The sequence below is a fragment of the Sminthopsis crassicaudata genome, chromosome 3 (genome assembly GCF_048593235.1).
Source record: "Sminthopsis crassicaudata isolate SCR6 chromosome 3, ASM4859323v1, whole genome shotgun sequence".
Classification (NCBI taxonomy): domain Eukaryota; kingdom Metazoa; phylum Chordata; class Mammalia; order Dasyuromorphia; family Dasyuridae; genus Sminthopsis; species Sminthopsis crassicaudata.
The window spans coordinates 57,364,184-57,436,272 of record NC_133619.1 but is presented as its reverse complement, the minus strand read 5'-3'; the positions used below and the strand labels follow the sequence as shown (position 1 = coordinate 57,436,272).

The 72,089-nt window shown below is 35.5% G+C and overlaps 1 protein-coding gene across 3 annotated transcripts; it reads right to left on the bottom strand.

The window, feature by feature from the left end:
• Nucleotides 1–28,531: 28,531 nt before the first annotated feature.
• On the bottom strand, nt 28,532–71,884 carry FAM124B (family with sequence similarity 124 member B). Of its 3 annotated transcripts, none has more exons than XM_074298590.1 (3): nt 71,411–71,884; nt 35,624–36,368; nt 28,532–30,161 (listed from the first exon to the last, which is right to left on the bottom strand). In XM_074298590.1, the coding sequence occupies exons 2-3, from the start codon at nt 36,353–36,355 to the stop codon at nt 29,520–29,522; spliced, it is 1,374 nt and encodes a 457-aa protein (XP_074154691.1). In that variant the 5' UTR covers nt 36,356–36,368; nt 71,411–71,884; the 3' UTR covers nt 28,532–29,519. The 3 variants fall into 3 exon arrangements, with proteins under 3 accessions (XP_074154691.1, XP_074154693.1, XP_074154692.1); XM_074298592.1 differs by having other exon boundaries at nt 71,773–71,860; XM_074298591.1 differs by having other exon boundaries at nt 71,509–71,640.
• Between the last annotated feature and the right edge of the window lie 205 nt (nt 71,885–72,089).

Sequence of the window (72,089 nt, the reverse complement as noted above, 5' to 3'; positions counted from 1 at the left end):
ACCCAGACACCATCCTAGTTCAGATTCTTAGTACAGAATTCCTGGACTATTGCAATGATTTCCTAATTGCCTCCCTTCCCTCGTCTCTCTCCTCCTCAATCTGCCCCTTACAGACTTGCCAAATGATATCTTAAAGCACATCTGACTGTTATACTCCTATTTAAGAAATTAAGATGGCTCCTTGTTACTTCAAAGATCACACATAAATTTATCCATTATTTAAAGTCCTTTACAATGTGGCTCTAACCTTCCTTTTCTAGCCTTTGACATTATTCTCTATTTGACATTATATCTATGCAATATACTGTGCAACCAAATTGGCCATTTTGTTGTTTCTCACATGATACAAAATTTGTCTCTGTGCTTTTTCATGAGCTAGTCCAATAATTATTAGGATGCATATCTTCTTCATCTCTATTTTTTAGAATCTCTAATTTCTTAAAAAACTGTTCAAAAGCCATTTCCCAAATGAGGCTTTTTCTGTTTCCCCAGCTGCTAGCTCATCACTATGTCCAACTTCATTACTTTGGATTTATTATGTATACAGGTATACCTCAGAGATATTGTAGATTCAGTTCCAAACCATCTTAATAAAGGAATTATTGAAATACTTTAAAGTGAGTCACAGATTTTTTGGTCTCCCAGTGCATAAAAAAGTTATGTCTACATTATACTGCAGTCTATTAAGTGTGTGAGAGTATTATATCACAGACACAGACACAGACACACACACATCTTAATGTAAAAGCCTGCATTCTACTTATAATTTCACCTCATGGAAAACATATTCCTAGGAGCCCATAACAATACAAATGATTTTTTTTGCCTGGGGTGTCCATTTGTATTTCTAATAAGGTCCATTTCTCCTCCACCCAACCATTCACCATCTCCCCTTCTTTAAGATATTTTGAGAACCAATCTTTAAAGCCATTAATATTGTGTCACCTACATAATGAGCTTCTTCTGCATAGTTGTTTTGACCCAGCTGCTCCTCTCATTTTTGTTTTCATTAGTTTATTTTCTACTTCCTCATGAAGGTTTTGTTATGAAAATTATGGATTGTCATGAATTGAACTAAGAGTTTGTGAGAAATAATTCATTTGGACCCCTACTCTATTCCAATCACTTTGATTTATCACACAAAGCATATAGAGATGGATAGGTTTATACATTTAAATTTATTGAATTAATGTACATTTCAATGTAACGTTCGCCACTTGTTTACTAAGTTATGAGGCTTACTTGGGCAATCACAAGAATTGTGATAAAGATTATCTCCCTCCTATTTTGCTCAAATTCCATGCCCAAACTCAGCATGTGTGGAATGCTTTGATGTAATAAAAAGTGGTCCAATTTATTTGTACCTCTGGAAGTCTCTCTTGTTTAAAATGAGCAAGTGGCCATCTTATGACCACTTAGTGGAACTGCCCCATGCTTTGCACAACCTGTGATTCCTCCTCAATCACTGATATGTTATTTTGGCCCTCAAGAGCAAGGTTTATTAACCTGAGAGATTCTATATTTCACCATGCCTCTTTTGTATATTTGGAAATCCTATAAAAACAAGGTCCTGGAAGAAGATTCTCAGATCATAAGGAAAATTTGAGGTCCACTTCATTAAAGGGAACCGTGGACCCTTAATAAAGTGCAATTGGCTTAGATCTCTGTCTCAGTCTCTTTTTTGGTAGGTCAGACAATTTTAATTCTTATAAGTTTGCTATGGAAATTTTGGCAGATCTTTTCCTATTTTTTCTCTTTATTATCTGCCCTTCAGTTTCATTCTTGGCCCATCCCTTTGCATCTGTTTATTTTTCATTTCAGAAATTCCATCCCTAGCATGAATTGGTCTTCACTGTATGATTACTACTGCCTTTTAAAGATATGCAGTAACCATCTCTTGAAAAATATGTTCCAGAATTTTACCAAAAAGTGAAATCAAGCTCATTGATCTATAATTAACTTATTTTCTTCTTTTCCATAAGAAAAAGGAACATTTATCCTTCTTCCTACTATTCTTCACGGTCCTTTAAATATAACAACGTAGTTTAGCAATCATTCTCTCCAGTGTCTTTTATACTCTGGGATGTTGTTTTTCTGGACCACAAAATATGAATTCTTCAACAGTAGCTAAATACTCTCTTACTCTCTCCTTTGCAAAGTAACATGAGTGTTGTATATTATATTGATTGATTCTTTTTTTTTTTGTGAAACAGATGCTCTAACCCCTTGACAAGGACATGTACAACATGACACCTCCTGCTTGGTCTCTTGGTATTTGTAGCCAGATATTTTGTCAAGGGACACAGAGTCAGGAAGACTTGTCAACTCATTAGACTATAAAAAGATTGAGAAAGATGTCTCTATACACTGAGGGAATCCCTTCTGACAAATCTCTCAACTTCAGTGAATTGGTGTATATATGTGGGTGCTGGGACAATGGCAAGGTTCTCCACCATTCCACTCCCATTAATAGCAATGACAGCTCTCAGCTCAAGCACGATGCAACAAAAACATGTGATTATTTTGGTAATCCCCTGACTGGACCTCAAGTCTGTTTATTTCTTCTGTTTATAATTTCTTTCCTTATCATAAGTCATCATTTAACAAACAATGATCCCAAGAAATGGACATATCTAGCCTTGGAAACTATCACATGAGCTCAAGAGTTCCTGGGTTTTTGAATCAATACAAGTCTCATACTTGAACGTACTATATACCTTGTCATGGAAGAGGTGTTCATTGGTAAAGAGCATTCTGAAAGTGACAAGGGTAGCCTCTATGCCTGGTTAGCCTGTAGAACTATACCTTGGGAGTTGATAGGATAGTATAAGGCTAAAGTAAAAATCAAATATCCGAAAGTGCTTCTATCTCTCAGGGAAATTATAATATAGGGGATGGGTTGTTGTTTTATTTTTTTTTTAACTATTTGTTAACGTGAAAGTGTAACTGTTTCAAGTGTTTCTGGGAAGAAATAAATAACTGATATATTTTTTTGTGGGTTTTTTCATTAACAGGATGGGATTGTATTAATTTTTTTTGGGGGGATTAAGTCTTAAGCATGAAATATTTGTAAGTTTTGATTTGGAAACTTTTGTCAGAGTTCTACTCTAGAGTAGGAGCCAGAGATGAGCCAGAAAAATGAAAGAAAACCAAATTCTTCTAAAAACTCAGGTTGTCCAAGACCTCATTTCCAAAATATATAGAGAATTTACTCTAATTAGCCATTCTCCAATTGATAAATGGTTAAAGGATAGGAACAGACAATTCTCAGATGAAGAAATTGAAACTATTTCTAGCCATATGAAAAGATGCTCCAAGTCATTATTAATCAGAGAAATGCAAATTAAGACAACTCTGAGATACCACTACACACCTGTCAGATTGGCTAGAATGACAGGGAAAGATAATGAAGAATGTTGGAGGGGATGTGGGAAAATAGGGGCACTGATACATTTTTAGTGGAATTGTGAATAATCCAACCATTCTGGAGAGTAATTTGGAACTATGCTCAAAAAGTTATCAAATTGTGCATATCCTTTGACCCAGCAGTGCTACTACTGGGCTTATATCCCAAAGAGATCTTAAAGAAGGGAAAGAGACCTGTATGTGCAAGAATGTTTGTGGCAGACCTCTTTGTAGTGGCTAGAAACTGAAAACTACGTGGATGTCCATCAATTGGAGAATGGCTGAATAAATTGTGGTATATGAATATTATGGAATATTATTGTTCTGTAAGAAATGACCAATAGGATGATTTCAGAAAGGCCTGGAGAGACTTACATGAACTGATGCTGAATGAAATGAGTAGGACCAGGAGATCATTATATACTTCAACAACAATACTATATGATGATCAATTCTGATGGATGTGGTCATTTTCAACAATGAGATGAACCAAATAAGTTCCAATAGAACAGTAATGAACTGAACCAGCTACACCAGGGAAAGAACTCTGGGAGATGACTATGAACAACTACATGGAATTCCCAGTCCTTCTGTTTTTGTCCGTCTGCATTTTGGGTTTCCTTCACGGGCTAATTGTACACTTTTTCAAAGTCCAATTCTTTTTGTACAGCAAAACAACTGTTTGGACATGTATACATATATTGTATTTAATTTATATTTTAACATATTTAACATGTATTGGTCAACCTGTCACCTGGGTGGGGAGGAGGGGAAAAATTGGAACAAGGGGTTTGGCAATTGTCAATATTGTAAAATTACCCATGCATATATCTGGTAAATAAAAACTATTAATTAAAAAAAAAAGACAGATCACAAAAAAGTCAGGTTACCCTCAGATTCATAGCTAGAGGCCATTGTGAGCCAGAGGTTCACACCCCAATAAAGACACTAATTTGGGTGTCAAATCTCTGAAACTTACAAGGTGGATAACTAGAGACCTATCATGGAACATTTTTGAGCTTCATTTTTCTCATCTATAAAATGGGGATAACTGCAGTAGAATCTGTCTCACAGGATTTTGTAAATCCAAAGGAGACAAGGCACAAAAAGGACTTTGAAAATCTAAATGTTATTTTTGAAAATGATTTTTCTGCCTGGTTTTTGGACTTTTTGTTCCTCATTAAGACCATATAGATCAAATAAGATTATATACAACATAAAGCGTTTTGTAAAATGTTTTAAAATTTTTGTTTAAAATTATAAATCTTACAACTCCTAGACTAGTTAATATTTCATAAAGGTAATCATGAATCATGAACCAAGTCAATAAACGTTTTTGAAGCATCTACTATATATAGGCTTGATGCTAAGAGTTCATAAAAAACCGTTTTGGTGAAACAAAAGTGTTGTCACTCTTGGTCACAAGGTGGAGCTAGTGTATTACTTGTCTATTGCTTGATTTTGAAATTCCAGTTTGGAATTTTACTAGTCAATGCCTCAGAACTGAAGTGATAGTATTTTAATAGTAATGGAAATGTTTTATTATACACAGTTTCTCCAACAGGACTCAAGAATTTTCCATGTAGAAGTGGCATTCTGGGAAGATGGCATAAGAGGTCTGAAAATTGCACTATTTTTCATTATGAACAAGACAGAATATCACTTCAACATGAATGTAGAGTGGCAAAAATAACAAAAAGTTAGGTTAAAGCAGTTTTCTTCTTAAGACAACTGGACAGGACCTCATGACAGACTCAAGTGAGTCTTTCATACTCCAGAAGCAAAGGTATGGATTGATGAAAGTACAAATGAATCAACCAAAAAACAAGCGGTGAATACAGGTGGGTCTCAAGCAGATTTAGCCTCAAGAATTTTCACCTCAAGTCACTGGAGGTCCAATGACTGCTTAGGGGAAGATTGAAACCTCTGCTATCTTGTGACACTAGTCCCAAGCTATGCAGCTGTGCTGACCAGACATAGTCCTGGGCTGGGGTTAAGAAAGAGCTAGCACACAGAGATTGAGAAAAATTGTTCTAAATAAAAGCAATCCAAGAATATCAAGAAAATATGAAAAGAGAGTCAATCAATTGGAAAAAAGAAACAAGATCTGCTAGGAAGGGTAAAAAGTTCCTTAAAATCTAGAATTCTTCAAGGAGAAGGGAATCATGTCAAAACACCAAGAACAAAATCAAAAGAATGAAAAAAGAAAAGAAAAAATGAAACATCTCATTAGAAAAACAACTGATCTGGAGAACAGCTCTAGGAGACACAATGTAAGGACTGTTGGACTACCTGAAAGTTACAATTAAAAAAGAATCTTGATACAATATTATAGGAAATTATTAAAGGAAAATTAAGGGAAATTGCCCTGAAGTTCTGGAAGAAGAAGATAAAGTAGAAATAGAAAAAATCCATGAATGAACCTGAAACTTGAAAGAAATCCTGAGATGAAAACTTCTAGGAATATCATAGCCAAGTTTTAAAGTACCCAAGTTAAGGAAAAAAAATTACGAACAATAAGAAAAAAGCAATTTAAATACTATGCATCTACAATCAGGATTACTCAAGAACTATCAGGTTCTACATTAAAAGACTATAAATCTTGGAATATTAAATTTCAAAGAGCAAAAGAACTTGGGTTGAGACAAAAAATAATTTACCCAAGAAAGTTGTGTATAATCCCAAATGAAAAAAAAAAAAAAAAAAAAAAAACAAACCACCTCCATTTAATGAACTGAAAGACTTTCAGATATTTGTAACCAAAGAAGACCAGAATTTGATGGAAAATTTGACATGAAATCCAAGAAAAAATTAAAGTAAAATATTAAAGCCCAATTATCAGGTACTCAATAAGGGCATATATACTGTTTACTTCTTATATGTGAAAATATTAACAGTTTTCTTAAGATTTTAGGTTATTACTTGGGTATTGAGAAAGAAATGTTGGGGCCAAGCTGAATATGATGGGGGTAAGTCTAAAAAACAAAACTGAGTAGGAACAGGTTAAAAAAAAAAGTAATTATCTCATATAAATGAGGCAGTAAAAGAAGAACTGATACATAAGAAACAGGTAAAATTGGAAGGCTGGTAGTGCTGGAACCTTACTGTCCTCAGATATGAGCTAAAAAGGGGATCTGAACTACATATACAAGGGTATAAAAATTTTCCAAAAATATAAGGAAATAAAAAAGCAAGAGGACAGGATAAGGAAAATGTTTTAGAAAAGTGGATAAGGAAAGGCATTTTTAAAAAGGTATGAATAAGGAAGGTAGAGGTTAGAAGAAAACTAGATGTATGAGGGAGAATAGGGGGAAAAGAGTGAGAAAGACAAGTGGGGGAAAATAGGTTGGAGGGAAATACACAATGGTAGTTATAATTTTGAATGTGAAGGGATAAACCCATTAAACAGAATGTGTGGCCGAATGGATTAAAAATCAGAATCTTCCAATATGTTGTTTGCAAGAAATACATTACAAAATGAGAGATATACAGCTAAAAATAAAGGAATGGAATATAATTTATTATGCTTTAGCTAATGTTGAAAAAAAAAGGTATGAGTAGCAATCATGATTTCAGACACAGTTAAGGCTAAAGGATATTTAATTAAAAGAATTTAGGTAAACAAGGAAAATATAGTAAGATTGTCAAGCACAAAATAAAATAAAATAAAGTGTCACAGAGGTTTTACAACTACTGTTAACTCAGAAAACACCAAAGAACTCACAGAGATTATACATCGTCAAATTCTGAAAAATAAAATAAAACTAAAGAGATAATACTATTTTAATGAAAAAGCACTCCTTATTCCACTGGAGGTCTACAAGACAGCCTTTATACATGTAGTTATGGTTAGACAAAGAAACAAGTAGTTGAGTTATGATCACAGTAGTGGGGTATAACACCAATAGTGAGGCAAGTTTGCCTCATGATCAAAAAAAAATATTCATAGCAAGGTTTTATGACTGGAACGTGATTCCTACAAGTATATATCAGTCCTCATGAACCTCCTGGTTGGTTCGAACCAATTGTGTAATTAGGTGCAGCAAAATTCATCTAGAGGGTGACACAAAATATTATTGTTATGCCAATCTTAGGGCATAGCTTGCTTGCTGGACCTCAGCTCTAAAAACAAGCTAGCTCTTAATATTAAAAAGAAAGGAGTGGAAAGAGAGGGGTGATCTTGGCATGGGGATACTGACATAATAAAAGATACCATATACAATAAAGCAATAAAAATACTAAACCTATGTGCACCAAAAACTATAGTATCTAAAATTTTAAATGTAAAGTTAAATAATCATAGGTGAAAATAGACAGTAGTATAAACATGGGGAACTTTAATCATCCCCTCTCAGAACTAGATAAATCTAACAAAAATAAATAAGTCAAGGAAGTAAATAGAATTTTAGGTAAGCTAGATATGAGAGATATCTGGAGAGAATTGGTTGAGAATAAAAAGGAATAAACCTTTTTCCTCAGTAGCTTATGGTATCTTTACAAAGATTGACCATGTATTAAGGCAAAATATTTAAAGTGGTTTTAGATCACAGTGCAATAAAATTATATTTAATAGGGAACCATAAAAACATAAATTATAAACTAATTGGAGATGAAATAACTTAATCTTAAAGAATGAGTGAATTAAAGAACAAATCATAGAAGAATTTCTTTAAAAAGAACAGCACTAATGAAACAACATATTAACACCTATGGGAAATAGCATAAATAATAAACAGCAGTAAAAGAAAGGGGAGACCAATAAACTGACAAATTAAATATCTCCTTTTAAATAAGAAATAGAAAATCCTAAAAATTAATATTTTAAATTTATTTTATTAATGATATTAATAAAATGAATAAAAAAAATCAAATTAATAAATAAAAGTAGTTGTTTTCATGAAAAAGTAGATAAACCATTGGTTAATATTATTTTTTAAAGAGAGAAGAAAATCAAATCACTAGTATTGAAAAAAATTGGTAAAAAAGAAAAGATGAAATCAATTTTGAGACATTTTTTTTGCCCAATTAGATGCCAATAAGTTTATCAATTTAAATGAAATGAAGGAAAATTTATAAAAACATAAACTGCCTAGATAAGCAAAGACACATAATATGTAAATAAATCTACTCCAGAAAAAGAAAATGAATAGTACATAAATGAGCTTCCTAAAAAACAGCAACAACAAAAAAACCCAAACACTAAGACCAGTTGGATTTATAAGTGAATAATTCCAATATTAAATAAATTATCTGGAATAATAGGCAAAGAACCAAACTCCTTTCATGAAACAGATGTGATATTAATACCTAAACCAGGAAGACTAAAAACAGAGAAATAGAACAATTTTATTAATGAATATGGATGCACAAATCCTAAATAAAATTTTAGCTAGGTGATTATAACAATATATTATAAAGATTATATGTGTAACCAATTATGCCAGAAGTGGAGGGAAGGGGATGATTTAGCATAAACATAAATATTAATTTAATCAACTATATCAATAATAAAAGTTTTAAAAATCACAATTATATCAATAGATACAGAAAAAAAACTTTTGATAAAGTACAATACTCATTCGTATTAAAAAAAAACACTTGAAAATATAGTTATAGATTTTTCCTTAAATTAATAAGAAGTAGGACAACTAGGTGTTACAGTGGATAGAGCACTTCAAATCTGGTCTCAGACATAACACTTCCTAGCTGTGTGACCCTGAGCAAGTCACTTAACCCCAATTACTTCAGCAAGAAAAAAAAAATTGACAAGAAGTATTTACTTAAAATCATTAACAAGCATTATTTGTAATGGAGATTAGAAGGAGATAACTAGAAACCTTTCTAGTAGGATCAAGTGGAAATAAATATGACCATTGCCAACAATATTATGTGATATTGTATTGGAAATCCTAGCAATAGCAGTAAGAGAATAAAAGTAGAAGGAATCATAATAGGTAATGAGATAATAAAGCTGTCTCTTTTTGCAGATGCTACGATAATCCTAAACATCCTAAAGAAATCAAATAAATCCTAAAGACTCAACTAAGAAGTTAATTAAAATAATAATTTTTAGTAAAGTAGTAGGATATAAACTAAACCCACATAAATCACCAGTATTCTTGTAGATCACCAACAAAACCCTGTAATAAGAGGTAGTGATATATAACCGATTTAAAATAATTCTAGGCAGTATAAAATATCTTGAAGTAAACTGCCAAAACAAACCCAGGAACTCTATGAACAAAATTATGCTTTAAAATTATACAAATAAAATCAGATTTAAATAATTGGAGAAATATTTGTTGTCAATAGGTAGGCAAAGTCTGGAAAACAAAATAATAATCTTTTCTAAATTAATCCATTTATTCAATGGTATTCAAATTAAATTATCAAAAATCATTTTACTGAGATAGAAAATATAATAAAAAATTTATTTGGAAGAACAAAGAAATCAAGAATATCAAAGGAACTAATGAAAAAAATGTAAAGAAAAGAGATTTAGCCATACCAAATCTCATACTATATTATAAGATGTAATTATCAAAACCATCTGGTACTAGCTAAAAAATAGAAATGTAGATCAGTAGCACAGAGTAAATATACAATTTAGATGTATATAGTATAGTAGATATACAATTGTATTTGACCAATGTAAAGGCATAAGATTTGGAGATTAGGATTCTTTACTTGGTAAAAATTGTTCGAAAATCTGGAAAGTAATCTAGCAGAAATTGGGCATAGACAGATATCTTATACCATTTTCCAAGATGAGGTCAAAATGGATACATGATCTAGACATAGAAGGAGATATTACAGGAAACTTTGAAGAACATGGAATATATTATTTGTAAGAAATCAATTAATTGAAAAATTAATGAATAAAACCAGAGGTTACAGAGCAGTGTTAACTGTAAAGTGGATAATTTCAATTACATTAAATTAAAAAGGTTTTGGACAAATAAACTTATGTATCTAAGATGAGAAGAAAAGCAAAAAATAAAGGGAGGAGATTATAGACATTTTCTCAGATAAAGGTCTCATATCTTAAATATCAAAAGAGTTTTATCAAATCAATATGAATACAACTTATTTCCCAATTGATAAATGATCAAAGGATATATACAGGCATTTTTCTAACAAAAAAATCAAAACAATTTATAGACATATGAAAAAATGGTATGTTTTTATTGATTGGAGAAATGTAAATTAAAACAAGCCTGAGATATTATTTTGTGTCACCAAAGTTTAAATCATAAAAATTTATTTATTTATTTATTTATTTTTAATTTTTTTTTTTCCTGAGGCTGGGGTTAAGTGACTTGCCCAGGGTCACACAGCTAGGAAGTGTTAAGTGTCTGAGACCAGATTTGAACTCAGGTCCTTCTGAATTCAGGGCTGGTGCTCTATCCACTGTGCCACCTAGCTGCCACCTAGCTGCCCCCTAGCAATACTGTTTTAAGCACAACTGTGAGCAATTAAGTCATTTTGACTATTATAAATACTAAAATTATGTATGAAAGATATATGATGGAAGATGCTATTGGCATCCAAAGAAAGAACTGATGAATAGCAATATGTATAGTATGGCTTTACATCTGTATATATACATATATATGTATATGTGTGTGTGTGTATATATGTATATACACACACACACACACACATATATATATATATATATATATATATATATATATATATATATATATATATATATATATATATATATATATATTTGTGCCAATTGGTATGTATCTCTAAGGTTGGGGTTGGGAGAGGGGAAAAAAGACATTTACCTGATAATTTTACTATATATTTAAAAGGTAAAACAAGTTGTACATGATAGATTTGCATTTTTTTTGTGCACTCCTTTTTATATTCTGTAATGGAAATGCTTATTTTATTTTCTAGTTCATAAAAAAGGGAGGGAGGAGGAGTTTATATGTAAATGGACTAATTGAATGAATATTTGCTGAATTCTCCCCAAAATAAGTCTGGCGAGTTCTGACTATGTATAGATTCCAGGGCAATACTCAGAATAGATTGAAATTATATTTTCTGTACTTTTTCATTTTTTCTTTTTGCCTTTCTCAGAGACCCCAAAAGGGAACTTTGAAATATATATATATATATATATATATATATATTACCTATAGTTGCCTTAGGCAGCTAGATGGCACATTGTACTAGATCTGGAAAAGAAGGAAGACCTAAGTTCAAATGTACACTCTGGACAAGTCACTTACCCTCTGTTTCCCTTAGTTTCCTTATCTGTAAAATGGGAATAATGATAGCACCCAGGGTTGTTGTGGGGATTGAATGAGATAATAATAATAATGAAGCATTTAACATAGTGCTAAAAATATAAATTTACTTTATTGGTAATAATATTATACTGTTAACCATGGACCAACAGGAGATCTGTGTAGTATGTGCCTTGTGCCCAGAACTAGTCTGCAATTCTGATCTAAAAAAGCCTTGATTTTTGCTCTAAAATCCAATATGTCACTAAATGAAAATCCGTTTCTAACACCTTAAGTTTTTATGATAAAAGTTAATGTGCTACTAGATTCTCCAAATAAAATCCTTACCTCTCTGGGCTATCCATCTGCTTGGCTAAGGGAGCCAGATTAAAGAGCACCAGGTTAAAGAGAGTGACTGCTGCCTGCAGTGGGCTTATAAAGGGCCTGTGAGGTCACACACACAGCCAACCAGCGAGAGAGTCACCCATTACGAAGCTATCTCAATGTGGCCAAGATCCCACTTACAAGGCAGTTCTAATATCCACAGAGATTACTTCCTAGGGCACTCAATCTCCTGTTGCGCTGTGGCGCCACCCATTTAAAGGGCCCTTACAATTCCCTTTTCTTGTTTTGCGGGAACCACATCCTTACAATACCCTTTTCTTGTTTTGCGGGAACCGCACATCTCATCAAGCTAAACTTTTAGCACCAGCTATAGTTCACTTGATTCAAAATATGGGTGAGGTTAGTAATAGATTTTAAGGTTAAATGGGGCACATGTCACAGAATCTTACATAGATCTAGGTCTCAATTAGGATGAATTATGAACCAAATGAAATGTTTATATTTGTCAGAATTTTCACCATTTGCTGTTATGTGAAATATGGTCATTGGTTTCAGACTAATTGAAACATACAGCCCAAATGCAAATAAGAAAAACATTGTATGGAATACTTTATGATTAGCTCCAATGAGGACTGATCTGTATGATCCTCTTAAAGTCTGGTACCCTTTTAGGTCAATATAAGGAATCAGATAGATTTTACAGAGGAGACTTTGTAATGTTTCTGGAGAAATACATTGAATAATATGTCATCAATTAATGGAGCCATTTGGAAGAGCTCATCAGCAGTAGAGAATCCATCAGACTGTGCAAAATATTTTCTTAACACTTGTGAACCTCTGCAATGAGTATCTGACTCCCTGTTTTATACCTCATTTGATGTAGATGTTCAGGATCTCATTGAACCAGATGATTTCACAGCTGTCATTACTGATATGCTTCTGTTTCCTTTGCCAATGAGAATACTATTCAAACTAGAAAGTATGGAACCAAAAATACAGCTGAAATGTGATATATAGAGAGAGCAAAGAGCACCAAGCTTTCCACGATGAATTTAAGTCACTGAATCAGATGAACTACAACCTAACTACTGTACTAAAAAACAAAAACAAACAAACAAACAAACAAAACAAAAACTGGCAGGTGTGACTGCTGAACCACTTTCAATGATCTTAGTCAAGTCAATTGACATTTTTAAAGCATCTACCATATGCCAGCCATCATGCTAGTGCAAGGAGCACAAAAAGAGGCAAAAGACTGCCGCTGTCCTCAAATAGAGGAGGCAATAAGCAAACAAATGTATAACATGCAAGCTATATACCATATATAAGAAATATGAAATATTTATAAGAAATAAGAATAAATAAGAAATGAGTTAACAGAAGGCACTAAGATAAAAAGAGACTGTGAAATGATTCCTGAATGGAATTTCTGACAGGACTTGAAGGAGAACAAAAAGGGAATAGACTGAGATCAGGAGAGCATTTCAAGCATGAAGGACAACCAGAGAAAGTACTCTGAGCAGAAAGATGGAGTGTTTTGTTCATGGAAAAACAAAGAAGCCAGTGTTCTTGGATCAAAGAAGAACATAATGGAGAATAAGGTATAAGAATCCTGGAAGAATAGGAGGGATTAGTTTTATGAAGGACTTTGAATACCAGAAGATTTTGTATTTGATCCTAGAGGCTAGGGCTATACAAATGTTAATGATTATTATTATTATATATTGTTGGGGATAGTTACATGGTACAGTGGATTGAGAAGCCTGATCTAGAGTTAAGAAGATTCAACTTATTGAATTTAAATTTGGCCTCAGACATTTCTTACTTACATGATCCTGGGCAAATCACTTAGCCTTGTTTGCCTCAGTTCCTCATCCATTAAATAAGATGGAGAAGAAAATGGTAAATTACTCCAATAATTTTTCAAAAAAAACAAAAAAAAAACAATGGGAGCATGGAGAGTTGGATACAATTGAATAACTGAACTACAATTAATACTAATATTAAGTAGGGAGGTGACATGATTGGAGTCATGCTTTTTTTTATTATTATAGCTTTTTATTTACAAGATATATGCATGGGTAATTTTTCAGCATTGACAATTACAAAACCTTTTGTTCCGATTTTTCCCCTGCTTCCCCCCATTCCCTCCCCCAGATGGAAGGTTGACCAATATATGTTAAATATGTTAAAGTATATGTTAAATACAATATATGTATACATGACCAAACAGTTGTTTTGCTGAACAAGAAGAATCGGACTTTGAAATAGTGTACAATTAGTCTGTGAAGGAAATCAAAAATGCAGGCAGACAAAAATAGAGGGATTGGGAATTCTATGTAGCGGTTCATAGTCATCTCCCATAGTTCTTTTCCTGGGTGTAGCTGGTTCAGTTCATTACTGCTCTATTGGAACTGATTTGGTTCATCTCATTGTTGAAGAGGGTCATGTCCATCAGAATTGATCATCATATAGTATTGTAGTTGAAGTATACAACGATCTCCTGGTCCTGCTCATCTCACTCAGCATCAGTTCATGTAAGTCTCTTCAGGCCTTTCTGAAATCATCCTGCTAGTCATTTCTTACAGAATAATAATGAAATTGTGCTTTAGAAAAATCATTTGGGTGGCCTCATGGAGAGTAGATTAGGGTGGGGAGAGACCTGAGACAGGGAGCCCCATCAGGAGGCTACTGCAATAATCCAGGTTTGAGATGAAGAACATTTGTACTAGAACTGTGATCTTATCAGAGGAAAGAAAGGGCTTATTTGAGAGAAAATGCAAAGTTGGAATTGACAGGCCTTGGCAAAAGATTACATATGGGGGTGAGGGATAGTGAGGAGTTAAGAATGACACCCTGGTTTTAATCCTGAAATACTAAAAGGATGGCATTTCCTTTGTCCACTTTTTCTCAGTTTTTGGGCTAAGAAGGACAAACAACTTAAATGCAGGGTTTTTTTTTTCCTCTCAAGCCAGAGAGCATGCATGCAGATCTTCAGGTAGAACTGAACTCATGAAAGGGTTGAGTGAAGGGCATTTATAAAGCCATGAAATATGGATGTGCCCCTGACTCTCAATGCTATGCAAGCTTAATGTTGTCCTATGGTTCCTGATACATCAGGAGAATTTGAAGTTCATTCAGAGAGGACCAAAGGGAATCCTCTTTGTCAGCCTAGAAGGGCTCAAATTATCTTTTCTTATTGGCTAATCTAGGTTTTTGGCCTTTGGGAAATGAAGGGCTCAAGAAGATCCCACACCTTCTACAGTGAGAGGATATGGGGAAAGAAAGGATTTAGTGAGGAAGAGATAAGTTCCATTATGGACATGTTGAGTTTTAAGATATCCCCTGAACATCCCATTTGAGATGTTTGAAAGGTGGTTGGAACTGTGAGATTGGAGTTTAGCAGAGAGATCAGGGAAGAAGAGAATCCTCAGTCTAGAGAGCTAGCAATGGGAGCTGATCAGAACACCAAGTGAAGATGTATGATGAGAAGAGAAGAGAAGAGAAGAGAGGTCTAGAGAGAACTATAGAACCATGGTCCTTGAAAGATCATAGGGAATTGGAAGCAAGGCACAGGAATGATTTTTTAATTTTTTTTATTTACATTTTTTTTAATTTTATAATTATAAAATTTTTATGACAGTATATATGCATGAGTAATTTTTTTATAACATTATCTCTTGTATTCATTTTTCTAAATTTTCCCCTCCCTCCCTCCCTCTACTCCCTCTCCTAGATGACAGGCAATCCCATACATTTTACATGTGTTACAGTATAACCTAGATATAATATATGTGTGTAAATCGCATTTTCTTGTTGCACATTAAGTATTAGATTCCAAAGGTATAAGTAACCTGGGTAGATAGACAGTAGTGATAACAATTTATATTCACTTCCCAGTGTTCCTTCTCTGGGTGTAGTTGTTTCTGTCCATCATTGATCAACTGGAAGTGAGTTGGATCCTCTTTCTGTTGAAGATATCTACTTCCATCAGAATACATCTTCATACAGCATTGTTGTTGAAGTGTATAATGATCTTCTGGTTCTGTTCATTTCACTCAGCATCAGTTCATGTAAGTCTCTCCAAACCTTTCTGAATTCATCCTTCTGGTCATTTCTTACTGAGCAATAATAAGGAATGATTTTTTTTAAATGAAGAGAGCAGAATCTGCAAAGTATAGTCTGATGAGCTTGACTTTGATTTCTGCCAAAATTGAGAAAATATTACTAAAGAGATAATCATAGAGAACTAACATGGCTCCATTAAGACAAGATCATGCTGGGCTAAACTCTTCTATTCTAAGAAAGTAGCAAAGTAGGAGCATTGTAGATAGTTTGCTTAATCTTCTAAGGAAGAGAAAGAAGTAGAAGAGTATGCAGGAAACAGATCCTTTCACAGACATTATCTGTCCATCCAGGACTGAGCTACCTCTTCTCATGCTAAATTCTGACCCTTGTTTGACTTAACTTTTCCCAGCACTTCACTCCCGGTTTTGCTATTTATTACTTCTGTGATCCTAGTGAAGTCACCCAATCTCTCCAGACCTCGGTTTCCTCATTTCTCACAATGAGGGAGGGTTGTACTAGATGAGCTCTAAGGTTCCTTCCAGTGCTAATTCTGTAATACTATAATTCAAAATCTAGTCTTCTATGGATATACTGAGCAACAGCGCTCTCTCTCTCTCTCTGTGTCTCTCTCTGTTTCTCTTCTCTTTTCTCTCTCTCTCTCTCTCTCTCTCTCTCTCTCTCTCTCTCTCTCTTTCTCTGTCTGTCTCTCCTTTCTGTCTCTCTCTTTCTCTCTCACTCTCTCATTATTATTATTATTATCTTAACTTTACAAATAAGGAAAATGTAGCACAAAGTGATCAAATGACCTTTCCAGTTATAATGATCAATAATTGATATAATCCTACTCTTCTTCACTTCTTTGTCAATGTTTTAGAATTATTGTTATTGTTGAACCATTACAGTCATATTAGACTGTGATGCCATTTGGGTTTTTTTTGGGGGGGAGGGAAAGACTAGAGTGGTTTGCCTTCTCCAGCCTATTTGACATATGAGCAACTAAAATAAATGAGGTTAAGTGACTTGTTCAGAGTCACACAACTAATAAGTGTCTGAGATCAGATTTTAACTCAGGAAGATAAGTCTTCCTCACTCCAAAACAGACATTCTATCTACTGTACCACTTAGCTGCCTATTATTATATGTTGCTATTCTTTAAATTTAATTCTAAATTGTCTAAAAAAAACTTTAATCATCTTACCTTTCTGTCACTTGCTTGATTATGTAAGTAAGGAGTACCACTAGCTGAGATGATGATGACTGCAGGATAAAAACAAAACAAACAAGAAGAAAACATTATTCCCAAATACTCTGTTCATTAAAACCATTTAGAAGTCCTTCCATGGACTAAAATAAAGTGTCAAGTATTTATTTGTAATTGGTAAATTTAGATGTCTTTGGCGGCCAACAAATTTGGCCCAGAGACAGATCAGTAGGAGATATGCTTATTTAACAAGACCATTTGGTTAAGGTTTAAATCTGTCAAATGAGAAAGTTGGATTCTATAGCTTCTGAAATCCTATACTCCTTTAAATCTATGAGCCAATAGGAAAGAGAATCAGCAAAAGAGTTAATTGATTATTTTGTCCTGATAAATGACTCACTATATCCTTTTTCCACTGATGATTTTTTAACAATAAGTGAATCAATACACAATATGAATATAAATGATACCATAATTTAATTAACATTATCTGAATTCTTCTCTCCTGTCTGTGTCTTCAAAACTGTTTTCTACCTGCTATATTCCTTCTGCTGAACTCCTTAACAAACTGGCTCTCCATCTTTTGATAATCTGGATGACTATGGAAAAGCATATTTACTGCCCACAGTAAATGTGAAGATGATGTTTTATTCTCAAAAATAAAAACAAAAATCTATCTAACTTGCATGTATCTACTAGGGCATCATTCCCATTTTCTGTCTTTTAAAGATTCTTCAAATGAGGTTGCTTACCTTATATCTGGGCCTGAAACCAAAATTTCTAGGTGCTGAGCTCAAGGTTTCCTCAGACACCATCTCTAAGATGCTAAAGATTCTACATGTCTCTTCTTGGCAGCTACTTCACTGAAATTCAGAACAAGGCCAAGCTACTTGATTGCTTAACATAAGATAGTTTACCAACAGTAACTCCTGAAAGCAATGGTATAGACAGGTAGGGTTTTTTTTATCCCATATCTGTTCTTTTAATTTACTTCTTTCTCCGAAAAAATAGTTTAGTTTTCAATTTTTAAGGCTCCTCCTCTAATTTGTCCCCCTCTATTGGACCTGTGATGTCATCGGAATGGGGAATTGCCAGTGAGTAAACTTCAGTCAGAACCTGGCACATAATTGATCTCACCTATTCTACATTTAGTATTCTAGAGAATTACACTGAGACTTTAAGTGACTTGCACATGGTCATACAGCCTGTATTTATCAAAGACAACTTGAAATCGAATCTTCCTGACTCCTGGGTCAGCTTTTATTCAATGCATCATGTATTTTAACATATTTAACATGAATTGGACTACCTGCCAGCTACAGGATGAGTTGGGGGAAAAGAAGGGAAACTTTGCAACAAAAGGTTATGCAAGGGTCAATGTTGGAAAAATTACCCATGCATATGCTTTGTAAATAAATGGTTTTGATAAAAAATTAAATATATCTATGTAGCGAGCTGTCGTCTCCAGAAGCTGCCAGATCGCTCTCTGGGAAGAGATCTGCTGTGTTTACTCAAATCTCTCAGAACAGATTCTTCTTCCTGTAGAGAACCGTTGTCTCCAGACAGTTGCCGTTAACTCTTGTCCAGAGAAGTGACTTCCCTTCCTGCAGAGAGCCCCGTCAAGCCTGATGTAATGCAGAGACTACTCCTATCTCTAGAGTGGTGTCCTCTTTTATCCTCCCAGAGAATGGGCGTGGGATAATGCAAGGGCTTCTGGGAAGAACCACTTCAACCAATGAGCTTGCTCCTTCTAGGATTCCTAAGGTGTAAACTCCCTTTACAGGTCTGAGCCAGAGAACTGTCAAGTCAACCTGAGTTCTCACCTTGTAATTGTCCAGACAACCTGAGTTCTCACCTAGTAATCCTAACATACACACACACATATATATATCAATCATGCTAACATCTGATTAAGGGGCAGGGAGATGGTACAATGGAGAGAACTCCAGGAATGGAGTCAAGAAGGCTAATCTTTCTGAGTTCAATTCTGACTTTAATCTTGAGGTGAATAGCTGGATGATCCTAAGCAAATCTCTTACTCTGTTTACCTCAGTTTCTTCAATAAAATGAGAGAGAGAGGGAATGGCAAACCACTTAGGAACTTTGCCAAGAAAACTCCAAATGGAGTCACAAAAAGTCAGAACTAAAAACAGCTCAACAGCAACAGCATCTGATTAAAGGAAAACTGTTTTCTATCCTTCCCCTCTCAAGGCAGAAAGAGGACAAATGATCCTCCCAATTCATGCCTCATGTGTTGTTTGATAAAGATGGACGAGTTTTGTGTATTTAGGCTGGTACTGTGAGGAAAGGCAGAGAAGTTATCTTGTGCTTTTAGCACTGCAGTAGACTGCAGAACATTCTAGGAAGAATCATTCACCACTTTCAGTAAGAATCATTCACTACTTTCAGTATCCATTTCTTTATCTGAAATCTAGAATATGGAGAAAATGTGGGTTTTTTTTTTTTTTTTGATTATCAAACAGAAATGGAACTGGAATACCATTGATATTGAATTTTTTAGTCAAATGGCAAAATCTTTTTGTAGAGATTTATCTTTCCCAAACCCTTTTAGCCTGCATTTCATCATCAGATATCTAGATAAGAACAAAAGGCATTAGTCTTTTTTTTTTTTGGTAAACTTTGAGATATGTTTTATTTATTTTAATAGTTTTTTAAAAATTTTCTAAATATATGCAAAGATAGTTTTCAACATTCACCTTTGCAAAACCTTGTGTTCCAAATTTTTCACCTTCCCTCCCCTCTTCTCACTCTCCAAGACAGCAAGCAGTCTGATATAGGTTTAAACAAGTGCAGTTCTTATAAACATATTCCCATATACTGGAAAAGAAAAATCAGATCTAAAAGGGGAAAAATATAAGAAAAAGGAAAAAAACCTAAACAAATAAACAACAACAAAGAACAAAAAGGTAAAAACACTATGCTTTGATTTACATTCAGTCTCCATAATTCTCTTTCTGGATGCAGATGGCACTTTCCATCACAAGTCTATTAGAATTAAAAAAAAGTTTAGTTATTATGTGTGCATTCCATCTAGCAACTTTGTCAACAAATGCCAATGGCTTATCTGTAGCTCAAGCGTACTTCCGAGTCATTCACTACTATCATTTCAGTCTCACTGAAACTTTTATTTTGATTATTTGCAATATAGTGTCATTACAAAGATTTGTTGTTCATTGAGTATTTCAGATCTTCACTGAAGAATATACTTAACAGAATTAATTTTTAAAAAAATTATTATTTTAAGTATCATTTGATGACCTGCTTCAAGACAAGAGGTTCTAATATTTGTATATACATTATTATCTAGAAACATTTTACATATCTAGAAATATGTCAATATATACATATGTATGTATGTGTCTGCTGAGAGAGTAGCTTTTCTGAAAACAAGTGTAAGAATTTATATTTTTCCTTATTAAATTTATATTGGACCCCAAATTCTACTATGTCAGGATTTTTGGGGATCTTGGCTCTGTAATCTAATTTATTATGTATCTCTCCCAGCCTTTTGCCTGGAAAAGACAAAATCTAAATGGTGACTAGGTCAGTGAAATCCAACAGAAATGGGAGAATTAATGAGCAAATACCTAGCTCTCCTTGATGCATTCAGACAAATTACCTCCCAAAGTGTTAAAAGCACTGATGAAGGCAATTTCTGAAGAGTGATCAATAGTCTTTGAAAAACTGTGCGGAATGTGAAAAATGCTACAGGATTTGAGCAAGGTGAATTATGGATTTTCATAAAAGAGAAGAGAGTAGTCTTCAAAGGATACCAATTGGCCTGAATCTCTGGCAAAATTCAAGAATATATGTTTAAGGAAAACATTAAAAAGGAAGTCATTAACACAAGTCAGAATGGTTTTATCAAGAACAGGCATAAGTAAGCCAGCCAGAAATGAAGATTTTAACAAAAATAATTTCTCTTTGGTCATGACGCAGGTTTCTGTGGAAACATCAGAATTTGACACATTTTGATTTTACCTAAGATTTTCCCCTGGAGTAGTAAATTTTAACTCATGATCTGTAGATGTCTCTGGAAATAAAAAAAAATTAAATTGCCCTCATCTCCCATGCTAGAGTGCTAATAAAACATGAAATATATTTTTTAAAAAGGACTTATTTCAGCTACTATAAAGCAAAAGGACAATGTCGAGGCCCATAAACTATTAAGACATCTCTCATTGTATATTTTATGTGTTCCATAGTCCTTGTACTTTTAATATTTCTCTAGGTATTCCCCTCACCAGAAGGAGAAAGAATTTGGGTGACTATGAGTCAAACTACTGACCTCACTGGTAATCCCTGTCTCCTAAGAGCCAATATTTATGATTGAGAAGCCTATCCTCACCCCAAACAAAAAAAAATATTCAATAGAATTTGCTCATGCAACCAACTCACATCTTGATGAGCCCACATTTCTAGGGACTTCTATAGTCCTCCTAATTTACAAAGTTACCTTGGGACTGTCATGGTAATGGAAAGCTCATTAGGGAATTTTTCTATCCTGCATAATCCACAAAACTCACAAGTGTAAGACTTTAGATTTATCCTTATTAAATTTACATTGGACCCCAAATTCTACTATTATCAGGATTTGGGGGGATCTTGGCTCTGTAATCTAATTTATTATCTCTCTCTCCCAACCTTGTGTTTGGAAAAGACAGAATCTAAATGAAGGCCTAGGTCGAGATTCCCATTACTATGTTCTATTACTTCTCTGCTCTGGCTTCAACTGGTTCCTGAAGTTGATGTGAACCAGGAATTCCTCCCTTTGGTTCAGGAATTCTTACACTTGGTCCTTTGCATCTAATGTTTATTCTTTAGTTCCCAGAATTACATGAAGGACACATGTCCTTCATGTAATTCCGGGATGCTAAAGAATCTTTTCTTGAAGTAGGCACAAAACTATACCAACTTGTTTCCAGGGTATTTTAGTGTATGTGACTCAGACTTCTTCCTCTACCTAAGCTTTCTCCCTGGTTCTCTAAGCATGCTTCTATGTATCAGGACTCTTTTTACAGGAAAAGTCCCAAGTCATAGCCCAAATATATGATCTGGTCATGAATCAGTCTAAATCAGAGATCAAGAGTGGCAGTGTAGGGCGAGGCAAGTAATTTGTGCTTCATCAAGGAAATACTGTTCATTCCAGAATGACATTGTCTTCTCACAGGGAAAATGCAGACTTTACAAATTGTATAGAGACATTATCAATGACTAAACAAAGTTCTCATCAATGGGATATCATTATTACCCAGGACAATACCTGGTTATACTCACTATGTATTCATGGCAGATTAATCTAATATCTCTTTTTAAAACAATTACTAGACTGTAGATCAGGGAATTGAAAATAAGTGACATTTATATAGCATTTTAACAACACCAACATTTATATAGCACTTACTATGTGTGCCAGGCATTGTGTTTTAACACTTTACAATTATTATGTCATTTGGGCAGCTTGGTGGTGCAGTGGATAGAGCACCAGCCCTGAAATCAGGAGTACCTGAGTACAAATTTGGCTTCAGATACTTAGCACTGCCTAACTGTGTGATACCTGGACAAGTCACAACCCCAATTGCCTAAGCAAAAAAAAAAAAAAAAAAAATTGAAGTTTTGCAAAGTGCTTTACATTTACTATTTCCTTTGATGGTGAAAATATAGTTTATCTAGATTTTGCCAAAACACAAGGAAAAGTTTCCCATGCCTTTTTTGTGGATTCTACTGTCCATAAAAATGTAGACATTAGGTAATAGTAGAGGTAGGTGCATTTAATACTAAATGAATAATCAGACCCAAAAGGTCTAGGGATCTGTCCTTGGCACATTATATTTTTTCTCAGATTTGGAAAAATCATAAATCACATGTTCTTCAAATTTATAGATGACACAAAGGCAGAATAATATACTCTCTATGTTTGTCTTGAGTCTCTGTAGTGACATGTTTTAGTATTCAAAAAAGCTACCCATGAGACACAACAGTGTAAATAAAACAACATATTCTTTCCCCACCCCTCTAAATTATGATTGTAATTAACAGATCTTATGAAACAGACTTCATTTGGCACATCAGATTTTCTCATTTTCATTTGCAAACTACAAGTCTCAAAGTCAAATCTTGTGTTCAGTTGTTTCCAATTTGGCCAAGTTTGCAGGGAGATAATTGAAGATATATATTTGCAGGGAGATAATTGAAGATATACATACATACATATATATATATATACATATATATATATATATATATACATATATATACATATATATATATATATATATATATATGTATATATATATATATATATATATATATATATGTATATATATATATATATATATATATAATTTGGCTCATACTAATGTCATAAGAACAGATGAAAGAATTTAATTGCATATTTTTGTAGATCTCCCCCTAACTTAACTCTATTCCTTTTGGTTTTCATGGTATAATTTGCCTAGTAACCTCTACAGAAAGCCATCTATGTTTCTGAAATTTGGAAAAGGGAACTTCTGTGTGTGTGCTACAGGTCCCTTTAAAATCCTGCTTAAGTAATGTGAGAGGCAAAGAAATTGAAAAAGAGCCCTAACATAGAAATTCCAGATTCATCTAAATATTGAGAATAAGGCTCTTCAAAGAAAACTACAATAATTAATTACAACTTCTTTGATAAATATTTCAGGATTGTTCCAGTATTAAAAGTGCTAGTCAGTGTAGAGCCCACAGAGCACAAAGTTTTTTTTGATGACTGAGTGATTAAAAAGCATATATGAATGGATTCATATAGATTCAAACATATAGTTGCAAAGCTGTTTGGGGGAATTACAATTGTAATTTGATTATCCTTGTCGTGAAGGATCTCAGGGGAAATGGCCATGTTAATGAGGCTCTCCAGGAGGTGTTCCAGACTGAATTTACAGCTGTCATGGTAACCAATTCCTAGCTGAGTGTTAATTACATTTTTATTAGATGTAATTCATTCAATATTTAGTATTCCATTCTTTGTTAAATAAAATATTTTATATTTATCTTGGGTTTTTTTGTGTCACAACTTTAAGGGATCATTACTTTTTAACCTCAAGAGAGGTTGAAGACATGAGGGCTAGACTAGAGGAAATATACATACATACATACATACATACATACATACATACATATATATATATATAACTTATGTGTATATATATAAATAATAATTTATATATAAAAATGAAAATGTTCATCATTTCTTTTTGAAGGGACGTGATATTTTAACTAGCAAATGAATTGGAGTGAGTAGCCACACTCTGTCTTCGAAGTTATCAAAAGTCCACTGGCAAGAAAAAAAAGTCAGGATGACTGGTGATGGCCTGAGATACAGTGAATTACCTTGACATCTTCAGTGTCTGACCTACTCTTACAACCTCATATATATTTTTTTTAAAAATAAGGTTATAAGATCATTAGATTTACAACTGAAACAAACCTTATAGATCATCAGTTCAATGTTCTTCATTTTACAGATGGGAAAACAAATCCACAGAGAAGTGATTTCATCAAAATCACACAGATTTTGGGAGAGCTAGGATTCCAACTCACAATTTCCTATTCAAATTTACTATACCATTTTGATAGGAGGAAATTTTAACATGATGAAAATCTTGGGAGAAATGACTCAGTCAAAAGCAATATTTCTAATATTGAACATTCAATTTTAAAAACCCATTATATATATTTCTGTCTACTATATTCCATATATTATAAAGCAAGAATTAAATTCCTTTGGGAAAAAAATGACATATATAAAATAATTATTATTATAATTTGGTTGAATAATATTTACCCTTTTCCTCCTCTGATGATGGTGCTAGACATGCAAATTACTTGTATACAATATATCAGCAACACTATACTTTATTCACCATTTAGTGTTTAGTGTACTGAAGGAAAAATGTGTGGCCACAGAAATATGTGTTTTTCTCACACATATATGAATCATGCTCATTTTTATTCTACCCATGATCTCCCCTAATGCTTTACCACATACAACCATCTCTCTTCTAAGTATATGTAATTTATTGTTATTCGGTTATCATCTACTCTCTGTGAGCTCATCTGGGATTTTCTTGGATAATGCAGAAATGATGTCAGCAGTTTGAACTTTTAGTTCCCTGAGCCTTCCAAGACTAAAGGAAGATCTCAAAACTATTTAAAGAAAACCTAGACTAACTTGCCTGAGGGCAGAAGTAAGGGAGGGGAGTAGAGAATATTTTTCCTACCACACAAAGGAGCCACAAGTTTATTCTAAACTTTTATTAAAATCTAAATCTTGGAAAAAGTAAAAATAGAATTAGATCTAAGGTCTGTGCTTTTCCTTTGAATCAAATGTTTAGTCTCTAAAACCTGCAGACCTGTCATCTTATTCAGTGCCTCAATAGAATCAATGAGCACATGTGTCTTCTGTAGACTAAACAAACGATTTCTAATATGTGAATGGATTACTATGTTACTGATGCTGGGATTAAGATCATTGAATAAGAGGAAATTTAGAGCAGAAAAGGACTTTAGGGGACCATCATTTAACAGATGAAGTTCACAAAGTGAAGTGATATCCACTATTTTCAGATCTTAAGTAAGGCATTAATATCTACTCCTGATTCTTGAGCTTTAAGATCATTTAAGTGTAGTTCCTGGAGCTCTTCTTGGTGGGGGCGAGGAGCTGGTTAGAGTACAAAAGTGGATTATTTTTGAATTTATTCAAGGTAGACTAAACTTCTTGTCTACAGTGGGATAGGGTCATGTAGATTTAGAAGACACTTTATCTATTACAGGGCACAAAGAGGGATGTTTTCTTGGCTAAGTTTAAGGGTAAAAGCAAAAAGTGAGATATGCTTAGAATATCAGTAGTATCAGTGAACCAGTAATGTACTGTCAATTATATGGCAGATTATTCTCTCAAGTGATATACCAAAGGTCTTAATGGAGATGCTTTTGTCCTCTCTCCTTTTCTTGGGATTCTGCATGTGAAATGTTAGCTCATATTCCAAAAGGGAAGGAGAATAAAATTTCAATATACAAAGACCATCACTAGGTCTTTATGTTTGTTCATAGAACTTTGAGCCAGAAATTTGGCCTATCTCCCAAGGAAGTCATTGATAAAAAGAAATACTTTATATATGACAAAATATTCATAGTAGTACTTTTTGTGGTAGGAAAAACCTAGAAAAAAAAAGGAGATACCCATCATTTGTGGAATAGCTAAATAAACTATAATGGGATCCAGTGGATAGAGTCCTGGGCCTGAAGTTAGGAAGGCATCTTTCTGAGTTCAAAGTCAGCCACCGATACTTATTAGCTGTGTGACGCTGTGCAAGTCCCTTGACCATGTTTGTCTCTGTTCTTCACCTGGAAAATAAACTGGAGAGCGAAATGGCAAACCATTCCAGTATTTTTGCCAAGAAATGAAGTCACAAAGACTCAGAGACAACTGAACAACTGAAAAACTATAATATATGAAAACAAAGTAGTAGTGATAATATTATAGGAAGTGACAAGTATGATAAATATGGAAAAATGTGGAAAGATTTCTATGAACTTATGCAAGTGAAACAAGTAGGGGAAAAACATATATACTACAAATATAAGAATGTAAATGGAAAGAACAGTCACAAAACAGTTAAAAAAGAAATGTTCGACAGGTACAAAAGATAAGCCTAGCTACACCAAGGAAGGGATAGAAGAAGACACTTCTCTCTCCTTCTTGTACACTAGTAGGAGGTCCATAGGTGGGAAACCTTGCTCATATATATATATATATTTTTTAATGTATTGATTAGTTTTGCTGATTCTTTTTCTTCATCTTGTCTTTTGGAAATAGTCTTAGTTATAGGAGATTTTCTGGGAAAGGACATAGAGGAGGGATATAGAAGGAAAATTAGGCAATGTAAAATGTTATTTTAAAAATCATATTTAAGTGTACATTGACACGTATATAGTCTATATTAAGAAATGTGTATCTATCTGCATTTCTTAGAGGGAGGAAGTACAGCATCTGTGGCAATAATATCTTAAGAAGGAAAATGATATTTTTGTACACATGGTAAGAAGAGGTCACAATAACTTTGTAGATAAGACAGAAACATTACAAAAGCTAAAATTTAGTTGGTCCCTGACAATAGCTACCTGGGGGTGTTATGGAATTACTGCTTATAATAAGTTACAAAATTCCGAGTACCATGCTAGCTTTATACAGTTCCTTAGTCCTTGGATTCCAATAGATTTTTTTATATCTTGTGGGCAACCAATAATTTTATTTACATAAAATTGTATTAAGTGAGCTGTTAACCTCTATGTATTATGTATATTTCATGGATTTAAAACAAATAGTAGGTAATGATGGTTCCAAAGAACAGAATGAAATTTTTCTTCCTACTCTTTGCACACTGACCTATAGAAGAGAAAGAATACCCTAATAAGATATATTATCTAGCAGCTCGCTGTAGCAAGTGTTTTAGTTTGTTTTCTTTATTTTGAAAAATGAGGTAATTTTTGATGTAAAGATGGAATAGTGTGAATTTATACAGAAATAATTGTAATATAGACCATATTGGCCTCCTCTTTCCTTTTCTGATATTGAATTTATTTAAAGTTTGCTTTTGGGAGAATTGTTTCACTCTCTTTGTGGTGGCAAAGAATTGAAAATTAGGGGATGACTGAGTAAATTGTTGTAAATTAACACAATGGAATGCTATTATTGCTCTATAACAAATGATGAACAAGGGAATGTCAGAAAAACTAGGAAAGATTTACATGAACTGATGCTGAGTGAAGTGAGTAGAAAGAACCAGAAGAATACCATACACAGTAACGACAACATTGTGAAGATGATCAGTTTTGATAGACTTTGCTCATCTCAGCAATATAATAATCTAAAACAATTCCAAAAGATTCATGATGGAAAATACCATCCATATTTAGGGAAAGAACTGTGCAAATTTAAGGAAAGACTCAATGCAGATTAAAGCATACTATTTTCACTTTTTGTTTTTTTTATTTTCTCATGGTTTTTCCCTTTTGTTCTGATTCTTATATCCCAACATGATTAGTGAGGAAATATGTTTAATATGACTGTACATGTATAACATGTGAGATTGAGTGTTGTCTTGGGGAGGGGAGAGAGCAGGAATGGAGGGAGAAAAGAATGAAAATCAAAATAGTTTAAAAGTAAGTGTTAAAAACATTTTTAAAAAAAGAATGCACCAAAAGAATAAAATTTTAAAAGAACTGTTTTATTTTTATTGATATCTATCACATATCTCTCTTTTCCTTCAATAAGAATTTTCCTAGGTAGAAAATTCCCTATAAAATCCAACTTGACTGATGTATATGTGCTGAGACAAAGTCTTGAATCCTGATTTCTAAAACCTACAAAAGTTCATTTACTCATCTTTGCTGAGTTCAGACCCAGCCTCAGCACTAAGTAGCTATGTGAACCTGGGCAAGTCACTTAACCCTGTTTGCCCCAGCTCCTTATCTGTAAAATGAGCCAGAGAAGGAAATGTCAAACTCCAGTATTTTTGCAAAAAATGACCCGGGGGGGGGTCACAAAGAGTTGGACACAACTAAAAAAATAACTAAATATCACCATTTGGACATGCTAAATAATTGTATAAGTTTATCATGATCTGATTATTAAATTGAGGAAGGAAGGGAAGAAGTATGAAGTTTTCAGTGCACTATGTATTTTAATGGATTAAATATACAAATAGATCCAGACTGCCCAAAGGTTATCAGAAGTATATAGAAACCAAGAGAATTATGAGATTGGCAAGTGGTCAAGAATAAATATTTAATGTGATTCAGGTAGAAGCTAGGTAGCTCCAATGAATATTAAAGCAAATTGAAAACACTAATGAGTTATATAATGTATTCTCCTCATAAGCACTCAACACAAATGACCTGAAACTCACTAAACACTATGTGTATACATCCTGGGGAAAAATGATGTCTATTCTTTTTCCTTGTGCTTTTGGTTGTGATCTCTTACAGTGGAAGCTAAATATCCAAACCAATCTCTTGCTTCTTTGAAACAAATAAGTTTTGGTTGTTTTAGACTCCAGCCACATAGATCTAGGTTTAGGCATGAGGGATACCCAGATGCCCCCAGATGTGCAAGAGAAGAAGCTGGCTAGTTTTGGGGTCAGGCTCAGTCTCCCAAACTATGGATTTGATTCAGTATCTGAAAGTGGCATTTTTTCCCATCATATAAAGAATTCTTCTTCATCGTTTCCATGGGATATTTGTGGCAAGTGAAATACAGAGGTTATCTGCCCTACACCACTGTCTCTTTGGCCAGCAAATGGCAAGGGGTGGATTGTCTCCTCGGAGGTCTTATTTTTTGAGCCAGTTATAGCTAACAAAGAGTTTGGCATCCATGATGCAGTCAGGCTGCTTTGCAAATCTCTTGGAAATGTTCTCAAAGAAGATTGTTTCTGTTCTGAATTCATTACTGGGAACCCTGTATCAACATTAGTCTCTGTATCAAACTTCTGAAAATTATTTCCTAGAAGGAGTGTTTTGATTCTGGCTGCTGATTCAAGATGTGGAGAGGGCCTAAGCCTTTGAGAAGGTGCTGATGATCTGCTAGAATGGGATGAATAAGTACTTATGGAGGGGGTCCTACTGGAGCTTTCATATGGCAAAGTGCCCCCTCCCAGGTCAGGAGATTCTGGGGGATTGTGCTCGGACCTCCCAGTTTGGCTTCTCCTACTTCTTAATTCTGTTGTCCTTTTGGCAGAGGTTGGGGTTTGGATGGAGTCTTGAAGAGGGGTGTCCACTCTTGTATGGCTGAGTTTAGAGGGAAGTTCACCCTTGTTTTTGTCTGGTCCTGGGTTTGTTTGGACCTGTTAACAAAAAAAAAAAAAAAAAAAAAAAGCAAAAATATCATTGAGAGAAAATATTAAAATTATTATTGACAGAAAGAGGATGTGGTAACAGTAGCCTAGAACTTCATTTTTAAGAGTGTGATTAGGGATCTACTCTGGGTGATGCTCAAGCCCTATTTCAATTCAACAATCAGCTTTTAAAATCTTTATTTATTTTTAATACACATTGCTTTATGAATCATGTTGGAAAAAATATTGAACCAGATATCACACATGAGGAAAACAAGTCCTAGAGAACTTAAGTGATTGGCCCCAATGCCACATGGGTAAAAAGTATTTCAAACCCAGGTCCTCTGATTCCATGGCCAATGCTTAAATGCCAGTGACTTCTAAGTTTCTTTCCAGTCTCATGTAAATAAAAAAAGAAAGCACCACAAATTTACAATCTTATCCTGTCTTTGCTCCCTTTGAATAAGTGGTTCCTTACCTCCCCCTTACCCCATTACTATAAATGAAATGCCCTCCTTACCTCATCAACCTCCAAGTCGGGTGCCTCATCATGAGGCCTTCCACCTTTTTCCCTGGTGATAGTGCTCTCTCCCTCTTGAAACTTTTTGTCTTTGTTGTTGTCCTATAGTTATTTTCTAATTGTGCCTAACTCTTTGTAATTCCATCTGGATTTATGCAAGGGTGTTTTTTCAATGGATACTTTTTTGCTTTTAAAATTAGGTTGCCTCCACCATGATTTTCTTCTATGCATACTTGGTTTGGTTTATCTGCTCTTCCTGGTGTTTATGTATAGAACCTACCAATTACCTTATATATGTTTATTAAAGTTTTCTTGCTAACAGTAAAATAAAAGAGAGTAGATGATGAGCAAAGAGTTTGACAAGCCAAGAGCACTCACCATCTAGGGAGGTTTGATCATGAAGGAAGATGATTATTAAGTAAACAATTGAAAAAAAAATACCCTTGCATAAACCAGGACCCACCACTCTGGAAGTCAACCTGCTATAATTGAACAGCATACAAATGCTTCATCCAGTCTTCCAATCCTTTTGAAGGTTGTAAGTCACTGATACAAATTCAGTCACTGACACAAAGACAAATGATTGGATATAATAGAGAGTCTTCTCTTTGAAGGAGGAAAACTACTAGGAGCTCAACAATATTCTACCCAGTTTAGTTTAACAAGTATTTATTAAGCACCTTCTAAGACCCAGAAAGTTCTCTATAGGCAAAAGCTGAGTTGAATAACCAGTGCTGAGTTGATCTCTCTTAACTGACCAATTTGCCAAGTTTCTAATCTTGGATCAGTAATCTATCCTGGTTTGCCCTATCCACGTACTGATTAAGTCAGTTTGCCTTTATTTTTATTTATTGAGGAGATAATCACACATATGTCATTAGTGCAGGTGCCAGATGGAAGCAAGTGTTTAGAGCATATTTCTGTATTTTCTCATTCTTTCTAGAACTTAGCCCAGTGACTAATGCATTTGTTCTGTTCTCAACTCCAGTTAAGTCTGACTCTTGGTGGCCACATTTGAGGTTTTCTTGGCAAAAAAAAAACTGGAGTGGTTTGCCATTTCCTCCTCCAGCTCATTTTATAGATGGGGAAACTGAGGCCAACATGGTTAAGTGATATGGTTACATTATTTGAGTCACACAGCTGGTAAATATCTGAGGCTGGATTTAAACTTAGGTTTAAGGATTTAGCTTTAAACTGTAACAAGCACTTAACAAATGTTTACTGCCTGATGGATTCCATACCTGCCTGTTCTGCATCTGCTACTGCTTGAATAAAACTACATCACCAATATATAAATGGAAGGTGAAATACATTTGTTCAAATGGTTATACTCTCCTTCCCTGCCAAAAAAAATCCCCAGCCCTCCTTCTATAAAAATTGAGTTTTTATATCAATCTATGCAGTGTTATTTCTCAATAAATATCTATACTTTTTCTTTCAAAAAATCTAATTTTAGTGATTACGCTAGTTTCTTTCCAAACTCAGTTCAATGTTCATCTCACATGAAACATTTCCTGATCCTCCCAACCCAAGATCCTTCACCAAAATTACCTTGTCTTTATTTTGTATATACTTTAAATGTGTGTGTGTGTGTGTGTAAAGACTTTCCCCCATCCCATACATAAAATATAGGCTCCATCAGATCTGAGGCTATATATCTAGTCCCTAGTACATTACTAACATATGGCAGATGCCTGAGAAATATTGATTTATTGATAATGGAACAGCCTATATTCAAAGCACTATGATGCCTCATATATAAGTGAAAGGTCCATATAAAAGGAGAACCAAGGATAAAAACAATCAATTATACATTATTTTGAAGTTAATTATCTGTTTTGCTTAGGGTATGCTGCCTACTCTGCAGATTTTTAGGGTCTTTCCCCCTATATCAAAGTTACTCTGCATGCCTACAATTTGGCCCAACCTTCCAAAATAAAACATCAAAGCTGTGACCTAAAAGTAAAATAAGGAATTGTGCTTTAGGTGAGCCATCTAAAATACTATCTTATGGATTAAGCAAACAATCATTTATCAAGTGCTTGCTCTGTGTTGGTCCCATGCTAGGCACTAGGGGTCCAAAGACAGGGACAAAATGCTTTCTGCCCTCAAGGATATTACATTCTAACAAGGATAACCACATGTACATAATATAAGTAAGCACTTTTATCATTCCCCTGCTTACAAAAGCTTCTGGCTCCCTTTTATGGCTGGAATAAAATATTTACTTGGAGACCTGGCATTGCCAGTCTTCTATAAATCTGCCTCTAAACCACTTCTCCATCATTCTTTACATTGTTCCTTTTATGTTTTTTATCATATAACCCCACTGGTCTGCTCACTTCCCCCAAATGACTTTCTATGTCCACATACCCTGCATTTCCAAAAGTATCCCATACCTAGAATGCCATTTCTCACTGCCAACTTATAGAGTCTTCAACAATCTTCAAGATTCAACTACCTTTTACAGGAAGTCTTTCCTGATTCCTCCAGATGTTAATATTCTTTCTCTCTCTTTAAATCAGTATTCAACAAATTACTTAATAAAGTCCAGTGGCTTGCTATTGTCTCCAGGAGCAAATACAAAATGTTCTGTTTGGCATTCAAAGCCTTTTATAATCTAGCTCCCTCCTACCTTTACATATTACTCCCTAACACGCAGTCTTTGACCCAGGGACGCTGGCCTCCTGGCTGTTCCATAACAGAAACATTTCATTTCTTGGTTCTAGACATTCTCTTTGGTTATCCACTATAACTGGATTGTTCCCTTTTTTTTCAGTCTGTTTACTGATCTCCCTGGCTTCCCTTTAAGTTCCAACTAAAATTCTGTCTTCTACAAGAAACTTCCCCAATCCCAGTGCTTTCTCTCTGTCAATCATGTCCTATTTATCCAGTATATAGCTTGCTTTGTATCCATTTATTTGCATGTTGTCTCTCCTTTACCTCTTTTTATATCCTCAGCACTTAGCATAAGTGTTTAATAAATGTTTTATTGAATTTAATTGAGTTGAATTAGATAATCTATTTATCTGTGTACATGAGTGACAGTGTGGTGTGGTGAATAATACTTTGAATTTAGAACCAGAAATCCCACCTCAGATACTGACTGGTTTTGTGACCTTAAACAAATCTTTTTACTTCTCTGGGCCTCAGTTACTTCATCAGTAAAATGAAACATGGTGGGCTAAACCCCTTTCCAGCTCCAAATCCACAGACAACATTGTATGTCCCAATAGAATATGAGTCCTTTGATAAGAGGGCCTGCTTTGTTTTTTTCTTTTTGTTTCCCTCACATCTAATTTTCACCCCACAGATGCTCAATAAATAGTGATTAAATTCCTATAGACATCATATACATCTTTATACCTACACATGGACTTATATACAGTTTTATTGTAGTCATGATTAACAGTATTAGTTAGTAAAAACTCACTTCCAGTGCTGTCTGCCTTTACCATGAGGTTTTCTCTAATATTTCAAGGTGGATATGAGATCTCTCCATTCAGACATCATAGAATTTTGTATCCCTTTTCTTGTGTGCTTATTTGCATAGTTTTGACATATCTATTTCTATTAAAGTGATGTCTCCTCAAAACTAGTTCCTTGAGAACAGGGAACATCTCTTATTTTGTATTTTCTCCAGTGTGTAATGTCATTTTCTTGATATAATAGCTACTTAAGATGTTGGATAGACAAAGGAATGAATAAACAAATAAATGTTATTCAGAAAGATCTTCTTTTCTAAAAAAATATTTTGTTAAAGTTCATTTAATCAGCTAATTTAATTTGTAATAAATCAAGAGAGTTACTCAGATTCAGAACTTAACTAACCAGTTCATCTCCCATATCTTCAGCATTGGCATTCCTAAATATGTCATATCCTTAACTTCCTCAAACTGGTTCAGAACTATATATCGTGTTGGTAAATGCACTTAGCTGAAAAAAAATGGACATACATATACATGTGGATCAGCATTATAGTGGAAAGACTATTATAGATAGAGAGGATATATGCTGTATGGAAAAAAACAGTATTTATCAAATCCAAGGATTTGGATTTTTAACCCAGCTCTGGCAAGTCCTATCTATAGGACTGACTTTATCTAGGTCTCATCTTCTTATCTAGAAACAAAAATATTAGACTAGGTAGCCTCTGAAGTACTTTCCCACTATACGTCTATCATCTCATGACTCTACGGGATTTGATATCTTTATCTGTAAAATGAAGATGGTTTGACTAGATGAAATCAAAGGTCATTTACATCTATAAATATATGATCCTAAGAACTTAATTTAAAGTCCTGGATCTTGATACTAATTTCAATTTCCCTAAACCTTAGTGTCTTCACCTGAAAATCTAATGGTCTATGATTTCATATGTGGAGTTTTAAAAGTTCTGAATGAATTAGTCATTTTATTAATAAGGCTAGCAGATTTATTAATAAAAAAGATAGTCAAAAATCCTTTGGACTCACAGTTCATAAGCCCTTGGAAGAACAGGTATTCCTGAGGATAGCAATCAGTTCTGATTAGTTAACAGTCAATGAGAGAATAAATATTATAATGACAGACTGAGCTATATTTCAGTGAAAGTCTTGGTGTATGTGGCTTGAATCACCTAAATCTTAGTCAAAGAGACATCATTTTCCAAGAGAGAATCAACATTTTTCCAGATCTGTCTGAATAACTCAATGAACAGGAATCCTCCCATAAGCCCAAACTTAGAATTTCTGTTGTCTGATAAGACCTTAACCTGGGTAAATCTTTGAAAAAGATTTCTCTCATTGGTTGAGATTTCTCTCATTGGTTGATTTCTGGATGAGCAAATGGAAAAGGAGAAAACCTTGGTGCTGGTCCAATAATTAGTTATTAATACAAGAGAAAAAGAATCATTTCTTTTACATGTAATCATGTGTTTATGTCTAGGAAGAGAGGGAACCTAAGAACATACCTGTAGTAGAATTTTGTTTCCATCATAGTCCTGAGTTTGCCATCTGGTGCTGCTAATGGGAATGCAGGGATTTGGCAGAAGTGGTACTAACTGGCCAATTTCTTGAACCTTGAACTGTAACACTGAAGATTCTCTGGGTTCCACAGACATCCCTAAGGGAAGTTGTTTCAAGGAGAGCTGGATTGAAAAGTTTTTCTTTGAATATAGGACAAAGTAGGAGAAGTTGCTCTTCTGTGTGGTGGCTTCCTTTTGTAAGATCATTTCATAAAGTCTGACTGCATCTTCATAGTTATCAAAGCTACAATATAAGGTGACCCGAAGGATCTCGCTGCCATAATGCATCTGTCTCACCCCCCACACAGGCATGTGAGGATCCAAACTGTAGAAATCTTGCTTGATAAGTGTATGTGGGTACAACCCTCCACCCACATTCTGTGTGGAATGAGACTGCCAAGGTGATTGTCGGAAGAAGTCATAGATGTGAAAGAATCTCTCTTTCCCACAGTCTTCAGGTAGGAAGAGCAAAACAGAAATCCCTGGGAATGCAGACCGCTTGGATTGGTATTTTTTATAGTATCTCACTGGAGTCACTCTCTCTGAAACCAGAAAAAGATGGACTTCTGGGCAAACCCACCCCAAGAGGCGGTCAAGGGTTTGTTGCAAATGCAAGCCATGTCCAGAGCTGGCCAGGAAATGGACAGTCATGACCAATGGATTCTTTCTCTCCTCCATCCTCAGGCTGCCTCTAAGAGAGAAAAGGGAAGCAATTTCTGTTAAACTAGATGTCAAAACACCTACCCCTTAATCTTTTGAAATCAGGGAGCATGAAATCATGAAAGCATGGGAGAGCATTTTTATCTCTCCACAAGGTTCAGCCCACCAAGAAATCAGAACAGATATCCACCTGCCTGGTTCTTTCTAGGAGTCTTGCTAGTTGCTATTGGAGGCACCAGGTTGGCACCTCCCCAAAGCTTGGCAAGGAATCTCATTAGACACAGGCAAGGTCAGCATAAGTGCTATTCAACTTAAGTGTGAAATAGCTCACTGTATTAGGCTTAATGAAGCAACACACAAGATCTTCAGCTGGACCTGACTGGATGTAATTTTGAGGACAAACACCAACTTGGGAGCCATTGATAAACTGAAAAGGAAATAAACAAGTAGATCTAATCGAGAACAATCATAACTTTAGTCAACAAGAAATACCAACAGATAAGAATCAATTTTCATTTAGGAACATCAATTTTTTATTGTGAATACATTCCTACTGTATACATCCTATTTACATTACTGAGGGACCCAGAGAATGATTGAGAGCTTCAAATTTTTCCCAAAAGTTTTATGCTCTTGATTTTGGAGACTTTATGTTTCTGTACCTGAAAAATTATTTACCTCAATTCAGAGTACACTCAGCATAGGAAGAGGCCTGAGGAAACATATCCCCTTTCATTCTTTTGACTCCTTGGAAAAGAAAATGGTAAGATAGGACTTTCAGCTGGCAACATGAGACCTGACCTGAATTTTCTATTTGATGCTATTAGTTTATTTAAAGGGGAAAAAATCCCAGAAACTTTCAGTTGAAGAACTATGTGTAACAAAATCTTTCCCTTATTCATTGACTCCCAATAAGACAAGAATGAATAGGAGACCTTTTAATTCTGGATATCCTAATGGAGCTTGTTCAAACAACAATTTTGTTTGCTTTTTTTTTTTTTTTTTTTTTTTAATCATTGGCTTCTTGTGCTTATTTTGTTCTAGCAATTGGTGTATCTTGAAAAACGGTATCTAAATCAAATGTTTATAAATTGGATTCTTCTTTAAATGAACTCTGGAACAATTATAAGAGTAAAATAGAAAGATCTGGAACCCAGGAAGGAATATATTACTGGAAGTAGCCTTTTAGGGAATTCTTTTGTAAAGTTCTATGGTAGTAAAAAATAATAATAATAATAATAATAGACAACAAAGAAGATGCCCACCAAGTAGGAAAGGCTGGATAAATTGTGCTATGTAAAAATCTTATCTCACTATCAAAAATTTCTAATATGAAGAATTCTATGAAGCATGGAAGATTTCTATGAACTGATACAAAATTAAATAAGCAGAACCAAGAATACAATAGGTATAATGATTATTAAAAATATAAGCTTAAGAAACCAACAAAAAATATGGTGTCATTTAAAAACAAACACCCAAACCATGGAAATTACTTCTTTCAAGTTTCATTACTTTTTAGTGCCTCACAAGGCATTTCAGTTGATAATAACTTTTAAGATTTAAGATGTACAGCACAGACATTCTTAGCTCTCCAGATCTTGACCTCTGTGTCTCCAACTCTGTGTCCCTGTCTCTGACTCAATCTGTCCCCATTTCCCCCTATAACTGTACTCATTTTTACAGCATAGACAAAACAGCTTTTCATACAGGATCTGCTGGTAAATGTTTAATAATCAGATGGAAAGTGGGACCTTTACACATACTCTTACATTAAATCTTCATTATTTACACTTTCTTAAGTGCAAATAATCAAAACAAAAATTAAGCCCTGATTTGTAGGACAGTTCAGCTCCAACACACCTCTGCTCTCATAATAAGAGCTGTTACTGTTACTGTTACTTGTTTGTTATACTCCGTTAGTAGCAGCAAAGATACTGGGAAGGCAGCATTCAACTTGAACACAAATATAGAAATACAGAGTAGACTATTTAATTTGTAGTTGTTTAATGGTTTCAGTCATGTCTGACCCTTTTTGAATTCAATTTGGGTTTTTCTTGATAAAGATACTGGGATAATTTGCCATTTTGTTATCAAAAGACCTGGTGAAAACTCAGCAGGATTGGGGAGTAAATCTCAATTGAGTTGCTATGGCCCCACTACTTCCCCAGTTGCAAGCTAGTCCAGGAGCAGTTACAACCAACTTTTAGAATGAGAGAAGAATTCTTTATTCAGTGATTTTCATGAGAAGTAGGCGTGTTCACAGGTGAGAATACAGACTACAGAAGCAAGAGCAAATTTTATATAAAAGTTATTTGGTTCTTTATCCCTCCCTTCAAGTTTCAGATTGACCCAATTTACAATCAGAGCAATCCTACAATTCTACTTAGGGCCCTGTCACTAACCCTAGCTGGTTTGGACCAGTTTAGACCTTGGATCTTTTATTAGGAACTTTGCTGTTCAGTTTTATAAAATAATTGGTTGGAGATTTCTTAACAAGATAGTTCACTCTTCTTTTCATCCTGTTTTGACAATATCTGTGGAAACCTAACTTTTCATACTCCTCACAATTTCCTTCTCCAGCTCATTTTACAGATGAGGAAACTGAGGCAAACAGGCTTAAGTGGCTTGCCTGGGGTCACATAGCTAGTAAGTGTCTGAGGTCAGGTTTGAACTCAGATTTCCCTGACTCTAGGCCCAACATGCTATATATACACTGTGCCACCTAGCTCCCCCCCATTATTTCATATAAGGCAATGATAAGGCTTTGGATATTTTTAACCTGTTCATCAATTCTGGCATACACACACATATATTTCCTAAAAGAAAGATAGAATAGAAAACTTATCTTTTCTCCTACTTCACATCTTTTGAACTGTTTTCTGTAGAACTCATTTTTTTGTTTTCAGGATTCTTCTGTTCAACTTGCAGATTTCAATTTGGAGTACTCATGGATTGCTGCTACCTGACTATGGATAACATTTGGATAATACCCAAATTTCTTTCATTTGTATCAAACTTTGAAAGCTCTCCAGATTTCTTTCAGAAGTCAGTTCCTAGATAAAAGCCAGTTAGCAGACAACACCCAGTCAAAGTGAAGGAGCTGTTGACAGGTAGTGTTCAAAGCTCCCAGAAAGCAACCAATAAGGAGGATTGTCAGGAAGCCTTTAGAAGCCTCCTGGATCAGTCTATACTACTACTATTGCTTTCTTGAGTGCATTCAATTTCTAGGCCCCAAACTCCTTGTTATCTATAAAATAAATAGATCTCCCCTAAAGGGACTCCCTTCCTTCTAGACCCAGTTTATGTTTAACCTATGCCCAAATATTTGTCAAGGCATTTCCTGCTTAGGCAGACACATTTGATTTATTTGTCAGAATTAGCTGAGTATTATCTTCTCTTATCTTCCAGGCACAATCAAAGCTTGTGGTTTTATAGAATGTGTACCAGTTCATTTCTCTGAAACCTTCCTTGCTATTTGAATCTCATTCTTTAAGTTGATTATGGTCAATGAATACTCAAGTACTTCTTTAAATAGGTTTCAGAAATCTGAGGACATCATCCTAGAATCCTGAAAGAAGAGACCTTTTATACAGGACAATAACAGCAATCTTGTCCATGAGCTGTTCATTATTCTGACTACTCTTTTATAGAGAAACTGAGGAACATAGGAAACTATGGATATTGCTCATACTTATTCTCTGAAATTACTGTCCATTTACATTCTATGCATCTTGTATGTCCTTTTTTGGCATATTGTCTCACCCATTAAAATTGAGCTCTCTGAGCTCAGAGACCTTTTTTTTTTTTTGCATCCTCCCTTTTTTCTGCTCCCTCAGGGCTTAATAGAGTGTTGGCGCATATTAAGTACTTGTTGGTTGAGTAAAGGCACAGACTTATAGCATTTATAAAATTACATAAAATTTTTATATGCAAACATATAAATATAATGTATATGTAAATATATTTGTTGATTGATTAAAGGCACAGAATTAAATAACATAAATAAATATATGTAGGTAAACTTATATGTAATTTATATGTACAGATATAAAAATTAATTTTATGCAAATATGTACTTATAGATTAAAACCATCATTGATTGAAGAATTATATAATTTACATGTATTATATGTATCCATATATAAAAAACTGTTGACTTATTGAAGGCACAGAATTATATATTTTCAGAGCTTTCAGGAGCCTTCTGCAACAATCATCCCATCACCTTCATTTTGTAGATAAAGAAACTGAACCCTAGGAAATTCTGTAATGGCTCCTAGATCACATATTGGTGGCAGGGCTAGAATGCAATCTCTTGATTTCTTAGTCCACTAACCTTTCCTCTTTGTTTTACCTTATTTATAAAATCCCATCTAAGTGAGAAGATGTACCTCTTTCCCTTCTTTGCAGAGGTGGGGGACTATGTGGAATTCCTTATACTATCAAGTACAAAGAATATAGTATATAGTTTTTACTGAACTTTTTTTTCTCTTTCTTAATCTTTGTTAAAAGGGATGGTTTCTTAGATAGGGAGGAGAGAGGGATATTGGAAACAAACATAAGCAAAACTAAAACCATAAATAAAACAAATAAAAACAAAGGAGTTAATAACAGCTAGCATTTATATAGTACTTTAAGGTTTTGCAAAGCATCTTACAAATATGATCTTATTTTATCCTTACCCCAACCCTGACAGACATTATCCCTGTTTTACAGATGAAAAAATTGAGGCAGATAAGTAGCCAAGTAACTTTTCTTAGGGTGGCAGAGCCAGTAAGTATCAGAAGCTGTATTAGAATTTAAATCTTGCTGACTCCAAGTCCATCCCCCCAAGCTGACCAGAAAAACAAAACAAAACAAAACAAAACAAAAAACAAAAAACAAAACAAAAAAAACCAATATCCAAATCCTTGTTTCCAACTACATTAAATTTTTTTAATCTGGGCTAATCCTACTAATGTGCTCAATGTTTTCAATTACTAACACGAATATGAACTTGGAATAAATATATTAAGTTGAATGAATCTTGAAAAAATCATAATACATGCAGGATTTATATTTTGATTAGGTAAAGGATTCCAAGTGTGGGGACTCTGTATTTCTTCCAGAGTCCACACAATCTGTCTACAACTGATAACTTAGAAGATAAATCCTAGAGAGTTTTGATTGAAGAAAATTCAGTTAGGTGACTTTGTTCACTCAACTGGTATATCAGAGATGGGATCCACACTAGATTTTCTTGACTTCTAGGCCAGTATTCTATCATCCATACTACCTGCTACCATTTATGACAGTGGTAACCAAATGTAGCACTTAGTTTTGTGTAACATGCCCTCCTGGCAGTAATAATTACTAGTCTGTCCTAGGCCCAATAGAGTACCTTTGACCACTGACCTTTGCAGTGTCAACTCTATCCAGCTCGCCTCCTCTGAGGCCTTCAAAGGTCTCTGGCCACAATTTCTTGAATAGTAGTTTAATAACCGATAGCACACTCAAGAACAGCCACATGTAATCTTAAAAGCCTTTATTATACCTACTCACATAATGCCCTGACTGGATGCCCTGACGGGTTAGCTCCCTAGTGAACACCTGGTCTGAAGACCCCTGTGTTCACTACCAAACTTCTTACCTCTCTCTGCTATCCATCAGCTTGGCTTGGCTTGGCTACCCCAGGCTAGGGAGCCAGGTTAAAGAGCGCCAGGTTAAAGACAGCGACTGCTGTCTGCAGTGGGCTTATAAAGGGCCTGTGAGGTCACACACACAGCCAACCAGCGAGAGAGCCGTCACCCATTATGAAGCTATCTCAATATGGCCAGGATCCCACCCACAGGGCAGTCCTATATCCACAGAGATTACTTCTGGGCCACTCAAATCTCCTGTTGTGCTGTGGTGCCGCCCATTTAAAGGACCCTTACAGTTTTGTTCTGGAAGAAACCTGTCTAAATCTGAACTCCCTTCCAAAACTAAGATTCAACAGTGTTAAGATTCTTCATGACTTATATCTGTATACCAGGGAAAAGACTTGGCTTTAGGGAAAGGCCTTGATTCCCCAACTCGAGATCAACTCAGCTGGGCTGCCTTTAGGCTGGGGGAGTTCCTCCCTCCTCTGTATGGGGCCCTTCCCTATTCCATCCTTGGCTCTCCCAGTTTTTCCTGCCTGATCAATGCCTCCCACAGGTGCACGCCCTCACATCATCTGGTCCTGTGGTTGATTAGGGAAGCTGGGGCAGCATGAAAACATCTGGGTCAGGGACAATTCCACCCTGACTGAATTGCTCCTGGGACTGAAGGGGGAAAGAGGAAATAGGGTGAGATCCTTTTCCAAGTTGTTGCTAAACATGGAAAACATCTCCCCCTGCTCCCCAAGGGAAAACCACATTCCCTACCAAAAACAATACTATCTCAGCCCTATAAAACGGCCATCTGTTTCCCTTTTTTTTCCCGCTGGACAAAGAGTATAAGTAACCACATGACAGCTGATACACTCAGTAGTTATAGGTGTGAACAAAGGCCACTGTGTTTCCCCTTGACTTTTTAATGTTAATCAAGTTCCCTTTCTCACAAAATCTTCAGTTTAGTCATGAGGTAACATGATTTTCCTTCCTTGAAATCACTCTGCTTTCAAGGTGACTAACTCTGTGACAATAGTCACCATAATGCCAACCTTTCCCTAAAACCAATGCCTTGTTCTGGAACATTTCTGCAAGGTAGAAACATAATCAGGGACTTTAAAAAAACAAAGCAACAATAACAACAACCACCTTCAGTCATTTAGCATTTATAGATTTTTTTTTATGCAATACTATTCAAGATTCATCTTTTTGTTATGTTGGAGGCTTTTTTTCTTTGTTTTAATTAGTCTGTTTTCAATACTGTCATTCTCCCCACTTTTGCCCATCTCACTCCAATTTTCAGATGTAGCAGTATAAGTCAAAGATGGAAGCTGATCTGTAGACCTCAACCTCTCCTGAAAAAAAATAGAAAGACATTCATGATAGGTCCTTTGGGAGCATGGCTGCTCATTGTATGTAATCTGTAAAATTAACTATTTTAGTTGTAAATTTAGTTGAAAAACAGAGCTTTAATTATCTTTTTGGGTGTGGGGAGAGGAAAGGGTAGTTTGTATTTTTAATCCAAAATCTTAAGTATAATCAATATTAAAAAAAAAAAAGTTTGTTGAATTTTAAAAAAAATACTGATTGTAGCTAGTTTGCAAAAGTTTTATTAAAAACATAAAAAATGTTTATAGCCATTATTTCCTGGTGGTTAACCTCTTTTCTTTCTTTCTTTCTTTCTTTCTTTCTTTCTTTCTTTCTTTCTTTCTTTCTTTCTTTCTTTCTTTCTTTCTTTCTTTCTTTCTTTCTTTCTTTCTTTCTTTCCTTCCTTCCTTCCTTCCTTCCTTCCTTCCTTCCTTCCTTCCTTCCTTCCTTCCTCTCTCTCTCTCTCTCTCTCTCTCTCTCTCTCTCTCTCTCTCTCTCTCTCTCTCTCTCTCTCTCTCTTTCTTTTTTTTTATTTTTTGGCTGAGGCAATTGGGCTCAAGTGACTTGCTCAGACTTGACTGTCTGAGACCAAATTTGAACTTAGATTCTCCTGACTTCAAGATTGGTGCTCTATCCATTTGCCACCTAACTGTCCCTTGATGGTTAATTTCACAAAGGACAAAGTGAAACAGTCAGATTTCTCAAAATGGCCTGCCTACACATTTCATTTTGTAAAGAAACACCCTGAGAGATTATTCTTTTTATTTCCTTCTTTACATATTTCATTTTAAGAATCAATATTTATAGGATGTATATGAATGCATGTGAATTTGGAAGAATGTGAATAAGGATTCATTTTAAGAATCAATATATAGAATGTATGTGAATTAGGAAGCATCAAATTGAATGAGTATGGGGTGGGTTAGTTCTGGCTTCTGAAGTCACAGGTACTTCAAAGATTTTGTGATTTAAAAATGTAAAAAAAAGATACCAAGCAGTTAAAGTAGCCATTTTAATATGCTCTTTTAACAAGAGACTAGAGTTAAGACGTTAACAAGCCTTTATCGAAAAACTACAGTTAGACTATATGTAGAGACTACATCATCTTCTCCATCATCATAAAGCCGGGAGAGGATGGGGGGGGGGGGAGAGTGGGGAAATGATACCCAGCTTCTAAAGGCTGGCTTTAATTAGCACCTTGTTTCTAAACGAGCCACGTGACATGCGGCAAGCCTTACTAAGCCAAACTTCAAATGATCCAAAGCTGCGGGGCATCCATGCTGACAAATCCTCCCGAGATGGAAAGCAGCAAGCCTGGACGCATCCCGGCTCGGGAAAAGCTCCCGGCTCGGCCAAGCCCCACGCGGCTGGGCTCCCCAGCCGGCCTCGGCGAGTCCCCTTTCTCCTGTTAGAGCCAGAGCCCAGGGGGTGCGAATGCTCAGAGCTAACGCCTGGCCAGGGCGAATGGGTGAGGAAAACCATGGTCCCTACCCCGAAATCCCCCATCTGCACTCCGTTTCCATTTTCGAAACACTAGGCAGGAACGGGGGGAACCCACCGTGGTAAGCCCTGGTGGGTGGAGCAGGGGAGAGCGGGAAGGGGAAGGGGACAGACATTTGCCAGCGAAGCGGCCCGTGCCCTCCAGGCGCTTCTGTTCTAAGGAGGTAGATGACTTCGGGGACAGCTGGCCGGACTTAGGAAGAGGGTTTGTTGGTGATTTAATTACTGTTTTTCCTGCTAGAGAAGGAAACGGGTATTTTTATGAGCAGATGCCAGGGCCTCTGGGCTTCTGGATTGGAATATTGCTATGCTCCCCGAGCCAGTCCTCTGCTCGGTGAGCTCCTCCCATAGATTCATTTGGTCACCACCTCTATGTCTGTTCACTCTTCTCACTCTGCTTCTGACTCGAGATTTCTCTCTTCAGTCGATTTTTCCGGGCTCTCTTATGGGCTGTCTTCCCTCCTTAGAATGTAATCTCCTTGAGCGCAGGAATTTTTCTTTCTTCTATAGCATTTAGCACAGTGTCTGCCACATAACAAGTGCTCAATAAATGCTTGTTGACTTGACTTGGGCAGGAGGATACCAATGTGGCAGCATGCCATTTAGATGCTAGAGGAGGCCCCAGTTGCTTAATTTGTAAGATGGGCTATTATGGGGTGCCACAGTTGGACTAGGTAACTTTAAATTCTTTTCTAGCTCTATTTCTAGTATCTTTCATTTCACAGATGAGCAAACTGAGGCCCAGATTGGTGAGTGGATTGATTGCCTCAGAAAGTTGGCTTCCCCTCTCTCATTGGAGATCTTCAGCAAAGGCTACACAACCAGTATGACCCAGAAAGATTCTCAGATAAAACTTAGAATAGATGGTCACTGAAGTCCCTTCCAACTCTGCAATCCTTTGTTATTGACTTACCCATCCAGGTCACAGAGGAATAAGTAGCTTAGCTAGGGCTATAAACCATTCATCATGCTGAAATGCCTTCTGATCATTTATGGCTCCTAAATGTGCTATTGAGTCCTAATAAACGGTATTTTCCATAGGTAAACTAATAAGCTCATGAGCTGTATCAAAAGTCTGTCTATATAAGATAGCTGATCTAGACTGTCCTAATCCAAACTCAGAGCCTGGTGCCTTTTCTCAACTTCCTAGAGTCTCCATTTTCCCTTAGGATTCACTTTAAATGCCACCTCCTCTATGAGCCCTTTCCTCATGTCCCAAATTGCCTTAAATCTATTTCAAATATAAATACATCTGTAGAGATTGTTCAACCCTAGTAAATGTAATAAACGAGCTCCTTTAGGGCAAAAGTAGTTCCTGTTTTATCTTTATATTCTCAGTGTCTGGCACATACACAGCAAGCACTTCAATTAATCCCCAGGATCAAATTAGATAATAATTATAAAGTACTTAGCATAGCCTCTGATACATATTAAGTACTTTATAAATGTTAGCTATTAATATTATCACATACAGAATATATATATGCATATTGATTGTACTGTGTATGCAGAATGAATTACCTATGCCATGTTTAATTTAAAACATCTCTTATAGGGCAGGCATTACTTATATGTCTCATATATGTTTTCTTTAGCACCAGCACTTGATTTTTTGATATTAAAAAATCCACCTTTTCCAGTGGACACTGTTTTTTAAAAAATGTTGACATGGCTCATGTTCATTAGTTCTCATTGAAAGGTGAGCAGGGAGAGGGGGGAAACACAACAACACAGGGATATTGAGTTACATGCTCAGCAAATTCCAGGTTAAACGTTACAAGTCTAAACTGCTTGCCTTCTGGTCCCCCAACCATTACTTCTGTTAATTGTTTCCAAAAGTGGAAAGGGCATCAAACACTACCTCCCAAAATCATTAACGAGGAAAAAACATCAGCAAGATAGGACAGGATAGAAGTAGTCTGAATATCCTTCATATATGTGTTAAATATGATTACCATTTCTAAGAGAAGGAGAAAAACAACCCAGACTTGACAGCTTTCCAGCACTCTTATAGTAGTCACATCTGTTTTTGCTAACTGTAAACAAATGGGAAATTTCTTTCATTGCTATACAAAGGACACTAGCTCCAAATGTCTATGATATATCTACTAAATCAAAACTAAACTTAGCAAAGGCAAGGAACCCCTCATTCAGATTTCTGTTCTGATCTCAAGGATTTATTGACTGATTTAGAGAAGTTTAGGGATTGAGTAGAGGGAGATAGTTACAGTCAAGTAAGTGAATAATAAAGAAGCCTGTCTTTATATCTGATACAATCTCCTGGTCCAAGAAAGGCTTTTTTCTTCCTTCTTTGGAAAGTTTCAGGCAGCTAGTCAGTGCTCATCAAACTCTTACAATGTGCTTAAATGTAAGAGCTTTTGGCAGTCATAAATCCCAAGTGGGAAATTCAAGGTAGGTACAGAAAAAAAGTCCTTTGCTTACTCAAATGGGTTGTTTGCCTGACTGATGTTTTAGAAAGATTCCAATTGAAATGGCCCAAAGTACCTTAGAAGCTCCCATATAGAAGCACAGGTGACCACAAATGACTTTTTTGAAGAGTTGAGTTTTTTACCAGCTTCAAATTGAGACTGCTGGCGATGGATAAATCCAGGCCTTTTCATAAAGTTGAGAAATATCTTGCTCATTGTGGCTGCTGCCTCTTAAGGGAGCAACTAATAAAAGTAGAGTAATTACTGTTCTATTCTGCTCATAGACCACCCAAAAGAGATGGAGCTTAAATAAGTAACCAGAGGAAAAGAAAAAGCTCTCTGTATGTATTCAATATAATGCAAAAAAAAAAAAAAAAAAAAGACTTTTTTGTTGTTGAGTTGTTTTAGTCATGTCCAAATCTTCGTGACCCCATTTTGGGGTTTTCTTAGGAAAGAAACTAAAGTGGCTTGACATTTCCTTCTCCAGCTCATTTTACAGATGAGAAACTGAGGCAAACAGTTAAGTAACTTGCAAAGAGGCCATACAGCTATTATCTTGAGGTCAGATTTGAACTTGTGAAGATGAGTCTTCCTGGTTTCAAGCCCAGTGCCCTATCTACTGTGCCACCTAGTAGCCCTAAAACTTTATTAAGAACCTACTATGTAGGAACTGGGGGAACAAAATTTTTGGATGATATATGTAGTCAGTAGCAGAGACAAGATTGAGCCCTATCTCAAATCTTGGCCTTCAAAGCCAACACTTTCTCCGAGATAACATACTGCCATCAGTTGTTTGAGACCTCAAAAGATCAGTTCCCACTTAAATAGTTTCATGAATTGTTGCAGCTCAAATAGGCACCATGTGGTAACCAGCTATCTGGCAATGAGACTCTCCTAAATCACTGAGACATGGCTTCTGAGGGCAGACAAATTTCATCAGAAGCTTTGAATTTTATGCCTTTCCAGCCCAAGAAGATCTTCAGGGGCTTGTCTACCTTTCAAGAATTCAGAACTTTCTCCACGACACAAAGGATGACTTGATCAAAAGATGTGCAAAGAAAAAACTGGCCTTAATAATGCAAGAAATGCTTTCCTTTTCTGTAATAATTTACTTGCAGTGAAATGTTTTAAAAACAGGCATAAACTATTATTATATTTGTTTGCATGCTGTCTCCTCAATTCAGTCATAAGCATCTTGGGGTCAAGGACTATCTTTTGCTTCTTCTGTGTCTCCCAGAGCTTAGCACAGTTCTGGCACATGGTAGATGCCTAATTATTAATTTATTGGTAGATAATCTAGTGTTACTATTTTTCCTCTTAAGAAAACACCTAAGTTTTAGTTTTAGGAGAATTCAGAGTAATATAGTCTTCCTAATTTTAGTACCTAACTATTTGAAATCTAACTAAGAATAAGTATGATGCACTCTTTGGGAGACTGCAGTATGGTTAAAAGTGTTACTGAATTTAATCTCAGGACTTCTGTTCAAATCTTGCCTCATCTGCTGCTAACGTCTGTGATCTTGAACAATAGAATTAACCTCTTTGGGCCTCAGTTTCCCGTTTATTAGAGTAAATGGCCTCTAAAGTCCCTCTTTAACTATATGAGAACAATTCTGTCAGCTAAAAAATCTTTATTCTGGCCAGTATAGAAATTACAGAGGGATACTTAGAAAAATAGATGTGTGGCGTAATTCAAATTAGTATCTTTGGGAGAATTAAAAGGGCAGGCTTGATCTTCCTTTGATTTCATCAGTTAATATTTATTGGGTTCTTATTATGTCTCAAGAACTATTTAAAATGGGCAGGCTCCATCCTCAGGACATGTAGTATGTTGAAAATTTGGAAAAATAAGCTTTGTTCCAAATATCTTAGACACTACTATGCTCCTTTCTTCTTGTATATATGAGATGATTGATGTCTTCTGTGTGTTCTCCCCAAGAATCTGCATGAGCAAATGCTCCCATTTAGTAAAATGATTGGATTAAATCATGAAGTGTCTATTCAGTTTTCCATAGGCTAATGTGTCTGTTCACCTCAAAATACTCAGAAGGATACACTCTCCATCATCAATGAGCAGGGCAATGCTGATTACCAAGCATGAGTAGGACATTAACAGTGAGCAATTTTTTCCAATAATGGTGACAAGTTTGTGGTGACTTCCTAAATGAAACTTGAATTTTTTAAAGTTGTCATCAGTGGAAACACTTTTCTTTACCATGCAAAACTCCCTGATCTTTAAGAATGAAAGTGGACCAAGCCCATGATGTTGATACTAATGGTATATTTCCAAAATGTGTGTTTAAAAAAAATTAGCACCATGACCTAGCAATTAGCATCCCTTCTTCTTGGTTTACTAATTCTATTGTTGGTACTCATCTCTCTAGTGTTTTCTCAGGTTTACCCTAACAAAACTACTTTAAAAGAATCCTAATGTTCTAATCACAGTACCAACAGGTTTAACATTTTACAGATCTGCTTTTGAAAGTAATTGTTCCATTTGCCTAGTAATTACTTAAGAACCCAGACACTCCTTCAAAGGAAACCATGACACATAGAAGCCCTGATTTATATCTCTGCTGGCAATGTGAGCTCCAGAACAACAGGAAATACAGTACTGCTGAAATTCAATGCTTCTAGATGCTCAGCTTTTAAGACAGGACTCTTTATGCCAAGCTTTATTGCTGGGTGGTAACCAGAGCTCCCCAACTGGAATCACTGTGGAGGGTCTGAAAAGTTCAGCTTAGAAACTTTCAAGCAGCAGATATCTCTTGATTTGCTTTATTTGATAGGAATGTTGTAAAAAAAAAAAAAAAACACACACAATCTTAGGAAGACATTGTCATTTGCTATAGACTTATCCTATTTGATCACAATCCAAATCCTGTGGTAAATTTCCTTGGAGTTGCCTTTTCTCTGTCAATCTTATTCTGAAACCTAATACTTAAGCTCAGCTAGAAAAGGCAAAAAAAAAAAAATACTCATTGAGTAATAGTTCATATAATGATGAAGCAAAAGTACTCTTCTCTCAGAATTATATTTTAATTACTATTTTTCACTGGATTTCAGGTTTTAAAAAAATCGACTTGAATGTTATTTTCCCTTCCAAACTTTTATTAATCTGCTGAACTCTCTTGGGATGGGCAGCTGTGAGCAAGGTGGTGGAATTTACAGAATTCTGAAATATTCTTTTTGGTCTAGACAGACTTGATTTTCTAGGTCTTTTGGCACACCTTTTTTTTTTTTTTTTTTTTTTTTTTTTTTTTGGCCTCCTTTAATTCTGTCCCAAATTTTTCAGGCACAAATTTTACCAGCTCACAGCTCACAGGTAGCTAATCAAAAGCAGAAATTTTCCACTGGAAACTCTAAAAATTTAAACCAAACCACATCCTTCATCTTCCTCTCCAATCTAAAATTTAAGGTAATAGATTAAAATAGTAACAACTCTCTCTGCAATGTTGGATAACATACCTAATATGCTGGAGACTAAATATAATATGATCTAGGACAGGGATCCATATGAGATTGCTTCAAATTGAGGTGTATGTGTGGGGGGTTTGTACATGAGTAATGACATCCCTTTGGAAAATATCCAAGACAAAACTGCTTCAAATTCTAGACTGCAGTAAATACTGGAATATACCAAGATTCGAATGTAGTGTTGAGAATACCAATTAGATATTGTGTCAATAAGACAGACTACTCCATCCCTTATGCCATGTAGGCAACACATATTTGAGAACACTGCTCCAATTGAAGATGCCCAGTCTTTTTCTGCAAGGTTTTTCCCTAACTGATACGTACTTTGTTACTTAACAAATGTCTTTCAATAGTAGCTATAGCCTCTGTTTTATGGTAGCAAGAATGTAGAAGCAAAGTGAGTTCCCACTGATTGGAGAACAGGCCAAACTGTGATATGTAAATTAATGAAATAATTCTACCATAAGAAAGGACAAGTATGGGGAATTTAGAGAAGCATGGCAATATTTGTGCAAATTAATGTACAGTGAAGTATGCAGAACCAGGAGAATAATACATGTAATCTGTAGTAAAGTAAAAAAGAAAAAAAACAAAACAAAACAAAACACTAAAAGATGACCAGTCTCTGAACTCTGGCAATGAAAGTCTTGATTTAGAAGATTAAATGAGGAAACATTATCTCCTGTCTGTGGAGAGGTGGAAGACTATTGTGGTAACTAGGTATTGCTTATTTCCCATAGATGTGACTGCAGTCAACAAGTTTTGCTTAATTGTTTTTCTTTGCCACAAGGAAGAATTCAATGACAATTGATGGTATATAAAGAAATGATTATTATATAAAAACAGAGTGTATCAGTGAAGCTTTTAAAAATAAAGTAAAATAAACCTGTATAATTGTTATACAAAACAACAAATTACATTTCTGTGGTTAAAAACTGCATTGTTCTGTGGCCAGCTTGGGGATGACCCATTTCTGCTGATCTTCAGATTATGGCAGAAATAATTAAGGAAATCCTTGATGTTCTTGCTAAGGTACTACCCACAGAGCTGGATACATGAATTAGTGCCTTATGGAGGGACATGTGTCATTCTGGGATAATGGATTGATCATCCTTGCCTGGTCCCCAGTGACTGGAACTGACTGACCCTAAAGACTGGTATTCTGTTAGAGTGTCTGCTTCTCTCTGTAGTACAGGAGAAGAACTGAGAAGAAAGAGTTTGTCTCTTCCATTTTGGATCTCTCTCTCTTTCCATATTCTTTCTCTCCTTTGCACATCTCTCAAAAGAAAAAAGGGAATGAGAGTTTGTGGTACAAGCATGTAGCAAAGGAAGAAATATTTGCCTATGGAGCCCGAGTCTTTGGCTCATTTTTTCTGCCTGGACATTATGAGTTGTGTAGAAAAGTCAATTCTGAGAGAAATAAAAAATAACTATTCAGTAGTCCCCCCTACACACACACACACACACACACACACACACACACAAATACCTTCTGAGGAGTATAATGCACTATCTGAAAGGTTTTTTTTTTAAATTTTCTGTATTTGCATTTTGTGGAGTTTCTATGGGAAAAGAAATAAGTTGTTCTCTTTTATTTGATATCCATATTGTACTCTGAGTATCTTTTCTAGGCAGTACCATATTGTCTCCAGATAGAAAATATCTAAACATGAATCATATGTAAGTTTTCCTTTCTATGTTTCCCTGGAGTTACTCTGGGTGGTAAAGCCAGAGCCAGAGAGTGAAAAGTCTGCTCCCTTGGGGTCTGACCCTCCAAGATTAAGGATAGATCCCCTTGGGCCAAAAGCTATACAGTCAGTCGCCAAACCTATACTCTAAAGCCTTTTGGCTTTAGAAGGACCTTCTAGAGCTTATATTCTGACTGACTCCCAAAGCATGATGAGCCACTGAAGAAAGACTTCCTTAGAGCCTTTTAATACAAAATCCCTGTAAGCAATACTGAATCATGAGGGGGAAAAGGAATCACAGAGACCACTCCATGAATATGGTGAGCATTTAATTAGGATATTTTCTCTTATAGTTAATAGCATTCTCTAGGATCCATTCAGAATGTACTAGACAACCAAATAATATAAGCAGCCAAAAGCAATAAGTAGCAATTACATATGTGAGCCATATACTCACACAAACAGTTCTGCTATAGCATTTGTTTTCTAAGTGTGAATTTGTTCCAGTGCAATTGACATATTAGGGGACAATTGAGCCTAATGTGAATTTTGCATTTGTTCATCCTTGAGAAACACCAAATGAATGTAGAAAGTTATACCCAACTGAACCTGAGCCACATAAGAATATACAAAATATATATGCATACACCTTACACATCTATCAGTTACCTGAGCAAAATGTGTATTATCCTACAAGGTTGTTTTTTACTAATTTTTTTAAATTTAAAATTTTAAATTTAAATCTCTATTAAAAAACAATACTTGGAGCCAACTAGATAGTGCACCAGCCCTGAAGTCAGGAGAGTTCAAATCTGACCTCAGATACTTAAACTTCCTAGCTGTGTGACCCTGGGCAAGTCACTTAACCCCAATTGCCTCAGGAAAACACCACCACCACCACCACCACCACCACCACCACCACTCATTCAACATCCCAAACACATTTAAGCATCCTAGTTCAAAAATGTCAAGCAATGCATGCAAAAGGAAAACAAAGTATTGAGGAAAAGCTTGAAATAATAAAATTGTGAAAGAAACAAGTGACCATGTGATATCTCTCAAGCAACAAATATAAAGGAATCCACATCCAAGACAATGTTGTAGAAATAAAAGAAATGTCTATGACTGGAATTGTGCCCCAAGCCCATTTTCCCCACAGGCCCTATGGTTTCTGTATGACTTTGAATAGTGTGGTAATTTTTAGGAATGCATATGTTATGCTATAACAGGACTGTAATTTCAAAAATTGAACATGTCAGTCAATCAGTAAACTTCTGTTAAAGAAGGGCTTGCTATTGTGCCAGAAATTTTGCTAAGTACTGGGGAATACCAAAAAAAAAAAAAAAAAAAAAAAAAAAAAAAAGTAAAAACTCTCCCGAATTTAAGTAGTTCACATTCTACTTATGGGGGGGAGGAGGAGAGAGAGGGAAGAGGGAAGAAGGGAGGGAGAGAAAGAGACAGACAGAGACAGAGGAGGGGGGAGAGAGAAAGAAAGAGAGGAGAGAGGGAGAAGGAGAGGAAAAGGGAGAGAGGGAGATGGAAGGCAAAAACTGGTGATGGGGATATGGGGATAAGGGAGGGAAACATACCTCCTGAAGAAGTTGGAATTTGAATTGAGTCAAAAAAGGAAGCCAGAGAAGTCAAGAAGTGGAGAATTGATGGAGTAGTATATTTACATTCATTTGGGATTGTCAGTATAAATAAACCAAGATGTTGGAGTGTTATGTATAAGAAGACTGCCAAAATGGCAAGGTACTAAGGTTGTAAGGGGCTCTAAATGGCAAGTAGAGTATTTCATATTGGATTCCCTGAAGAAATCAGGAATTACTGGAGTTAAATGATTGGAATTGGAGAGAGGGAGGAGTAATAATCATACTTGTGCTTTGGGAAAATCACTTTGGCAGACGAGTGCAAAAGGGACTGGAAAAAGTAATCACAATTGTCTCCACCAGCCAAGAGACCAAGAAGTCTTAATGAGGTAACAACCTAATCTCTAATCCCTAAGAGACTCACTCAGCAGCCCCTCCCTCACCTGTCCCCAGGCTCTAGTAAGGTACTACAATAGGACCCACAAATTGGAGCTGAGAAATAATTTTCTTGTTACTGCTGTAGATTCAGACAGCACATCCTGCCCCAGCCTTCACACCACCATTCTGTGACAACAAAGAGTAGAACTCAATTCTTCCAACCCACCCAATCCCACTCTGGCTAAGGAATAGTAAAGTGGAAGCATGGCTCTACTATAGTAATCATTAAATTAAATCATTAATTTAAAGAATTAAAGAATAAAGGGAACTAGAGCTAAAGATCAAAATTTAGGAAAAGCACTACTGTACAAAGCCTGAAGGAAAGGGAGGAGGCTAAGACAGTTTTGAGGTCCAGTCCTGGAGATTCACCATCAAAAGGGAAGGAATTAGAATGTGAGGGAGGGGAAAAAAAAAAAAAAAAAGACTATCAAATATTTCAGGAAAAAGAAAACTCAGTAAAAATCTTAACCATAAATAGATAATCAACATTGAAGATATTAATTAAAGAAAGAAAGATGGCCTCCAGAATATCTAAAAGAATAGACATTTCTGAAAAAAAAAAATTTCTAGGCACCAAAAAAATGAATCAGTTTAGATGAGCCACAAGGCTCTGGATTCTCAGAAACCACAGCACTACAGCATAATAGTCCCAAATGATTCAAGAGAGAAATAAGAATCATGAAACAAAGTTTATGGCTTTTACAACATAAATATATGACAGAATAGAAAAACTTGACCCCAATACAGTGAGTCTTAATTGAAAATATAAATACACAGAAATAAAAGACAGTCTAGAAGAAGAGAAGCAAAAATAAATCATATTAAAACAACATATGATCTCTGTTCAAGCAAAATATATTGATCTTGAAGAAAGGATCCTAAGAAACAACTGAAGGATCATAAGTCATTCAGAAGAAGATAACAAATAAAAAAAAAACTTTAATACTTACACTGTAGGAAATAATACAAGAATATCTGATCACAGAAGACAAAGTGCCAGCTGAAAGAAGCCAGATATTGTCTCAACAATCTATTGCAACATTTCTGGCAAGGGGTGACTAGGGTTTATGGGAGGGTAGGGATTGTTGAAAGAAGAGAAGAGAGGTGTTGTGCAAATAAATATGATAAGATCTGACAATAGATATTAGGGTGAATATAAGGGAGAAATGAAGGATAGCATGAGAAAAAAACAAAACAAAACATGTAGTATGGGTTTGTCCATGTTGGTCTCTATTGTTTAGAGTACATGACATCTGTCCAAATCCTCCCCATTCCTCCAGGTACAAAGCAATTCTCACCTTCTTCAAAAACTTTTCCCCCTATTAATCTAGATGTCCCTGATTTTCCCCTTCTCTAAATTCCCAAAGCACTTATACTCATATTTTTGGCACTTGCATAGGATCATAGAATTTTAGAACTGGAACTTTAGACACTACTACATTCTCATTTTATTTAGAGTCCCATAGTTAAGGGACACCTGGGTAGTGAATGAGATGAGGTGAGATCTTTCAAGACAGTTGTGAAAATCGAGTAAGGCTTCATCTACTTCAGAGTTCGAGTAGGCCTGAAGGACTCTGAAGTTCGAGCAAAGGGCATTGCCTTCCCCTCCTATGATATCTCCCTATTTCATCCAAATATGGGCAACTATGTACTTATTGGTCAAGTTCAATTTCATGGGTAGATCTCACGTTTAGAATGTAAGACTCTCAGCCAATGAGGATGAGGGTCAGTGGTGGGAGGGGGCGTTTTGCGTTAGGGATTAAAGGTGCTGTCCTGCCCACAGGAGGCCTGATATTGTGGTGTAGCCATTAATTTTTGCTACTGAGGAGGCTAAGACTAGTTGATCATAGGATTTGGGGAGTTGTGAATAGCAGAGAGCTAAAGCCAACTGAGTGACCACATCATGCTCGGTTCCAATATGGAGAGCCCCCAGAAACAGGAGACAACCAGGCTGCTTAAGGAGAGGTGAAACAACCCAGAATAGAAACAAAACAGGACAAAGCTTCTCAATCAATCACTGGTGGTGTCTGGATCATAAATGTCTACTGAACTTTCTGCTTAGGTAAGATCAGGAGACCCAATCTCAAAACAAAACAAAAACCAAATCACAATGTTCTCAGCAGGCCATTTCAACCATACAATCTACTTTATTACCTTGTAAGGAATTTTGGTGTGTAAACTATAATTTGATGGTATGCAATTTGCAGGTGTCCAGTTTAGGCTCAGAATTCACTTTTTATCTGGTTTAGCATATTTGTTTATTTTTTTTTCCTTCTTAATTCCACATGATGGCTCACAAAGCCCCAACCCCAATTACCCCAGGCCAGTTATCTAGTTATCTTTCCTTTCAGCTGTGGTCCTTGAGAAAGAACAATACTTTATGTATGATTTCTGGGCACTATCTTTCCTTTTGATTAGTACCTGATAATCTAGGATGATTGTTTGCACTCCTGAATTCCTCATTCAGAAAACCATTCACAAATGCAACCACCATTCATGCCATAATAACATGGACAACTAGTTTTCAGAGTTTAGTAGGTGTAGCAAGTTATTGCCCTGAAGGTTATATTGTATTGGGATTAGTTTCTGCACTTGGTTCCTGGATATAAACAGAAAGATTCTTGGATAGATCTGAAAGTGAGCTTGGTAACCAAGTCTTGTTGCTGGTTAGAGTTTCCTACTACATACTCTGCTTTGATCAGTACAGCTCCAGAAGTTTAATCTGTCTTCCTAATTAACTGTTAGCCCCCAACCTCTTGGCTCCAGTGCCAGTAATGCTCTTTCTTTGAGTCTCCCTGGTACATAGCAAGATCCACAAGCAACTTCTCTAACAGCTTCCACTTGACAAACTTTTGGCTTTAGAAACACCTTCCTCTTTTTAAATGAAGCTTCTATATTGCTTTATCCATGGAATTTTATTAGTCACACTTTAGATCCTTAACACTGGTAGGGACCATGAACATTATCTACACCATCCATTTCATTTTTCAGATTATACAACCTAGGCCAAGAGTGTGTGACTTGCCCAATGCCATGTGGCTAATTTGGGGGAGAGCCTGAATTTGAACTCAAGTCTTATAATTCATAATCTAGAGCTCTTTTCATTATAATGATGTGCATGTCTATGTGTTCCTTCTTACTCTATCTTCTTATGGAACTTTTTTTCCTTATCTGTGTTGGTGGAAGAGTAATAAGCACAGATGTATTTCAAGCAGTTGACCCAGATTTGATGTTTGGTCGACATAATTGATTTTTGGTGGGCAGCATGGTATGGACTCTGAACTTGAACTTGGAAAACTTGAGTTTAAAATCTGCTTCAGAAACTTACTACCTTTGTGATTTGGGTAAGTCAGTTAAATTTTTTGTGTCTCAGTTTTCTCAACTATAAAACAGTAAGTCTTCTAAGGTCCCTTTCATCTATAAATCTATGAACTTACTCTTCTCTCCTTTTTCTCTCCAATTTCCCTTTCTCTTTTCCAATTATATTATAAACACAAACACAATACCAAAATTGTCCTGGCCCTCAAGATGATCCCATTGCTAGGGACAGAATACAGAATGGAAAGAATTAAAGTCAGTCAAGAACATTAAGCTCTCATGAACGTTGTCTTAAGTAATGAATATTGAATCTGAGTCATCTTCTCATCCCTTACTACTAAAGTACAGGGGGAAATTTGGAAATATATTTAAAAAGCATTAAAATTGTGTACATCCTCTAACCTAACAATATCATTATGAGGTGTCTACTCTAAAGGGATAAAAGAAAATAAGAAAGGACCTACCGATGCAAAAATTATTTATAGCAATTCTTTTGTATTGGCAGAGAATTGAAAACTGAGGAAAGTCATTTTTTGGCTGAAGAAGTTGCTGTATATAATTATGGAGTACTATTGTGCTATAAGAAATGATGAGGGGATGGTTTTAGAAAAAACAAAAACAATAAATATGACAAGACCTATGTGAACTGATGCAAAATGAAGTGAGAAGAATTAGGAGATAATTGTGAACATTTAGAGCAATGTTGTAATGATGGCCAAGTGTGAAAAAACTTTACTACTCTGATCAATACAGTAATCCATGACAATTTCAAAGGACTTGATGAAAAAATAATCTCCATCTCCAGAGAGAGAACTAATGAATTTTGAGTACAAATTGAAGCATAATTTTTTCACTTTGTTTATTTTTTGTCTTTTGGGGGGAAGGGGAATATGGCTAATATGGAAAAATATTTTGTGTGATTTCACATATATAATTGATATAATTTTGCTTGCCATCTCAGTGGGTTGCGGAAAAGTAGGAGGGAGGAAGAGAATTTAAAATTCAATTAATAAGAAAAGAATGTTAAATGATTAAAAATTAAATGATTAAAAAAAAAAAAAAGTTAAGCAATGAGTAGAAGGGGGAAAAGAACAGATGACATCCATAAGGTAACTCATGTCCAGAGCAGAAAGAGCTTCAATTATAACATGTGTTGAGTAGGCAAAGTTGTGTCTGTGCATGTATGTGTAATTTATCATACAATGAAATTTATAGGCTTGAATTTTAAAAAGTATTTTATTTTCAAAAACTAGAGAAAAAAAACAGTAAGAAATACATATTCAAAAACTACCAAATAAATGTTATCTAGAAGTTAACTTGCCAAGATATAAACAAGGTTTTATATAAACAAAGAATCAATAAACATATTTTAAGCATATTCTGTATACCAGGCACTTCACTAAGCACTAGGGAAACAAAAAGATTGAAAAGACTATCTATTCTTGATCTCAGGGAGGAGGGAGGTGGTGGGGACAATAAACAACTATAACAAAAAATTTACAATGAACAGAGAAAAGGCATTAGAATTAAGAGGGGTTAGTAAAGGCTCCCTGTAAAAGATATGATTTTAGTTGGAACTTAAAGTAAGCCAGGGAATCCAAGAGGTAGAGCTGAGGAGAAAAAGCAGTCCAGAGATGGGAAAATGTCTGAAGCTAAAAGCTGAAGTGGCTTGTTTATGGATCATCAAGGAGATTTGGATTCCTGGATCAAACATATGATGGGGAATAAGGTGTGAGAACACTGAAAGGACAGGAGGGCTCTCAAACAAGATCCCACCTTCTACAGGCAGCCTTCTCCAATATGTCGATTCTGGTGCCTTCTCTCTGTTAGAAACAAGCTGACTCCAAAAGTCAGGTAACAAAGAAATTTTATTGAGAAAGTTCAGAGGAATTGGATGTTTCTGGCCAGAAGCAGACTCCACCCTTTTAAGGGGAAGAGGGAACACCAGGTACAGAAGCAGACAAGCTTTGTGTTGTTAGTTGCTTGTAGTTCCCTCCCCCCCTAAAGAATAGATTGGTTAGTTCCCCGTAGGGATACTTCATTTCTAAGGAGCTGCTTCTACACATGTTCCCCTCCCTTGTCACACATCCCAAGATCAGTTAATGAGGTTCTAATTCTATGTGGGGTGTGTCAGCTTATATGTAGGAGGCTTATTAAGTCTCAGCACACTATAGAAAAAGTCTTTTCCAGGTCCTTGAACCTAATCAGTTTATACTAGTTTCTAGCCTAAACATCTTTATCTAAAGTTTGGAGGCAAGTGAATCTCCTTTCCTGAAAGCTCATAGACCAGAGATACTTATTATCTTATATTATCTTGAGGTTTACAACATTCTGTGGAAACTTAGCTTTTCAGTATTGTCTGCTCAAGGTTTTTGAGAAATTGAATTTTAATTATTCTGTCGTAATTTATGTTGTCTCTCAACTGTTAATATTTAACTATTTAACTTGTCATGTAGCTTATTTGTATCTATTTATATGTATGCCATCTCCCCTATTAGATTGAAACCACTCTGAGTGTAGAGGCTGTCTTTTGCCTCTTTTTGTATCCACAATACTTAGCACGGTGCCTGGCACATAGTAATTATCTAATAAATGTTAATTGATTGATTAATCATGAAGGACTTTGAATGCCTGAAATAAATTGGGGAGACAAATAATCAGAAAAATCTTCACTGCTTAAGGTCAGTCCATGGCAATATGATACAAATGTTGATACTATTCTATGTTGGTGGTAGTTACATAGTATGATGGATAAAGTACTTAAATTGGAGTCAGGAAAACCAAAATTTGAATCTTTCATCAGACATTAACTGTGTAACTATAAACAGCCCAGTTAACCTTTTACAGCCTCATTTTCCTTATCTGTAAAATGAAGAAAATAGTACCTACCTCATAAGATGAGGAACAAATGATACATATATACATATATATGTATGTATACACATATATGAACATAAACATACATATATATGTGTCTGTATGTATATATATGAAGTTCTTTACAAACCTTAATGTGCTATATAAATGTGAGCCATTATTATTAAATTACATGTTTAATGCCAAGCCAATAAGGATAGGGCTCAGGGTTAGTTACTAGGATAATTTTTTTTTTATTACAAAATTTGAGGTAAAACTCGAAGGGAATTTTTATGAAATCAAAATTAGAACAATATCTTACACTCCAAAGCACAGTAAACTCAAAATGGACAATGAGCTAAATATAAAGGAATCACACCACAATAGAAAAAAAAAATGTTAGAGGAGAATGCCTTTCAGAAAAAACTAAGATGGGGAAAGAATTTTTAACTAAATAGGGAGAGATAAAGTCATAAAATAAAGTTGAGAACAAAAAATGTAAAAGCTTTTGCACATATAAAATCAATGAAGACAGAATCAGAAGAAAAACAGTACTAGAAAATATTCATATCAAATATCATGATTAAAAATCTAATATCCAAAATACTCAGAGAATTGACACAAATTTATGTCAATAAACGATGTCAATGTCTCAAAAATCACTGGTTAAAAGATATGAAAAATAGTTTTCCAAAAGACTGCAAATCCTAAATGACCCCATGAAAACATGCTCCATATCAATAATAGAGAAATGAAAGCTCAAACAACTTTGAAGGTCCACTTTATATCATGGAAAATAACAAAGATGAAAAAAGATAGTAATAATTATTGCTAAAGTGGTAATGGGGAAGACAGGCACATTGATCTACTCTTGGTTAAGCTGAGAAGTAGATTTCAATTTGGAATTACTCAAGAAACACTTTTCTTTGACCCTGTGTTCTCATTAATAGGCATATAACCTATGGAAGGTAAAGACAGAAAAAAGGCTCCGACACACGCCAAAATATAAATAGCAACATACACTGTGGTAAAAAAAAAGACCTGGAAACAAAGTGGATGCCCATGGATTCAGGAATGGTTGAAAAATGATGGTATGTAAATGTAATATGCTCTTATTATACAGTAAGAAATAAATGATGAAAATAAGGAATTTCGAGAAAAAGGGAAAGATCTGAAAGAACTGATACAGAGTAAAATCAGAAGGATGATATGTTTACATATATACATATATGTATATATATATATACTCATGAATCTGTACATATCTATATTCTAGAATAGTTTATGTATATACATATATACTACAATAGTATATATTATATACACTATAATAGTATTAATGAACATATCACTCAAAGTTTATTAGTCAAACTCTAAATAATGGAAAAATCAATGAAAAACCTGCAAGACAGTACTGAATGAAACCTCCTCCTAAGGGTAAACAAATCAGGAACTACTAGGACAAAATACTGTATACATTATCAGACTATCTCTGATTTGGATTTTTTTGCTCAGTTGTTTTCTTTGGAACAAGGAAGAATACAATCTGGAGCGGGGCGAAAGTAGGAAATGACTAGCTTAAAAACTAAAGACATCTGTAAACATACTTTCCAAAGAAGACACAGATCCCTTTTTCAGAATCAATTTTTTCCCACTGATAAAAGTTATTCCAATGAATCTACTTCTGCAGCTAATGCATCCAATTCCTCTATTTATAAGAGTAAAAAAAAAAAAAGTAATGGGAAAGTTTGTGAACAAAAAATTCATTACAAATGAGTGGTTCAAAAAAGCATGTTGATTGTCAAACATTTCCATTTACTAAAAAAATAATGATACAAAAGTTCACATCCTCTCTTGTCCAGTGCTTTCCTTTACGGAAGAATTGTGTTTCACAATTGATGAGGATCATTCCTACAGTAATGACTTGTTTCCTCTTTCACAGTCAGATGAAATGGTAATAAAGTTCTCTATGATTACAGCAGCAAAGCAGAACTTTTAGTCTATTGTTAGAAAGCTTTTTTTTTTTTTTTTTTTGCAAGAAGAATCTCAGAGGAGAATTTTTAAAGGGACTGCATATAGCCTAAATTTATTTAATTTTTTCTCAACTATATATACAGCAAAACATTTTAACATTCATTTAAAAAAAATTAAATTCCAAATTCTTTCCCTTCTTCCCTTCTCCAGCCTTGAGAAGGCAAACAATTTGATATAGATTATACACATGTAGTCATGCAAAATATTTCCATATTAACCATGTTGCAAAAAATGACCAAAAAATCAACAATAATAAAGTTTTTAAAAATATGTTTCAATAGTGCAACTCATATTTAATAGAAATATGCCAATGGCCACAAAACAAGTATATAGCAAGGATTTTTGTCAATAAAACAACTTCCAGGACACATATACACTTACCTTGATCATAGGCTTCAGCAAAAGTTATGGTATGGAACCACCATAATTGACATTCAACATTATCACCCTGAGACCCTAACAGATCTGTCTGAGATAATATGACTTAAAGCTGGAAGGGACCTTTGAGATCATCTAATCAAAGAATATCAGGGTTGGGAGGGCTATTAAATAACATCTCATTCAAATTCTAACTAAACACAAATTCTCAGTGTCTAACAAATGGTCATCCTGCCTTTGCTTAAAGGTCTTTAGGAAGGGAGAATCCATTGCTTCCTGAAGTGGCCCCTCTCAGCTTTAATTATTAAGAAGCTCTTCCTCACACACATCATGCCAGCAACCATTTCTTTCACTTCTTCCCCCTTGAGCTGAGAAAAAAATCTCTTTCCTCTTCTACTTGACAGACCTTCAAATATTTGAAGACAGCTATTGTGTCACCGGGGACCTACATTCTCACATAGATTGATATCCAGGCCATTCTTTATTCTGATTTCCTTTCTCTCAACAATAGCCAGCTCATGTATATTGTTGTTCTTCAATATAATTCCTAGAACTGAATACATTATTTAGATAGACTCTGATCTTAGCAGAATAAAATGAGACTCTAACTTCCAATGTAGTAGTTTTTGCCTCTCTTAATACTGCCTATGATCATGCTGGCTTTTTTGTCTATCATATCAGATATCATAAGCTTTCAGACCACTAAAATCCTCAGATTTTTTCAGACAAATTTCTGTTTAACCATATTTTTTGATGTGGTATATTTGAAGTTGATTTCTTGTAAATGTAATGTAATACTTCATATTTGTACTCACCCAATGACATTTTGTTAAATCCAGCCCACTATTCTAGACTGTCAGAATTGGGATAGATTCTGATTCTTTTATTCAATATGTTAGTCATGACTCCCATCTTTGTGCCACTTGCATGTTTAATAATTTTTAATTATGTTGTTATCCAAGTTAAAGATAAAAAATGTTAAATAGCAGAGGACTGAATACTTACTAAATACTAGAGTAATTCCATTAAAGATACTTCCTCAAATCAAATCATTACTTACCTTTCATTGGGTACTGGCATTCAGCTAATTTTAAATCCAACTAAATGCAACACCTTCTTTCCCATATCAACCTTATTCATGAATCCATGGGAGATATTGTAAAATGTTAGCAAAGATCTAGGTATAGTACTTTCTCTGGGCTACTTTCCCCAACTTTCACTGGTAATTTGAGTCATCACAGAATAAGATTATTTCTTTCTTTATAGTTCTAGAGGCAACCCTGAAAAATTGGGGGTAGTTTTCTAATCTATCTATCTAATCTATCACTAATGAGCCCTTATCAAGTGTACTTCCCATTGATTATCAGTTAGTCAAAATTACTTAGTTTTTATAAAGGGATATTTACTAAAGTGATATAGTAAGAATAGTGTTACAAAACACTCCCTAAAAGTCTGAGACTCTCCTTAAAAAAGTACAGAGTTCATGAGTAAATGGGCTCAAGATTAGAAATTATGTGTGACAAAAGGATAATTCACAACTCCTTCTTGGATAGAGACCCATTTCTCCTTTGTGAAATCATTATGAAGTTCCCCTTGGTTGTGTAACTGCTGAATTCCAAGAATTGATGCCTTGGTGGTATTCTGAGACTGTTTCTTAATTGAGTCTAATACGTGCTCAGCTCCCAATGAAGTTGCTGTGATCAGCCACTACTTATTCAGGGTTCATTGCTACTGGTATAAAAGGAAGTCTAAATCTGACCTTTTGAAGTTCACAAGTCCATTGTCTGGTGGCAGTGGCTGGGAAAGATTTCCCATCCTCTTCCCTCTAAATACTTCCTTCTAAGGAGATGGCTAGAGTTTTTCCACTACTAGAACTGACATGGTATTGGAATGCCAGATTCCACATTGGTTTGATGTTTTGTCTAAACCCCATAAAAAGTGCCTTATTCGCCTCATCTCCAAAATATACAGAGAAATTGACTTTAATTTATAAGAAATCAAGCCATTCTCCAATTGATAATGGTCAAAGGATATGAACAGACAATTTTCAGATGATGAAATTAAAACTATTTCCACTCATATGAAAGAGTGTTCCAAATCACTACTGATCAGAGAAATGCAAATTAAAACAACTCTGAAATATCATTACACACCTGTCAGATTGGCTAAGATGACAGGAACAAATAACGATGAATGTTGGAGGGGCTGTGGGAAAACTGGGACACTGATGCATTGTTGGTGGAGTTGTGAAAGAATCCAACCATTCTGGAGAGCAATCTGGAATTATGCCCCAAAAGTTATCAAAATATGCATACCCTTTGACCCAGCAGTGCTACTACTGGGGTTATATCCCAAGGAAATACTAAAAAAGGGAAAGGGACCTGTATGTGCCAAAATGTTTGTGGCAGCCCTTTTCATAGTGGCTAGAAACTGGAAAATGAATGGATGTCCATCAGTTAGAGAATGGTTGGGTAAATTATGGTATATGAATGTTATGGAATATTATTGTTCTGTAAGAAATGACCAACAGGAGGAATACAGAGAGCCTTGGAGAGACTTACATCAACTGATGCTGAGTGAAACGAGCAGAACCAGAAGATCATTATACACTTCAACAATGATACTGTATGAGGATGTATTCTGATGGAAGTGGATATCTTCAACATAGAGAAGAGCTAATCCAATTCCAATTGATCAATGATGGACAGAATCAGCTATACCCAGAAAAGGAACACTGGGAAATGAGTGTAAACTGTGAGCATTGTTTTTGTTTTGTTTTGTTTTGTTTTTCTTCCCAAATTATTTTTACCTTCCGAATACAATCCTTCCTTTGCAACAACAACAACAACAAAATTCGGTTCTCCACATATATATTGTACCTAGGATATAGTATAAGATATTTAATATGTATGGGAATGCCTGCCATCTAGGGGAGGGGATGGAGGGAAGGAGGGGGAAAATTCGGAACAGAAGGGAGTACAAGGGATAATGTTGTAAAAATAAAATTACCTATGCATATGTACTGTCAAAAAATGTTATAATTATAAAAATTAATAAAAAAAAAAAGTGCCTTATTCTATTCAACCTACCACAAGACATTTTCTGTGTTATCATCTACTTTTATTTAATTTGTACATAGTTTGTACCTTTGGTTAATTCAATACATGTATCTTTGAATTGTATACATATAATTTACACTTTTAAGTATTTAATTGATTCTATCACTTAATCAAAAAGGTATTCTAAACCAAAAAAATCAGTGCAGTAAAGATGTACAGCATTTTGTTAGTTGCATTAGTTGAGGTGGAAAGGTGTCAAATATCCCTATAATATAGGTAAAAATTTTGTCATTAATCTAGCTTATTGATAGTCATGTTAGATCTTGTTATTACAGGTTAAGTGTCTATTTATTTTGCAATTATCTACTCAGTATATATTCTGAAATTCTGCCTAGAGTCCAAAACAAGCTCTCTGTTGCAGGCTCCATTCACAATTCTTTAAAACAATTGGGATATTTGCACTTAAAACACACCTCAAATAATATCTGGAATTTGAAGTTCAGTTCATTTTAGAAAGAAAATTTGTTGATAAGTTGGAGAGAACCCAGAAGAGGGAAGTAATTTTGATGAAGAATTTCAAGATCATATAGTATAAGGATCCATTGAAGGAAATAAGGATATTTAGTGAATAGTGAGACAACCTCAGAGTCAGGAAGTTCAGTGTTCTAATTCTGCCTCCAATGCTTGCTAGCTGTGTGACTGTAAGCAAGTCATTTAATGTCTCATTTCTTCCCAACAGCTTGCTAAGATCTTAGATTCCAGATGAAGGTTACACTTCTTCTGTTTGACCTCAAAAGCCAGAAATAGTGGCTATGTTATATATACATGGTTTTATATACACACATGGCTTTAGGAGGAAAGAGTTCACCAACTAAATCAAGCCTGAAAAAACAAGAGGTAATACTGAAACAGAAATACAGGAAAGAAATCAATAGGGATAACCAGGGGTGTAACATGTGACTAAATTTTATCAGATACAGCCCGGCATGAGTAAGCTTTCAAAAGAAAAGTTTTAATTTAAACCCTCAATCTTTTTTATTAGTTTTTTTCCCCCTTATGCTGAGCTAAATATTGGAAAATCCCATAAGTGCATCAACATGTCAGTGCTTTGTCAGGGTTTCATTACCATCACAAGCTAATTATTTTTTAAAGGCATAAGGATCATAACTACAGGATTATTGAAATAGTCACAGCTCACATCAACACCATGAAATATGATTTCCTAAAGTCCTTTATCTTCAATTTTTCCCCTAGCAATCATGAACAATATTCCAAAAAGAAAAATTACAAATCCAAAGCTGGCAGGGATGTCAATATATTAGATGACAGAATTGGGATCCAACAATTACTTGGATAGGGTAGAATGATGAATCAAAACTAACAAGAAAAATTTTAGTGATAAATATCGAGTCCTTGCTTAGGTTCGAAAATTGAATAGCAAAAATAGGAGATGAAGGTATTCACTTGGCTCCACAGGAGTTCACATGGAAAATATTTAAATTTTTAGCAGCTTGTCTCAATATGAGACATAGAATCTATCTTCCTTCCTTCCTTTCTTTCTATCCAAACATAGTTGCCAAAACATAAGAAAATGTCATTTTAGGCTTCTTTAATAAAAGTAAAGTGTAATGTTCGGGCACCTTAGTCTCAGTAGGATAGTTACCACGAGGATGGAGAAGAATAAGAGTCCAAAGTCTTTATTGTTTCCTTCACAGTCTGTCTTAGTCTGACCCAGTCTCAGTCTGAGCCAGTCTCCTCTAGCAGTCTGTCAGTCTGCCAGTCTCAACTAGTCTCAGTCTGAGTATGACTTTTTCCCTAGTTCTCTAAGCCCTTAAATACCCTATTACAATTACATCATTACAGTATACTGAGTATAAGCCAATCTAGAGTGATTATATCATCATATCATACTACATATATGTGAACTAGAGAACCATTATCTCATCAATTCCACTGAGTTAACACCTTGTTTCAAGTATACTTCTCCAGTGTTCTGGCCCTCTACAGTAAAGTGCAGAGAGTAAACTGTTCCAGATTTATTAGACAGCTCACATTTGGAATACTATGCTCCATTATGAGCCCTCCATTTTAAGAGGCACCTTGTAACTGGATCCTATAGAAGGAAGGCAAGGGCAGGTAATAGATGTAGAAATCATGTCATATATGGAATGTTAAACAAAAAGACCTAGAGATATTTGGCCTGAGAAGAAAAGATTTACAAGGAACATAAGCACTTTTTAAATATCTAAAGGACTGTCATGAGGGAAAAAAACTTATTTTGAGAATTTCCAGAGAGTAGAAAGAGGATCAGAAAGGTAGAAAATTTTAGGGAAGCATATTTTGGCTCAATATTGCTATTACTGTTTTCAGTTTTAAAGGAATGGACTAAACTCCCAATGAAGGTGTTTAAATTAGGTCTCCCCATGAAGTTGTTTAAATTAAGACTGGATGGCCACTTAAACTAGGAATATTTTACAAAGTAAATTTCTGCATTGGAAACAGGATGGCCTCTGAATACTCCCACTCAATTCTATGATTCTATGACCTTAAGTCAGAAGAAAAATATTTCTTCTTTCTTCTTCATACTATTAATCTAGAAGTTTGAAGATATTTATAAACTGGAAAAAATGTTTTTATTAGAAAATAGGATATTTTGAATTTATCTTCCATTAACCCAATTCTTTTCTTGTCTATTTGCTATGTACTTTAAGATCTTTTTTACAATTGTCTACCTAAATTCAGCAGCTAGCGCTTTCATTTCTCAGCACATATCTATTCAAATGTCTACTATATGACTTGAACTTAATCTCATAAGACCAACAGGTCAGGTCACTTAACTACTCCATACCTCAGTTTTCTTATCTGTAATAAATGAGGTAGTTGAACTAGATGACTTCTTAAGGTCCCTTTCAGTTCTATATCTATGATCCTAAGTTCTCCCATCTTTTAGTTCTAGAACATTACTCATGGTGTGTATGTCATTTAGAACACTAATTTCTCTTCTTTTCCTTCTCCCTTGTTCAGAATTCAGCTTGAGTCTCTCCTGTATCAAATCTTTGCAGATATATTCTACTTAAGTTCAGTCATTACAGTGCATTTCCTGCTAACTTTTTTTATTAGGCTCTTCTGTGTGTTACCCAACAATCATTATAGCTTGTTCATACCATGTATATTTTATCACTGGAGTTTATACATTGGAATTCCTTGTGGCACCATTCACCTGAACTAGGTAAAAGTCAGAGCAACAGTTTTAGTTATTTCCATGCTGAAAAGACTTCATTTAGAAAGTGATATCACAGTGAAGGAAGACCACAGTATTGTAGCAATGATTCTTATGTATGCACATATTTAGATTTTTTCCATTTCTTGCTTGGACTGAAAGGTCCTAGAAGATGGCCACTATATCTTCAAGTTAATATTTCATTTTCTACTGGGACTATAATAATATAAAGTTCTGTGCTCAGTCATAGTTAATAATAGCAAGGCAAAATCAGAAGCAAATTATGATAAAATGGGTTTGACAACAAGACATTAGCATAGTTAAGTAGAAAGGGTGGGAGTTATCATGTATAGACTCTTGATTTGAATCCTGGCTTTGCTATTTATAGTTGATATAAATATAGCTGTGTGACCTTCCAAATAAATCACTTCACCTCTATAGTAATCAGTTTCTAAGACCATAATCTGTGATATGGCACTAGGGAAATTTGTGTCAGATGAATTTGCAAGAGAGAAATGGGGATCTTGCTCAGTCTATACGAATGTTAGGTATCATAAACACTTGCACATTTGGCTAGTCTTTCAATTGTTTTGCTATTAAAAAAGGCTTCCAATTCTTCCATTGGCCCAATAATTGCCAAGATTACTTCTGTATTCTAGATCTAATCTGAAGTTTTAGATGTCTATATTAGGACCTCCATCAGGAGTTTTTCTTTGTATTTTCTTTAGAACATAATCATATTCTGACATCTCCTTGCTACTAAATCTATTTACTCCAACTCTTTTTTATTAATCAGTGTACAGATTCAGAATATCATACTTCTTCCCCCCCCCCTCCCTATTTTCACTTCTCCCATGACAATACTGAAGAGAATTTTTAGGCTATCTTTTTCTGGCTACCATCTCATAAAAATTAATTTTCCAAAGAAAGAATAAATAAATATAACTTTAAAATCATTTCCCATGCATTCTCTTCAATGGGTTAAAATGTAACATTTACAGAGCACCAAAATGTAGCCTTTAAAAAAAGTATTGGGTATTTGTTTTTAGTCAAAATTATTAGCTTCTATGATTTACATTCTGTTTTCTTAAAATTTCTTCCCTTTGTCTAACTTTGGAACTTGCCAAATTGCTCAAGTACTCCCTTATAATAAACAAGGGCAGTCAAAAGCAAAACAAATCCTAATTCTAGTCATATGTAAACATGTGGTTGCTCAATTTGCATCTCCAGTCCATCACCTTTCTGCCAAGTCTCTTTATGCTCAGTCTTCGGAAGCTATGATTGGTCAGCTCGTGACTTCTCAAGTCCTTTGAAACTGATTTCGTTTCTGTTAATCTTAAAATCTGAAGCAATTGGAGCCTATATTTTAATTCTTTTTCTTTTGGGACAAGAATCATATATTTAACCTCATAATCAAGGACTGATAACCAATACATAAAAAACAATGGAAACCTTCTTGGAAATGCAATAGGAAGCAGAAAAATAGTGGTCTTTTTTTCCCCCCCATGTGAAAGGGCAAATTCCTTAAATATTAAGAGAATGGAAATTAATAAAAAGTAGGGTTGTCAGTTCCCATCGTGATTCTGGTGATAATTATTTGAGTTAAAGATAAACAAGATTCTGGTCTTTGCCCTTTACTGACCAGATAAACTCACAATATCTCGGGGGGAAGCTGGAAGTAACCAAGTGTCCAGCTACAAAAAGTTTCTCATCTTGGTAACTTGGGATGGTTTAGAGGAACGAAATCTCTACTGCTTATGCTAACTGATGTAGGTGATGTGCTTTTGAGGGGGAGGAAAGACTTTTGGAAAAAAAACACGGGCGCATTTGAAGAAAAAGATCCAGAACAACCAAGAGGCGCCGTGGGCTTTAGACTTGCCGGAGAGTCAGAGGCCCTGGGTTGAAATCCCGCCCAGCCACCTGAGTGACCTGCACAGGCCCCTCGACTCTGGGGACTTCAGTTCGTCAGTAAAGGAGTTAGGAGCAGATGACATCTAAGGACCTTTGCAGACTGGGGTGTGAGGGAAATAGAAGAGCCTATTGGGAGCAGGAGCCGAGAGAAGAGAGGAGACAGACGCCCAGAGGCAGCCCCGGCGAGCTCTACCTGCAAAGAAGGGCGCGTCCCCACGTCCGTTTGGGAAGGCAAGGCAAGGAGCCCTCCCTAGGGCGGAGGCAAAGCCCCTCCAACTGCTGGCCACGCACCTCGGACACGCAGCTTCTCCCTCGGCTGCACTTAGTGGCGCTTCAGAAAGATCATGCTGGGCCGGCGCAGAGCCGGGACCGAAGCCCGAATTTCTCCGCCAGTTCGGAGCTGCTGCTAAGCAGTTACCCGGCGGGCTTCGCCTTGCGCAGAGCTCCGAAGGGACCCAAGGCTTCGTACGCGCCGGGGCTTGGCAGTTTGGGGGCTTGCGGGGGTCAGCTCACCGCCTGGGGTCAGGAAAACAAGCCCCTGCCCGTTGTACTCACGCTCACGCACACAGCTTACTCCCCAAAGGGCACAGGACAGGCAGCGCGCAGGTAGCGGCGCCCCGGACCTCGGACCACTCACCCCGCGCCAGCCGCTCCCAGTCTGGCCCCCGGGCTCTGCTCCGGTCCCACCCACCGCTCCCGAAGCTCCTCCCTCTGCCGAACAGCTCCGCCCACACCTCGGCCAGCGACTGGACAGCGGCCCACTCACCTGCCAGAGCCCGGGAGGGCCGGGCAGCCATTGGATGCTGATCCCTTCCTGGCTCCCCACCCCATCCTCTTTTTGGGTCAAGATCACCTCCCTTTCTCTACAGCCT

Bases quoted from the DNA above. Each gene is read 5' to 3' on its own strand.
- FAM124B (XM_074298590.1), bottom strand. From the start codon at position 36,355: ATGGAGGAGAGAAAGAATCCATTGGTCATGACTGTCCATTTCCTGGCC. The intron at 30,162-35,623 runs GTATGTTCTTAG...TTTTGTTAACAG, and splicing joins GAAACAAAATTCTACTACAG to GTCCAAACAAACCCAGGACC.